Source organism: Brassica napus, chromosome C7 (assembly GCF_020379485.1).
Source record: "Brassica napus cultivar Da-Ae chromosome C7, Da-Ae, whole genome shotgun sequence".
NCBI classification, from domain to species: domain Eukaryota; kingdom Viridiplantae; phylum Streptophyta; class Magnoliopsida; order Brassicales; family Brassicaceae; genus Brassica; species Brassica napus.
The window spans coordinates 40991545-41063203 of NC_063450.1; the positions used below are offsets into that span (position 1 = coordinate 40991545).

At 37.4% G+C, this 71659-nt stretch overlaps 5 protein-coding genes and 1 non-coding gene across 7 annotated transcripts; 4 read left to right on the plus strand and 2 right to left on the minus strand.

Annotated features, from left to right (window-relative positions):
- Positions 1 to 18363: 18363 nt before the first annotated feature.
- On the plus strand, positions 18364 to 23195 carry LOC106410472 (AUGMIN subunit 5). Its single transcript, XM_013850973.3, has 10 exons — positions 18364 to 19106; positions 19179 to 19721; positions 20152 to 20293; positions 20497 to 20670; positions 20850 to 21059; positions 21147 to 21332; positions 21621 to 21780; positions 22052 to 22247; positions 22352 to 22484; positions 22703 to 23195. Exons 1-10 carry the CDS (start codon positions 18637 to 18639, stop codon positions 22817 to 22819), a joined length of 2331 nt encoding a protein of 776 aa, XP_013706427.2. The 5' UTR covers positions 18364 to 18636; the 3' UTR covers positions 22820 to 23195.
- A 160-nt stretch (positions 23196 to 23355) lies between these two features.
- BNAC07G49130D (O-fucosyltransferase 27) lies at positions 23356 to 27018 on the minus strand. The gene is made up of 9 exons (XM_013850974.3): positions 26479 to 27018; positions 26022 to 26106; positions 25767 to 25837; positions 25601 to 25689; positions 25273 to 25516; positions 24987 to 25190; positions 24765 to 24893; positions 24132 to 24682; positions 23356 to 24053 (listed from the first exon to the last, which is right to left on the minus strand). Exons 1-9 carry the CDS (start codon positions 26677 to 26679, stop codon positions 23585 to 23587), a joined length of 2043 nt encoding a protein of 680 aa, XP_013706428.2. The 5' UTR covers positions 26680 to 27018; the 3' UTR covers positions 23356 to 23584.
- Positions 27019 to 32061: 5043 nt separating this feature from the next.
- LOC106409977 (WAT1-related protein At3g30340) lies at positions 32062 to 35532 on the plus strand. 2 transcript variants are annotated; one of them, XM_013850502.3, is made up of 6 exons: positions 32067 to 32412; positions 32921 to 32983; positions 33061 to 33177; positions 33274 to 33673; positions 34246 to 34397; positions 34968 to 35530. In XM_013850502.3, the coding sequence occupies exons 1-6, from the start codon at positions 32225 to 32227 to the stop codon at positions 35137 to 35139; spliced, it is 1092 nt and encodes a 363-aa protein (XP_013705956.1). In that variant the 5' UTR covers positions 32067 to 32224; the 3' UTR covers positions 35140 to 35530. The 2 variants fall into 2 exon arrangements, with proteins under 2 accessions (XP_022563104.1, XP_013705956.1); XM_022707383.2 differs by lacking the exon at positions 32921 to 32983 and having other exon boundaries at positions 32062 to 32412; positions 34968 to 35532.
- TRNAK-CUU lies at positions 35452 to 35524 on the plus strand. The gene has a single exon. It is a non-coding gene; the product is annotated as a tRNA-Lys (tRNA).
- Positions 35533 to 40040: 4508 nt separating the features above from the next.
- Positions 40041 to 42459, plus strand: LOC106410274 (alpha/beta hydrolase domain-containing protein 17B). The gene is made up of 6 exons (XM_013850769.3): positions 40041 to 40806; positions 41198 to 41234; positions 41312 to 41548; positions 41630 to 41677; positions 41746 to 42194; positions 42267 to 42459. The coding sequence occupies exons 1-6, from the start codon at positions 40502 to 40504 to the stop codon at positions 42337 to 42339; spliced, it is 1149 nt and encodes a 382-aa protein (XP_013706223.2). The 5' UTR covers positions 40041 to 40501; the 3' UTR covers positions 42340 to 42459.
- Positions 42460 to 42496: 37 nt separating this feature from the next.
- Positions 42497 to 45083, minus strand: LOC106410273 (amino acid transporter AVT6A). The gene is made up of 6 exons (XM_048762174.1): positions 44825 to 45083; positions 44303 to 44747; positions 44058 to 44210; positions 43534 to 43737; positions 42990 to 43455; positions 42497 to 42913 (listed from the first exon to the last, which is right to left on the minus strand). The coding sequence occupies exons 2-6, from the start codon at positions 44730 to 44732 to the stop codon at positions 42778 to 42780; spliced, it is 1389 nt and encodes a 462-aa protein (XP_048618131.1). The 5' UTR covers positions 44733 to 44747; positions 44825 to 45083; the 3' UTR covers positions 42497 to 42777.
- Positions 45084 to 71659: the final 26576 nt, after the last annotated feature.

The following is a 71659-nucleotide window of genomic DNA, read 5'->3' on the forward strand; positions in this document are numbered from 1 at the left end:
AACCCTGATCTCTGAAACTGAAAGCGGAGACTCAGAACCTTCAGACCTCCCCACTCTCACCAAAGCAGAAGGCAAAAGGACAATGTTGAGGAGTCAATCTAAGAAGCGTGGCCCTCGCAGCCCGCTACAGGGGACTTCTGTCAAGAAGAGACGGGTCACTAAGATAAGAGAGTCTCCGCGCAGGAAACTAATGATGGATGCGATAACTGCAGGAGGACGTGGATTATCTGGAGTCTCTCGAAGCACACCAGTACCACGCGGTAAACCTACCACTCGAAGTACAACAACTACTCCAAGGATCATCCCAGCTACTGTGAAGAAGAGGAAGGATTTTCACCTTCCTCCAAAGTCTCTTCCATAGCGTGTGTAAGCTGGAACTATCAAGGAATTGGTCCCATCCTGACAGTCCAGCGTATCAAGGAGTTCCGCAAACGCATCTCCCCTGCGGTTCTCTTCCTTATGGAAACCAAAAACCAAGATGAAGCCCTCTTCAAGCTGTTCAGGAACTCGGAACTCTCAAACCACTTCACGGTTCCTCCAATTGGACTCGCAGGCGGTCTCTCTCTGTCCTGGAAAGACGATATACAGGTTGACATTCTCTTCTCCTCTGCTAATATCATTGATACTCGTATTGAGGCGCACGGGACTTTCAGTTTTGTGTCCTTCATTTACGGGGCTCCTTTAGCTGCGAATCGACCAGCCTTCTGGCGGAAATTAATGGAGTTAGGTGAAAGTAGAGACGAAGCTTGGCTCATCGTGGGAGACTTTAACGACCTCTTGGACAATTCTGAAAAGGTGGGAGGACCGGCCCGGTGGGAAGGATCCTTTCTATCCTTTAGAAGCTTTGTCTCCCAAATGGGTTTGTGGGATCTCAAACACTCTGGTAACCACCTATCTTGGAGAGGAACTAGATACACCCATTTCATCCAGTCGAGGTTGGACAGAGCAATGGCGAATTGTTCCTTGTTTGAACGATTCCCGGCTGGTCGGTGCGAATATCTCCGTTTCGAGGGGTCGGATCACCGGCCGATTGTTGTCCACTTTGATGTGTCCCGGGAAAAGAGGAAAGGCCTTTTCCGGTTTGACCGCAGACTCAAGGATAAGCCGGAAATCAGACAACTGGTCTCTCTCCACTGGAAGAAAGTAACGCCAGAGACAGTGCTGGAAAAGATCTCAAGAATCCGGTATAATATCATCCTCTGGACTCATGAACAAAACCTAAATAGCAATCGTGTTATTAGGTTGGCGCAAAGTGAACTTGAGGAAGCTCTCTCGAGCTCCACTCCAGACCCAGAAGTCATCGCCACCATTACTGCAACACTAGAAGCAGCATATAAGGAAGAAGAACTGTATTGGCGCCAGAGGAGCAGGATCCTATGGCTCCACAATGGGGACAAAAATACTTGTTTCTTTCATGCCTCTACTAGGGGAAGAAGAGCTCGAAACAAAATCTCGGTTTTGGAAAACTCTGATGGAAAGGCTGTCTACAAAGAAGAAGAAATCGTCCAGGAGATCACCAGCTTTTACTCACAGATCTTTGAGGCTCAATTGTCAGATTCATCTTCGATCGTTCAGGAAGGGATCTCCCCCGCTGTCAATGCAGAGATGAATCAGACACATATTGCCCCCCCCCCCCCGCCTCAGCAATGGAAATACGGGAAGCCCTGTTCTCTATCCACTCGGATAAGGCACCGGGACCAGATGGTTTTTCGGCCGGATTTTATCAATCCTATTGGGACATCATAGGAGAAGATGTAACAAAGGACATTCAAGCTTTCTTCGAGGCTGGTACATTAGATAATCGCCAGAATGAGACCCACGTCCGTTTAATCCCAAAGATCACCGGGGCAAAGAGAGTGGCTGAGTACCGGCCTATTGCTTTATGCAATACTCACTACAAGATAATCGCCAAGCTCCTAACCAGCCGACTTTAGCCTTTACTTCCGAAGCTGATATCCGACCACCAGTCAGCGTTCGTCAAAGGACGTTCCATCGATGATAACGTCCTTATCACGCATGAAATACTCCATTACCTGCAACATTCAGGAGCAACAGTTCGTTGTAGTATGGCTATAAAGACCGATATGAGCAAAGCCTACGACCGGATAGAGTGGAGCTTCCTGCGCAATGTCCTGGTCCGATTTGGTTTCCATGCCACTTGGATCTCCTGGATTATGGAATGCGTTACATCGGTCTCGTATTCGTACCTAATCAATGGGGCAGCCCAAAGGCGTGTGATACCATCCCGAGGAATCCGGCAAGGCGATCCTCTCTCACCATATCTCTTTATCCTTTGCACTGAGGTATTATCAGGTCTATGCCTTAACGCTCAAAATAAGGGGACGGTTATCGGAGTTAAGGTGTCCCGCAACAGCCCTGCCATCAACCACTTACTGTTTGCCGATGATACCATGCTCTTCAGTCGAACGGATGTCAGGAGCTGTGCTGCTCTCATATCGATCCTGCAGCGCTACGAAAAAGCGTCGGGCCAATGCATCAACTTGGATAAATCCTCCATCACCTTCTCAGCTAAGACCCCGGGAGAATCAAAACGTCGCATTCGTGACCAGTTTCGCATCTTAAATGAGGGTGGCAATGGAAAATATTTGGGCTTACTGGAACACTTCTGGAGACGTAAACGAGACATCTTTGCATCCTTAGTTGATCGCATGCGTCAACGAGCCCATAGCTGGACTTCTCGGTATCTCTCGGGCGCGGGAAAATTGGTTCTCTTGAAATCAGTGTTAGCTGCCATGCCTACGTACTCCATGTCATGTTTCAAGCTACCAGCGTCCCTAGTTAAGCAACTTCAGTCAGTCCTTACAAGATTCTGGTGGGATCTATCGCCGGAAATCAAAAATCTATGCTGGGTCTCTTGGGAGAAACTAGCTATTCCCAAGAGTGCTGGAGGACTGGGCTTTAGAGAAATCGCAGAATTTAATGATGCGATGCTGGCTAAAATCTCCTGGAGAGTTATTAAAAACCCTTCCTCCCTTCTTGCTAAGATCCTTCTTGGCAAGTACTGCCACAGTACCAACTTCCTTGAAACTGCTCCTTCAAATGGAATATCCCATGGATGGAGGGGTATTTTGATTGGTCGTGACTTGCTCAAAAGGGGGCTTGGCTGGGCACTTGGGTCAGGGGAGAAGGTGAACATCTGGACAGAACCATGGCTGTCAACGTCGGAGCCAGTGATTCCTATGGGTCCTCCAACCTTTGAGACTCAAGATTGGGTGGTTAATAATTTAATCGATCCTACTACAAAGGAATGGAACCTTAAGGCTATCAGAGACACATTACCTCTTCATGAGGAAGCCATCTGTAAGTTGATCCCCAGCTCTTTTCACTTGGACGACGAGAGAGTCTTGCTTCCGAACGCCTCCAGGGTATATACTACAAAATCAGGTTATGCCTTGGCGAAGCTATGGAATGGGAAGCTTCTGCCCCACGGCTTCAACTGGAAAAAGGATATCTGGCAGGTGCAGACCTCACCCAAGATTAAACACTTCTTATGGAAAGCCAATAGCAGAGCTTTATCGGTGGGAGCGTCACTGGTTCTTAGATGGATTAACGCATCCCCTGTCTGTAAGCGCTGTGGAGCCCTGGAAACGGAACTACACGTCCTTCTGCATTGCCCATTTGCTGAACGTGTTTGGGACCTTGTTCCGTGCCTACACAAACCCTCCTCGCAGACCATCACATCCATCTCTCAACTACTGCAGTCTTGCGGTAAAATGATCTCTCTCCCTCCTGTGGGACTGGGTAGTACACCTTTGTTTCCCTGGATCCTATGGATTTTATGGACAAACCGAAACAAACTAGCTTTTGAGAATAAGCTCTTCTCGGAGGAGAGCTCTGTTCTGAAAGCTATCCAAGATGCTCGAGCCTGGAATGCGGCTCAGAATCATGTCGAAAAGCACTCTCTCCCACGTTCTGTGGTTCCATATATTTCAAACCCTGTTGCTAACTCTTACACTTGGTCTATCTATTCGGATGCAGCATGGGAGGCTTCAACGGGAAATTGTGGGCTTGGCTGGTACCTGCGTGATGCGTCGGGTACTGCTATTGAAAGCTCTTCCTCTCACCGGCGTTTTGTTACTTCGGCTCTAGTGGCTGAAGCTTTGGCGGTTAAAGCTGCTATCACAGCAGCTCGTTCTTCGTTTGTCAGTTGTCTCAACGTTTTCTCTGACTCAAAGGCACTCATTCTCCTCTTGAAATCTCAGGACCAGAATGTAGTCTTGAAGGGGATTCTCCATGATATAAGAATCTTGGCGCTTTCCTTCGAATCTATCTCGTACTACTTTGTCCCGCGTTTAGCAAACTTGGAAGCTGATCATTTAGCTAAATCAGCCTTGTACTCTTTATCTTTGGATGCTCTAGCGTCTGTTTGACTTTTGTCACGAGTTTAATCTATAATCCTACCTTTTCGATCAAAAAAAAAAAAAAATCCTCCTCTAGACCCACAATATGCACTCGCTTCTCATAGACATCCGCTTCCTCCTAAATAGTAATATTTGTTGTGCTGGAAAGAGTTCTTTTCTGCTTTTCACAGAGAACTTCGTACGGTTCTGTTGCTCTTTTTGTTAAGTTTCTTAACTTATCTCTTCCCAACTCTCTAATAAGAAGCTTTAGATTCTTAAGCTTTTTTAAAATCAGAACATGGCTGATGTAGAGTGAAACAACTCCTTTGTAGTATCCCAATATTCAACAAAAAAAAAAAAAAAAAACTTTTTCTACATAGCTATTTGTTTTTAATACATCTTTATAGCTATTCCAGTCGTCTTACTCTTAAGTGTTATTCCTCCATTTAAAACTTAAGAATTCAAGCGTTAATTATCGGCCATTCATTGGTGTCGCTGCTTCTTCACGTAGATAGGCTTGAACCCTTCTCGTGCCTTGGCTAGGCTAATAAAAAGCATCTAGGATCGACATTACATAGGGGCAATCACACTTGGAGGAGAATGGTAGATTACTAGAGAGAGAAAGAGTCATAAAAATAAAAGGAAAAATTGGCAAATTGGACAAATTGCAAGTTTGATATTAGGGAGTTGGGCGACCTCGAGTTTAAATTAGAAGATTGGACGAATCGCCTTTTCCAGACTTGTGAAATGTCGACAGAGAGCGCGCGTGGTTCTTGATATTACGACCGTGCCACGTCTTGATTTTTTATTTAAAAATCAAAAAAAGACCTAGTAAAAGAATAAAAAAGAAGGAAATTAAATTAGAAAAACCAAAACATCCCTTATATCAAAATATATCAGAACCACCTCTAAACAGCTGCAATTGAGAACCAAACATAAGAAGAATCCCACATAAGAACCACTCTCGACTGTACCCAGATCGGCATGGTATCCCCCTCCAGCGTAACGCCCTCGAGGAGGGTGACTCGTAGTCAATGCGCCAGTGATAGAGAAGCAAATCCCAAGAAAATTCCCCGACTAGGCAAAACTGCGTCTCGTTATGCAGGTATCTCCTTTCGCTAAGCTTCGCTGTGAAATTCTTTGGAAAAAGTTTTTAAAAATAAAGCGTTGGGTAAATGTCTGGATTTGGTCATTGTATTTCAGTATCTAGCACGGAGTCCGAACTAGAGGAACCTGCATCCACCGACCAAGAAGAAGCTGCATCCACTGAACAAGACGAAGCTGCATCCACCGAGCCAGAATTTATTGTCACCACGCCGACTTTCCCGGAAAGACTGTTCGCACGTAATTGCTATCCTGGCAAACCTCGACTGAACATCTATTCAAAGGCGAGTATCATTGGATCGTTAGTGAAGTTGCTAAGAGGCTCCCCTGAAATGAATTGTCTGCTAGGAAGTCAGTTTGGAGCTCTGTTCCACTTACCTGTATCGCGCTGCTCAAACTCTGCGAAACTTGTACATTCTCTCCTCAGCCGTCAGCTGGTTACGATGCGCCTATATGAGCTCTGGTTCTTGTTTGCAGACAAGCCACTACGCTTTTCTCTGCGTGAGTTCGGAGACATCACGGGGCTGAAATGCGAGCCTGAAAGGGAAAAAGTTGGAAACGGGTCAGAATCTATCGATGCCACACCTGGACGTATGTGGAAAGAGTTGTTTGAAACTGAAGATGAAGACGTGACTGTACCAGATGTTCTTCGTATGCTTGAACAGCCTAGTCTTCCTGAGTGGAAGCGGTTGCCACTAGCTCTCATTGCGCTTGTAGATGGGCTCCTGGTTTGTGGTCACAAACTTCTTCGTGTGACGCCTGCTTACGTCGAGATGCTGGAAGACACCAGATCATTTCTTCAATATCCATGGGGGAGAGAGGCATTCGTCAGCACTCTGTCTAGATTGAGACCACCTCAACCTTCTGATCCTTCTAAAATGGATAAATCCCTTTCGGTCATGCGCCTTCGTTTGAAACAGCAGTCAACAGCGTGTTATGGGTTCCCTCTGGCGCTGCAACTTTTTGCTTTTAAAGCTATCCCCTCATTGCTTGAGAAAATTCCCGAACCTAATAAAACCACTTCTTTCTTGCAAGAACCAGAAGGATGCGACTCAACAAATGCACTTCTGAATTTTGAAGACATACTTCTGGTGGAAACCCAAACTGAGGTACAATGTTGTTGTCTATCTTATTTGCAAAACAGAAGTTAAGACGCTCAAACTTTGTGTACTTATGAATGTTTGTGTTCTTTGTTTGAGGTTATTGTTACGTATTCAATCCCAGATGAAGGTGGGGATCCAAAGTGGAAGAAAGAAGTAATCGATCCCCAAATAGATAACTTAGTTCGTCGAATGCGGGAAGGGCACGAGTTCAAAGCAACAGACTTTAGAGGAGGTGATTCATCCCTTCCACCTCTGAAGCCAGCCGAAAAGGCTGAAGGTGTTGGTGTCAAAAAGAAGTGTCAAAAGCCGTCTAGGCGGTTTGGGAAAGCATGTGATGAACCTGGAAGTTCGACTCAGGCGCCTCAGCGTCCTATTCGACCTCGTCGTGGGATATGTAAACAGGCTGAACCAGGAAACTTATCAGATAAGGAGCAAGAGCTGAAAGAGTGGATACGAGTTGAACTGAAAACCCAGTTGGGTAAATTGCGGAACGAGATTTTTGACTGGTTGCATCATGATAAGGGAGGCTCGTTCACGGTTCCACAAAACACAGCAGCCGGTAAAACAAACAGAGACAACAGTCACGCTGACCCTACCGGCATGGAAGGTCCAAAGAAACGACGTCCGTTCAGTGGTGATGGTAATGATGAAGCTGACATATTTTGGTCTGATAGTAAGAAACACAATAAGAACAACGGCGATGGGTTTAGCGACGATGAGACGATGAGAATGCATGATAATCATTGTGATGGCCGTACGCCAAATGCTCGCTTCTGGGAAAAGGTAATCAAACTGCTCCTACAATTTTTAATGATAAACAATGCCTGAATCCCGGTCTAACTTTTTTGAGGAAAATTCAACGTGTAGGTAGATTCAATGGCGGGCGAAGGCCCCTCTTTCTCGAAGTCGGCAAACATTCCAGAAGTCGATGTTTCAACGCCGATTGGACCAGAAATTGTATCAAAGCCAGCAAAACCGACTCTCCCGGAACCGTTGGAGGTAAATAGATTATAACAATGAATTTATAGGCTCTAGATATATTATGTTTTGCTGTTCAGCTTGGTTTGGCCAGGTATTCAGCGTAGATTATCAGTTGTTCGTTTTAGTTAGTGAGGTGTACAGGAATACTGATTTGTTTGGTCAGGTATTCAGGTTATTTAGTTAAGGTATTCAGGTTAATTTTTGAGGTGTACAGGAATACTGATTTGTTTGGTCTGGTATTCTGGTTAATAGTTCAGGTATTCATGTTAATTTATGAGGTTTACAGGAATACTCATTTGTTTGGTCTGGTATTCAGGTTAATTTAAGAGGTGTTCAGCTTAAGTAGTCAGGTATACTGATCTGTTTGATAGTTTTCAGGTGAGAGATCAGAGGTATTCATATTAGTTAGTCAAGTGTTCAGATAATTTTGCCAGGTGTACAGATTATGTTGATTAGGTATTTTAATGTTAAACTACATCTGAATCGAAGTATTTGAATGAGCTATATCTGAACGTTGTCAGGGCGAGGGGGGAGATGAGTCTCCAATATCAGGGCTAAATTTGTTAGCAGAAGAGGTTGAAAAGGGGACACGGAGTGACAATGTCTATAAAGATCCACAGGAGAACACTTGTAGGATGCTTACCGTTTGGTCTCATCCTGAATCTTACGTCCTTCCGCCGGAGGAACAAGGTGGTAAAGCGTCACCGACAAATTCTGAAGATTACAAGACACCGCCAGAGGATGATCCGATGACTGAATGTCGCACACCAGACGTTGGGAATTCGAAGCTGAGTCGATATCTGACTAGGTCATTAAAAAAAGCAGAGCTAGAAGGGAAATGTATTCCAATAAGCTCAACAAAAAAAAGATGACCTCCAGACGAAGCGTGTTCCGAGACGTTCAACAAAGATTGGAGGAGTGTACACCCCACACAAGAGATTGAAGAAGCTTTTCCAAAGCTGCAAGAAACCCAAATATACGCCCTTAGCAGACTTGGAGAAAGCGCAGTTTCAAGAGTTTCAGTCAATTCTCCGCGAGAAACCGGCACAGTAAGTTGTTTGGATATACTGTATAAATTTCTTGGACTGTCAAATGTTTAATATTGACTTTTGGTTTGTTCTCAAATTTCAGGGAATTCGAAATTGTTATTGGGATCCATGTCTCAAATAAGTTCTTCCTGTCGTTGGCGCAGCCAAAAAATTGGGTCAGTACCGAGGTATTCCATTCATCAGAACTTAATCCGTTTTATTCAAGTGGTTTGTACATATTTTTATAATGGTTTGTACATATTTTTCAGAACATTTATGTGCTAATTAGTATGCTAGTAAGGCGACATGGACGGAATTATCTGAGTCGGAGGTGCAGATTTGTAGACTACTTCAGTATTGCGGGCATCATATCAAAGTTCGCAGAGTTCGAGAAGGCCTCAGATAAATTGGGATTCAACTGGGGAGGGCTTGTCAGTTTCAGTTTCACCGGAAAAACGCCGCGTCGGAATGACAAGAAGGTGTTGTTGGTTGATGTGGACAGGGTGTACGCCCCAATGATGTGGAGAAAAGATCATTGGGTTGGTCTTGTGATCAACTTGACATGCAGACAAGTGGAGATTTTGGACTGCAACATTCCCCTTAATGAGTCCGATAATGAGGTGAACAAGCACATGGCTTATCTTCTACGCGCATTGCCTCATGTCTTAGCTGCGTTTTCGCCTCCTTCCGATAGTAGTCATCCTGAAGAAGACCAAGCATTTTCATGGGTGCGTCCAGACAATATTTACTTCAACGAAAGGTCTGGCGACTGTGGACCATGCGCGGTCAAATTTCTGGAAATGCATGCAGCGGGATACTCCTATGAGGATATGGGGCAGATCGATGACACTATAATTCAAACAGATCAATTTATCTTTGAAGGTTTTATATCGTATTTCTTATATATTTAGGGTTTAGGGTTTAGGGTTTAGGGTTTAGTGTTTAGGGTTTAGGGTTGCATGTTTAGGGTTTAGGGTTATTAGAGTATAATATCCATGCAAGATCTCACCATAGTGTGTTAGTTATTTGTTTCAAAGGAAAACAATTTCATAAGTAGTTGGTGTTTTTACTGTTTCATTTAATAAGTATTAGTGTAAAATTTAAAAATTGATTGCAATAACTATTTCTCTGAGTGTGTTAGGTACAAAATGTGGGAGGGGACAATAACTTTCCTAGTAACTCATAAGACTCCTTTGTTTATTTCTTTATTCTATATATACATATTCAATGCTTCTGATAAACATCTCCAACAGAACTCAATAGTATGGCATCTCTAAACATCCCCAATCTTCCAGAAGAAATTTTGTGTAAAATAATAGAGATGGTGGGAGCGGATTCATTCTACTATCTTGGTGGTATTTTGCGGGCTGGGAAACGCGGTTATGCACTTGTCCACGAACCCTCCGTCTTAAGGAAGTGTAATGTTCAGCCAATGGTCACCTTTGCAACATGTCAAATCTGCACTGGTGGTCAGTTTCGAGAGTTTTTCATCAAGTGCGTAACAGCTGGCAACACAAACGCTATCTACTATGAAGGGCTCTATGCAGCACTGATCGTAGGTCCTGAGAAATGTATTAGAATATTGCAACCAAATGTCCCAAATCATGATTTATCAACTTTAGCAGTCGGCATTTTCAACGTGTGTATTGGCAATGACAAGGAAGCCAGTAAACTGTTTCAGCAGTTCGAAGCTAATCACTATGACCTTCGCTCGGATGCGATAGTTGGACTGGGAGCTGATCTAGAGTGGCGATTGATATCATTTGGAGCGCCATACATGAACAGATATGGTGCATCTTTCAAATTTCCGGATGATGAGGTAATCAAGTCACCAAGCTGCCTTTATGGCCATGATTACACAGTCGATTTTGAAGGTTCTTGTAAAAACTGCAGGCTATTTTGGATATGCTGCAACATTTCTCACATCCTCTAGGACTTTATTTATGTTATCCTCGATGTTATCTGTTTTCTATCGTATAGCTTAAGTATTCGTAGACCTTAAGTATTCGTATACCTTAAGTATTCGTCAATGTTATCTGTTTTCTCTCGTAGACCTAAAGTATTCGTCAATGTTATATGTTTTCTCTCGTATACCTTCAGTATTCGTATACCTTCAGTATTCGTATACCGTTTAATCAATGAAAAGTGAGTAAAGATAAATATTAATGGAATTATGAATAGAGATGTCAATTGGGCCTAATATGGTCAGACCATTTGGGGTTGGTCTTGGTTAACCCATGGTCATTAAGCCCATTTGACATCCCTAGTTATGAATGTTGAGTAATAAAAGTGAGTAATTAATGGAATTATTCGAAGACCTTAAGTATTCGAATACCGTCAGTATTCGTAGACCTTGAGTATTCGAATACCGTCAGTATTCGTATACCGTCAGTATTCGAATACCGTTAGTATTTGTATACCGTCAGTATTCGTATAATTAGCAATTCCTAATTTTACAAATATTAAACATGCAATAATAAACATAAATCATAAATTTTATTATAAAATATAATAAAGAGTTCAAAAAAAAAAGAGTTCAACATAGTTACAAAAAACAAAAAAATTCAAAATATTTAATAATATTAAAAGAGGAGGAGGTTCCTAGTCGGAGTCGGAGGTGCTGGAGTTGGTGCCAGAGCTGTCTGTGTAGTTGTCCATCCTAAATTGCCCAGAACCCAATGTGTAGTCGGTCCAGTCGGAAGCGTCGTCATCCACGTCCGTGTCCATCTGCATCCACTCCCAGTAGTCACCTTCTTCATCGTCCTTTAACCCCGTCTCTCCTTCGCCGGGGTATCCATAACCCTCATCCTCCGGGTCACCTTTTTTCTCCGCCTTGCGAGCACGTTTGCTACTGCGGTGATCGGGGCTTGTGCGGCGGCGTTTGCCAGGGCTGGATGGAGGTGTTTCCTTTAACCCCTCCTCGACTTCCTCCGCATCCTCGAACAGGGCCTCGAGTGTGGCGAACTCCTCAGTTTCCAGACCGTCGCGGATCTCTTCCTTCAAACCGGCCTTGGCCAACAGGATCAACTGCTGCTCGGTGCGTTCGCCGACTATAGGCAAACTGTAAAAGAATCGTTTGTATTTTGCGACGGTCATTTTGCCCTGGCTGATATCAGACACCATTTTTGGAATGAAAGAGTTTTGCAGAGAAAGAGGTTTGCAGAGAATGTGTTTAGAAAGATGAAAAAGATATTAAATGACAACAGAGTAGTATATATATTACGAAAATAATTAATTAATTTTTTGGTAACAGACGCGGCGTTCCATTACTACTCCTCGGTTTAAACCATGCGAATTAAATCGTTGCGACTCCTCGGTAGAATTAAATCTCCGACTGATTAGACCATATGAAATGAAGTAGGAAACTTTCTTGTCGTAGACAGAGTTCACTTAAATTTATTTTCGTGTTAAAACCATAAGTGTACGCGTGTTCGTACACCAACGAAGAGAGAGATGAGAATACCTTAAGTTCATACATTAATTAGTACAAATATGTATAAAGAAGATGTCTTTTCCGTGTCAGAAGGTAGCCCTAATTTCAAACTACGTTATGAAGCTTACGTAACCGAGGGGGTATAATGATGACTTCGTACACCTTCACCGAGGGTGTATAATGATGACTTTTGTACACATTATGAAACTACATTAATTCAAATGGGTTTGCTTCTTAATTGGATATGGATAGGCCCATTATGAGATAAACAGTTAAAATTTGATAGAAGAGTACAAATTAACCTTAATATAAAATTACATAACAGAGTACAAATTAACCTTAGAATCCCTTAACCTTAACATAAAGAGTACAAATTTGATAGAAGAGTACGAAAATTACATAATAGATCCGACAAATGCTAAGATCAGCGATCCACCATAATTAATTGCTTAAGCTCTTTGATCTCCTCACGCATTTGCGCAAGTTCAAATTGCAGCTCACGGCGGAGCGACACCTCCTCAGCATACTGACTTCTCAAGCAATCCAGCTCTTCCTCGAGGGCGGTAAGGCAGTCATGACGGATGTGCAAACCATCGTTCTACAAGAAAATATATTAGATTTGTTAGCTAAAAACAATACCATTTCCGTTAACAATGGAGGCAAATTTAAGTATTGTGAACTCCAATATTACCTTAAAATCTTTGCATACGTAATAGTTTCTTCCTCTGTCATCAGCTTCCACGGTGATAGCTCCACCGCAGATACACTTCGTTGGAATTTTGTAATTGGCATAGACACAATTGCTCACCCAGTCATACTCCCTTTTGTGATGCTTCATCTCTTTATAGTAAGGATCCGTCATTTTGTGGTACTGGTGAGTGTGGTGAAGAGAGATTGTTGAGTGTTGTGAAGAGAGATTGTTGGGTGTTCTGAATTCTACTTAAATAGTGCAAGATTGTAACGGCTATATTTTACTTCAAAAGCATTTCTAACGGTAAGTTGCTTCAAAAGCATTTCTACTTAAATAGTAGAATATAATATTGAGAGGGATATATTCACCATTTTTTTTTCAAACGTGTTTATTGGTTCATAGAATTTTAGTAGAATCATAAAAAAATGACACATTACAAAAAACCACATCAAGAGTTCATTACTCATCCGATTTATTACATTACAAAATAAAGAGTTACTTGAATATGATCACCAACCCAAGTAAAACTAATATAATAACCATTCCACCAACAAAGTATTCGAAGCCATTGGTTAACCTTGTTCTGTTTTCAGCTAACTCAGACACTATCTTCTCTAGCCTAACCAGCTTCTGCTCAGTCTCATTCTGGAGATCCTTAAACTTGTTAAGTTGTGGGTCATAGTCATTCCAAAAGGTAAGATAATCTACCTTTTCAGACAATTGAAGTGTGTGCGTATCCCTGGCTCTCATCTCCTCCATAACCGCCTCATCCCACCATTTATGAACATGACAGTCTCCATCATTAACATAATCACACGTGTAGTATCTTCTACCTGGATCATTTACAGTGCGAGATGTTGCTAGCTTAGGCCGACCACCACAGTAGCATGTCTGCGGGAATCCAAATTCGACCTCGGGTTGCGGAGGGTACTGAACCGTCGCAGCATAATTGTAATTTAGCTCAGCTTGGTCCCGACGAATAAGATCTTCAACCTCACGGTCTTCTGTGTGGCTGGAGTCATTCCCACCATAGTCCTCTGATTCGGAAGGCTGGCTATAGCTATAATCAAGTCCCATCTTTAGTATAAAAATAGAGTAAAGAGAGAATCGCTAAAAATCTGAAATATAGACGACACAAGCAGTCATACTTAAATAGATTGAGATTGTAACGGCTATATTATTATTGGACCACAATACAACGGCTACATTGTATTTAAATGTCTTTCTAACGGCTAGATTGGCTACACAGATATCGTACACCTCAAGTTATAAACAAGTTACATCAAATCATAAACATGAACACCATATTTAGGAATGACAATAAAACCATACATATCTAATAAATTCAAGAAGAAGCACTGCGTAATCCATATCTCATCAGTTCGCAAAATAGCATTATAGATGTGTTATTAGGAAACACCTAAACAATAACTCCCTTGTCAACAATACATAAAATCTCCTCCATCCATAACCCATCATTGTAGCGGTTCTTTACAAGACTTTTTGTTGTGACCTGAGATATGACATCGACTACATGTGTTTAGTTTCTTCTTCTTCGGCCCCTCCTGAAAAAAACATAACAGCCTTTATTCAGAAAATATCCATGACTACAGTCAGATGAGATTAGGTCGTACCGGTATTTCTCCTGCAGAACGTTTACGCTTGGTCGGTGGACGTCCTGGTGGTCTCTTCGTCTTTGGTGGTAACATGATAAGGTCACTAACCTCCGAAGGTATGAAAAGATCTTGCGGATCTGGAACCGGGAGTGTAACACCCTTTGTTGTTTCATTCCATGTCTTTTTTAGATAGGCGTCTGCAACGAACTCTGAGTGCTGCAAGTCCCGAAACATAGCCGCAGCAATGGCATGTCGACATGGTATTCCAACTTTCTGGAATTCAAGACATGTGCAAGACCTGGTTTCCAAATTAACAGAACTCCCGAAGCCGGTTGTTTTTAGAGTTACCTCAAATTCAAAAGCAGACAGAGGCATCACAGCGTACGCTCTTGCGTCTTCTAGATTGTTCTCCATCAACTCGTCAACAGCCGGGGGGATCTCACCACTCATTTTCGATATCTTTCGCTGTCTACTCACAAACCAACGACTAATCATGCGTCTGATGAACTCAAATAGCGCCATTATCGGGGAATCGCGCGCAGGAACTAGTGCTTTGTTGAGAGACTCAGCTATATTCGAGCTCATTAGATTGTACCGCTCGCCCTCAAAGTGTGACCTTGTCCAATGTCTAGGATCGATCTTCTCAAGATAATCCCAACAGCGCTTATCTGTAAGTTTGATCTCCGCGTAAAGTCTCTTAAAGTGGGATACCTTGAATACCTCGGCTGCCCTGCCAACCATTTGCTTCTGATTCCTTTTCTTGAATTTTGCGTCGACGTTTCTCTGTAGGTGTACGAGGCAGCACCCATGGTGTGAAAGAGGATACCACTTATCTTTAGCAACACATATTTGATTTGCTCTATCAGACACAATAGATAAATCGGAGCCATCTTCTACGATCTCTGTCAGCTTCTCAAAAAACCAACTCCAAGACTCGTTTGTTTCATTGTCTACAACAGCAAACGCTATAGGGAATACCTGAAAATTGGCATCTTGCCCACTTGCAGTTAGTAAACACCCTTTGTACTTCCCAAACATATGAGTACCATCCACCACAATAACCTTCCGTAGATGCTTCCACCCGTCAATGCAAGCTTTCAGCGCCATGAACGCGTACTTAAACCTTGTCTGACCCTTATCATCTTTTTCAGTTTTGATATTAGTAATGGACCCAGGATTTGCATACTTTACAACATAAAAATATTTCGGCAGGAGCTTGTAAGAGCTCTCTTCTGTTCCTTGTGCAGCCACAGTTGCTAACTCTTTTGCTTTCCAACATTTCCAATATGTGGCCGTAAACAAGAACTCACTCCGGAGCATCTCGGGTAATTCAGATGCGCGCGGTCCAGCTTGGAGCCTTTCATACTTCGATCTCATTAGTGCAGCTATTACTTTCGACGTCGCATGTTTCTTATATTGCGCTTTAGCATCAGATGTGCAGACATGCTTCAGTTGCGCCTTCCTCACCTGATATGTCGAAGATTCCCCCAATTGCTTAGCCATAACATAAAATTTGCAGTTTTTATCAATGCATTTCGCTGCGACGTAGTTAAACGCATGTTTGTGGAACTTGAACCTGAACACCTGCTTTAAGGCATAAATGTGCAAACTGATCTTGAATTCTTGCTTGCTACTGAATAGCTTCCCAGTGTACATATCAGCATCTGCTAGAGTGAAGTCAATATCATCGACGGTATAATCGTTAACTGCTTCGTTGTTAGACGAAGCTTCTACATCCTCAAATCCATATAGCTCAACGGCTCTAACGGATTTCATGAGTGATTCGTCATCAGCCTTATCCTTTTCACGACGTCTTCTTGCGTCTTCCTCACGGCTTCGAGACTGAGGTACCGGTTCGATAAAGTCGTCATCCTCGTCTTCTCCAACCAGGGTTTCATGTGTCTGACCACCCGAAACACACTGAGGTACCGGTTCGACAAAGTCGTCATCCTCGTCTTCTCCATCAGATGTATCATGTGTCGGTCTAGACGAAACACATTGAGGGACCTGCCCAACGAAATCATCACTGTCGTCAACTTCCCGAGTATGCATGTTGAACGGCTTTGGAGGAGTCTGGAGAACCAACATTTGGGAGCTGTTGTCCAAACTTGGGTCCTCTTCTTGATTTGGATCTGAATGATTCTCAGTGTCGGCCACTTGATCACTTGACTTGACACCTAAATTGTTACTTGCTTCTTCAATATTCTCCATCGAAATCCTAGATGAGCCTATGTAATCTCTACCCTCATCTACGTAATCTTCAAAAGTTGATGGTGGGTTTGCGGTACGCTGTTTGTTTGTAGATGAACCACTGCCTTTGTTTGAAGAAGGATTAGTTCGTCCACTCCTCGTTTTAGTCACCACCTCACCACGTACACCTCCATATGTTACGTTCGTTCGACCACCACCACCTACCCCTCCATCCTCATCCTTATCATCGTCCCATTCGCAATTTCGTCCAACAAAATCATGCCATAAATTGTAATCATAATCCTCATCGTCGGCATCTTCGCCTTCCCCTAACGCAGCATCTTCAGTCGTCTCCACTTTATTCTGAACTTCACATGCAGTTCCATCCACTTCACGCATCCCAAAACCATTTGAGGCATAAACTGCTTCAATTTCCGCAACTCCCATCAGAATTATTTCATCTTCGGTCAAATCAGTCTCACCGTCATTAACTTCATTCCGGGTGTGCACATCAGCAGACGTACTCCCAACTTGCATTTCGTTGCTGCTGGCAACTTCTTTGGACTTCAAAAGATTCCCCATTGGCCTCAGAAAATGGATTTTCCCATCTATTTCCTCTTTGAATGTGACAAATACGTTGATGTACTTGTCCACCTTACGTGCCGAAGTAAACAAGTCGAAATCCTTATCTTTGGAAATTTGAACAGGAGCTTCTCTTTCACCAACAGCACAAGATCCGTGTTCACCAAGCCAATATGACATCTCAACGGCAACAGACATTCCAACTAGACCGTATGACTCAATAATGGCCCGCTTCAAGTCTTCAACAGAAGTTATCAACTTCGCATAGACAGCCCTCCCCATACGGTCGCTATCAAGTTTAAAATCCCAGTCACCAGTGTCGTACATAATCCACCGTCCAGAGATTACAACGATGTATGAATCGTGAACACCTACGAAAAATAAAACATAAATTTATTTAAAAATTCAATGTGCTAATCAGAAGCAATAAATATAGTTTCGCACAAAAAAACACCTGAATTCCGAACACCCTCAAATCTGTAATAAATGATTTCAGCAATAACTATAATGTCATAAATGCAATGGTGTACGGCTTATATATGATTTACCTTCGATGCTAGATACAGAACACCCACCATCCGCCATACCCTTTCCTCCCTCACCATATCGGATGCAGCTCATGCCTCTGTGTGTAAAATTCGCTGCCTCAAGTTCCCTTGTTCGGTAGCCTTTTTTACTCCTCAACAAGGAGACAGGCAAAGAGATAGGGTTCGTACGTTTTTGTATTAAATAATTAATAGTTGCCCTGTTTTTAATTAATAAATTAAAGTAAAAAACATGTTTTCCAAAGTCACCAGTCATTAATGGCCATTCGTCCACCTTGGAGCCGTTGTTTTCCGCGAGAAATCATCACATATAAGGTCTTCAAGTTTTGGGGTCAAATAGCCCAAAAACGAAGCCCAATACCATGTTTCCTTCTGAAATTAAAATAATATAATATTCAATTTGTCTCTTACACGCACATCCGGCGCGCGTGTGTCGGTATTCCTGAGGCAAGTTTTTCTGGGCAAAAAACAGTCTGGTCCCACGAATTTCAGTTCAAAATTGTGAGGCAAAAAGGTTAAAACTGTCCACTTTTTCTTCTCTCTCCTACTAGGTTGCCCAACAACCTAATTAAAACATGGGCTTGCCCAAATTTCTAATTCAAACTTGTCCGATCTTCTAATTTTCCCAAAATAAAAAATGGAAGCTTTTGGTTTGGTTCGGTTAAGTTTAAATGATTTTGTTTTGTCCTATCTACATATCAATCGATCACCTACAAAACGGTTCGACCCGGACCCGGAGTCGTTTCAATTCAAATCTGGAGAAGACAGAGTGAGAAACCTCATCATCACTGAATCGCTCTCTCTCTCGTTCTTCTAGGTTACCAGATCTGCTTGTCCTCTATTTCTCTCAAATCAATCGGTAATTGCTCAATCGCCGACGACTTCAAAACCCTAACATCGCACGCGCCCCTTTCCAAATGCTAACACTCGTCGAAACCTAAAGGCTTCTCCTTTACAATCAAAAAGGTTTGTGGGTGAGAGACAATCTCCAACTCCGTACAAATGCAGAGCGTATCGAGCTCAGCTCCAACGCCAGAAGCCATATTAGAATGGCTTCAGAAGGAAATGGGTTACCGGAGCAAGTCCCATGTGCCTTCCGTTGATGCAATTAGGAAGGTTTGTAGAGGGAACATGATTCCCATTTGGAGTTTTCTGATGAACCGAGCCAAGTCTGAGAAGACTGTTGAGAGCATTAGGCGTAACATTACGGTTCATGGTGGTAGTGGGAGTAGTAGCAGTGATGCTAATCCGGTGAAGGAGGAGAGTAAAGCCAAAGGGAGGAGGAAAGAGAAGGCCTTTGCTGGGGAGAGTAGAGAGGCTGCATTGTGTGAAAGAGAGGCGGCTGCGAAAGAGGTGGAGAGGTTGAGAAACGTTGTGAGGAGGCAAAGAAAGGATCTTAAAGCTCGAATGCTTGAGGTTTCGAGAGAAGAAGCTGAAAGGAAGAGGATGCTTGACGAGAGAGCTAATTACAGGTTTGGCATCTGCACTGACAGTATTCATGTTTGGTTTTGAATCTTTTGATGACGTGTTATTCTTTTTTGTAGGCATAAGCAAGTAACGTTGGAAGCTTACGATCAGCAATGTGACGAAGCAGCGAGGATATTCGCAGAGTATCACAAAAGGCTGCAAGTGTACGTTAATCAAGCGAGGAATGCACAGAGGTCGAGTTTGGATTCTTTGAGTGATTTGTCGAGTAAGCTCAGCACTAACAGCGAGAGGGAAGCTGTTTATTCCTCTGTGAGAGGAAGCAAGTCGGCGGATGATGTCATTCTCGTTGAAACAGCCCGGGAACGGAGTATCAGGAGAGCTTGTGAGTCACTTGCGTCGCACATGGCTGACAGGATATCTAACTCTTTTCCTGCTTACGAAGGAAACGGGATTCATTCGCATCCTGAGGTGGAAACTGCCAAGCTGAGTTTTGAATATGATGGAGAAATATCTGATGAGATGAGAGGTGTTATAGTGAACTGCCTGAGTAGTCCTCCTCTACTCCTTCAGGCTATTGCTGCTCACACCCTACGCCTTAAGACCCTAATATCCAAGGAGATAGAGAGGGTTGATATCAGAGCTGATGCCGAAACATTGAGGTGCCTCTCTACTTTCCTTAAAATGCCTCTTCTCTAAGTGTGCAATTCTGTGTTAGCTGGGTATGATTCACTTGAAGGCACCTTGCTTGCTATTTCTACCGATTTCTTTAAAATGCCGAGGAGATGGTGCAACTTATTATGCATACTGATAGTTACTTAGTCTTAGTCTTAGTCTTAGTCGTTGGCAGCTAACTTTCATTCAAATATGTCTTATCTGGTTGATATAGGCTGTTCATAAGCTTGCTTTTCACTCGTTCGATCAATAATATCTATGCTTTTTTTTTTTTTTTTTTTTTTTTTGTCACGGAACAATAATATCTATGCTTAACTCTTTTTCTTTTACTGAATGAAATATATGTACCCTCTGAAATTCATGTTCCAGTGTATTGATCAGCTGATGAGAGTTATTTGATGTAAACCTATTCTACAGGTATAAGTACGAAAACAACCGGGTAATGGAGATTTCTTCTTCTGACATAAGCTCCCCACTAAGTTATCAGTTTAATGGTAATGGGAAGATACCCACAGATACGAATTCGAAAGGATCAAACAACCAGCTCCTTGAACGGCAGGTTGCTCTCCTTATCTAATTCCTTTTTTGGTTTCTTTCTGGCTATTTTCAGAATATAATGTTTAGAGGCTTACTGTTTAGCAATGGCTTAGTTCGCACTTGTAGATTTTTTTTTTGGGCTAGATGCTGCATTTACACTTGTTACACTGTATAATCTGCATTTAGAATCCATTCATCTCATCTTGTACGCATGCTTGTATCCAGAAAGCACATGTGCAACAGTTTTTGGGAACTGAAGATGCACTAAACAAAGCCGCAGAAGCTCGGGTTTTATGTCAGAAACTTAAAAACCGTTTGCACGGAAATGCTGACGCAGTTTCTTCTCATTCACTTGGTGGAGGCACGTCACAGAATGTTAAAAATCTTAGGCAGTTGGAGGTAAATGCCAGATACCACTTGGTTTCCAACTTTCCGTGATTTGAGTTAATTAATTTATACATTTTCATCCAGTTCTCTAAAAGACGTTTCTCTCCAACTTACCTCTGTCATTAATGGCCTATGCAATTGATACTCTTTTATGTTTAGCAACACCAGAGTTGATTATATATTCTTGGCAGTTGGACGTATGGGGCAAAGAACGAGAAGCTGCTGGGTTGAGGGCTAGCTTAAATACATTGATATCTGAAATACAACGACTGAATAAATTATCCGCTGAAAGAAAAGAAGCTGAACATTCCTTAAAACAAAAGTGGAAGAAAATTGAAGAATTTGATGCTCGTAGATCCGAACTTGAAACCATATATACTACTCTTCTCAAGGCCAACATGGTAAATTCCAGTTAATATTGTTATTTGAACTGTAAACATAATAATTATGATTGACTTAACACGTTGTGATGTCCGATCTTTGCTCAGGATGCTGCTGCATTCTGGAGTCAGCAGCCACTAGCTGCAAGAGAATACGCAATGGCCACCATAATTCCAGCTAGTGAGGTTGTTGCAGACATTTCGAAGAATGCTAAAGATTTCATTGAGAAAGAAGTGTCTGCTTTCTTCCAAAGTCCTGATAACACCCTCTATATGCTTCCAGCTACTCCGCAGGTCTGCATTTTCTCTCCCTATCTGTCTGATGATAGTCTGTAAGATATATATTACACAGAACTATATATTATTTGGATTGTACTGGAAGTTACAAATTGAAACAAGGATTCTTTCAACTGCGATTTTTCTATTCATGAAGCATAGAGGAAATTTAGCAATTCGTGGTTTTTGTTTGTTTCATTGCTGCAGCGGAATGGTTATAACTAGGTTCCGTGCTGTTTTATTTTAGCAAACGTGAATGTTACTGCTACCATCAAGTTCATATTGATTTCCCTTTTTCTTAATCAGGCCCTTCTGGAGTCTATGGGAGCTAATGGGTCAACAGGACCTGAAGCTGTTGCAGCAGCAGAGAAGAATGCTGCTTTGTTGACTGCAAGAGCTGGTGCGAGAGATCCATCGGCTATTCCTTCTATATGCCGCATTTCCGCTGCCCTGCAGTATCCTGCGGGTGAGTATCTTTTTTTCCCTCAATTGCAGTCACTGAATAGGGAATCCCTCGCAAAAATGATTTTGATGGCCAAAATTTTAAGGTGTGAAAACTATTACTATTCACTATCTACTTGAATGGCTCTATCTTATCCCTTTACCTGCATTGTTCTCATGTTGTGGTTTTAATGAGATGTAGTGCAATAATGTAAAAGAGTGCAAAAAAACTGAAGCATCTGTAGGACATCAGTATTAGAGATTTCTGTAACCAATTTTTCTTGCTTTATATAAAGGTTTGGAGGGTTCTGATGCAAGTTTGGCATCAGTATTAGAGTCTCTTGAGTTCTGCCTGAGGCTCCGTGGCTCCGAGGCATGTGTGTTGGAGGATTTAGCAAAGGCAATAAACTTGGTGGATATACGTCAAGATTTAGTTGAAAGTGGTCGATCTCTGTTAAGCCATGCTTACCATGCCCAGCAAGAATATGAAAGGTAAGTCGTGCTTCTATCGTGTGGATGCTGCACCCTTATCATCTCAGTTATGCCATATTACTTTTCTGCTTGATCCATTCTTTATGCGAGAATACAATGTGCAGGACAACCAAGCATTGCTTAGATCTTGCCACAGAACAAGATAACACAATCACAGAAAAATGGTTGCCTGAGCTCAAGACTGCGGTCTTGAATGCTCAAGCTTCCTTGGAGCACTGCAAACACGTGTGGGGTTTGGTAAGCAACTCAACTCCTTAAACTATATTAACCTCACTGCTATTATTATGATACTATTTCTCTTACCCCCATCGATCAAGTCATTCTTGATGTATGACATAAGGTGATGGGTTCCTAAGTGATCTGGACATGGTTATTACGGAATCAATAGTCATAGTTTAGGCACACTAATGATTGGATTGGGGTAATAAACAGCATTGTGTTGTATTTGAATGCAGCTGGACGAATGGTACGAACAACCTGCTGCAACTGTTGTGGACTGGGTCAGGGTTGACGGCCAAAACGTTGCGGCGTGGCACAACCATGTGAAATCATCCTATTGCCTTTTACGATAAGGATGAAGAAATATCTATTTGAAGGTTGCTCCGTGCAAGACAAAAACGAGAGGGTATTTACTATTTAGCAGAAGTCTATGGGAAACATTGATTCCCAGGCTTTACAAAGATTTCACCAAAGGTACAATGTATATATAAAACGGTACTCTTCTCCATAAAAACGATCCACTGTGTGATTATAGGTCTTGCTTTCTGTTCCCAGCATTGGTTTGCAAAGGGCCTCGCTTTGTATTTTGCGGGTTTGGTTATTGTTTTTACGCTTGCTGATTTTGTATTTGTATCACAGAGTTTCTTGAGATTGTTTGATTCCGTATTAAGTGTTGAGTGTCTTGTTGTTACAAGAATGAGTTTTTAATGACAGGTTCAGTTCTCTATCGTTACTCATGCACACGCTTGGATTATTTATTACACGGTGATGGTTCAATCATAGGTCTATACAATCCTTTTGGAATCAAAAACCTATCATTCAAAGAAAGAGTTGAAACCACTCATCTTGCCTCTGAGATCATTGTTCCGTAGAACTATGTTCATAAAAATCACTTAAACACACACTGAACTGTTGTAAAATTGATCACCAAAAAAGATGTCTCTTCTAATACACAAACCTAATAAACCAGGCTATAAACTAATTTTGAGAAAAGATGAAAATATTGCAACCCAAGAAGTGAGCTCTCCTAGTTAGATCTACTTGGTACGTAGGACTTGCTCGTTGTCTACATAATAAGCTATTGCATATTCAATCAAAAAACCAATTAAGCTCTCAGCTTATCTTTCGCCACCCTCAAGCTCTTCTTGATCTTCAAGCTGCCCTTCCTCCTTGTTGTTAGCTTCAGAATTTACAGTCTCATTGTTACTATTACTGCTCCCTCCACTTTCTTTATGACCAAAGAAAAACCCTGAAGAAGACAAGTCCTCTTCATCAAGATCCTCTTCTCTCTCTGCATTCTTATTATCCTTTGATCTTACAACACCATCCATCCCTTGCGGACAACGGTGTGTCACCCCAAGATCCGCTTCAATCAGTGAGACGTTTGAAACCCTATCTCCCCTCCTAATGCAAGAACATTCAGGTACAGGATGCGAAAGAAAACTAAAGGTTTTTGATCTTTTAGAAGATTCCACTAGACCCTCAAGTATACTTCTCTTCAGAAGCTTCCTAACAGATGCTATCCAAGTGTGATTCGCCTCATACATATGATCCCTTATCTCTTCCAAAAGCATAGCAGTTTGTTTCCTGCAGTTATGACCAAACGTCAAGATCACTAAACATTAATCTATGAGTATGATAATAACATTCATTACATTACATCACCTGTCTGGTCTAAACGTCTTAGCAGAAGCAGACTGATAAAGCCTATGACCCATCACCAAACTAGCAAAACTCGGATGTCCTTTCCCATCACGATCAAACCCCGGCACAAACACATCAGCTTCAACGCTCACAACGTAATCAATCGCTTCCCACAACAACTTATGAGCATTAGTTCTCAACTCAATAACAGTGTTCTCGGGCTCATTGTCACTCTCGGCCACCCAACCCCACCAACCTTCTATGTTGTAGTACTTTGGTCTAGCTGGTGGAGGCGGAAGAGGTTGAGGCCTTTGTCTTATGCTCTTCAACGAGTCATGCTTGGTTTCTTCCTCGACCGAAGGAGGTGTCTTTGGTCTGATATCTTTATGTTTCGACTCACGACCATACATTTTAGCCAGCTCCCATCCAGTACTAAGAGAAGTCCTGTCAACAACGTTTTCGAACATGCCGTGTAATGGAATTAACGTTCTTTGTCCTCCAAAAACCTCTCCTCCAGCTACGTATATGATTGTGTCCCATGAGTATCCATAAGCTCTTAGAAGTATACCAACCTGAGAGAGAAAGAGAGGTCCATTACAGGTTTTGTTACATATATGAAATAAAATCTGTAAATAAATGTATACTCTTGCTTACTTCTTCTGGCATCAAAGGACATAAGCCCTGGAGGCGTTGTTCAGCTGAATCTACAGAGAGTTTCCCTTTGACAATCCCACGTTTTATCATCCAAGCTCGTTTATGTTGAATCAACTCAGTATGAACATCCTTCAAGCAGCTCCAAAAATGCAATAGACATTTAAGTTCCTAACATACTATTTTTTTTCCAAGAACTACAATACGGTGAAACTTCAAAAGTACCTGGAAGAGTTCAGCACAGCCATGATAAGCCAAAGCTTCTCTTGTCATCCCTGGATCATAGGCGATGAAAGGTCTTCCCAAAGGTCTCAGCCTTTGCAACACTTTGGTGGAGAGTTCTTGAACCTCTTTCCTAAACTGTAAGGCGTGGAAAGCAACTCTACACCGCAGCCTCTGATACTCTTCAAGATTAGTAGGAAGTATAGCCTATATCAGAAGATATTCAAAGATTAATACTGTAGAGAAATGATTGTTAAGAAGGTGGGAGTTTTTGATTTTTTTGGTTTACTTGTAAGCATCCACCGTGAGGGACAACTAGTTCAACGACCGAGTGTTTAATGAGAACAGGCAGAACATGGTGTAAGTAGTAATAAGGGGAAGACCCGTAAGAGACTTTAAAGGAAGGGATCTGTTTTTTTCTCCTAGCCCATTTGAGATTCTTGGGGAGATTTTTAACAACTCTAACGTCATTTGCAAGTGAAGCCATGAAGTGCTCTTCATTGTATAGATATGCAAAGCTCTTAAACTGTGAGCTGCTCGTTAACAACAATGTATCAATGAAACTAGATCAAATAACCTAAGTCAACAACATCAATCATAGTGATTCAAGTCCGAACCTAATCCCTTTGCTGCTGGTTGTTGACTGGATCTCAGGAATAACCAGAGTAGCGTTAAGAAGACGAGAAACAGCTACAACGTCAGGGATCTAAAAAAATGACCAAAGTTAAAAGTTATGAGAAGTGTCACGCTTGATAATAATGTCAAGAATCTTCTTGTTCTTACCGAGTTTCTAATCTCATGGAAACCACCTTGTATTCTAACGAAAACAAAACCGTTTGTCCTTGCTGGAGGATCTGTTACCACCAAATCCACAAACAACATTAAAACACAATGAGATACTTAAACACAAAAGACAACAAGGTCAGCTACCATTCCAAGTTAAGACTTAACTCCAAAAGAACAAAATCTCAAAGATTCAGTTCAAGATCCAACAATGTAGGTAAGAGAAACATGAATTTAGCTAAAAAAGAAACAAACCTGAGTGGTAGCCTCTTGGAATAGCATAAGGAAGTAATGACTCCACATGCCTTGTTGGACCCCAGAGTCTTCTGTACAGTGGAGTCTGCAACATACATCAAAAAGGAAGTTCCAAGATCAAAAAAGCTAAAACACACATAAATAAGTACGAATCTTGATCCAATGTTTAAAATAAACTTTCAAAACTAAGAAAGGCAAGAGAGTCATTATTATTGCTACAAACAAAAATGTTACAACTTTTTTAAGGAAAGCAAAACATAAAAACGATTTCTATATTATCTTTGGAAAGAAGATGTGAGTTCCTGTGAAAAATGAAGATACTCACAACAAAAGATGAATGGCCCACTTGAGACAATTAAATAAAACTGGTTCTCTTTTGATTCTATATTAATCTCTTTTTTATCATCAACGATGGCGATCCACTTAAAACACTTGAGAAACAGATCAAAAAAGTTACATGTCGGTTGAATCTAGGATTATCGAAGACGGGTCTCCAGGAGAAGAGAGTGACGGGGATGGAGTAATCGGAGATGGAGTCGTCGGTGAATCCGGCGAGAAGAAAGTGGACGAGGAGAGAGAAAGCAGACAAGACGAGACCGAGGAGACCAATCCATTTCATGCGAGACTTGAGGAAGAACACTTTACCTTCTCCCTTCATCTCGATTAAACCTAAGTCTTAGTTAATGGTGAAGAGCATAGCAGAGACTAGAGTCGAAGTAAAAAGTCGAAGATCGGAGTTGAAAAAGACACGTGTGAGAACATGTCTGGTGAAGTAGATCGGTGTTGATCGGACAATGGGTTGTTTGGTCTCTCTGAAAAGTCTTCTTACATTGAATTTACCTTTTTATTTATTTTCTTTATGTTTTCCCCGACGCGCTTGTATCACGCGTGCATCTCGCTTGTTAATTTTAATCTTAAACCGAGAAGTCTGGTCCGGTTCTGTGTTTTCTTCTCGTTTCCCCCGGTCGGAAACGCGAAATCAGTTCTCAAATTTTTCAGTATTCTTGTTCGGTTTGATTTTCATTTGGTATGATAAAAATGAGATCGTTAAAAATTTACAAGCTAAAAAGAAATTTACAAGCTGTAATACACTGATAAAAATAAAAATAAAAATAATAATAATTTTCAAGAAACACAAAATAAATCTCGTACTTGTGCAAGATTTTTTTTTGTCATCTGCAATAATATTATTAAAATTCTTGAAAAGCATTACACTAGCTAGTGGGATGACTCAACTTGTCAAGAATAAGAAATTAGCATTTGAGAATAACATCAAAAATCCATCCAAAAAATGGGTGGAAATGTTTTCGACAAGGTTTAATTTGGAGTTATAGACGGTGAAACTTTAATAAATTAATAATGTTGGAACTACACCAAAACTATAATTTTTTATTAATTTATAGAGATTATTAATTTATCGATATACTAGTTGAATCGAAAACTCAATTTGGAACTATAAAATTATATTATTTTATAGAAATTTTTAGTGTATATTAATTTATAGAGTATTAATTTAAAAATGTTATACCTTATCAGACACAATAAACATCAAACATCTATCTGTTTGTGGACTCGGTTAACATTGGGTTAAAACGAGAAACGATATTATTAACCCCTATTATTAATTGTAAAACGCAGAAACTATGGATGGTGTTTGTCGTCTATTGTGTTATTAACATTTTGGTCTGGAAAATGAGGTGATGGAAGAACAAAACGTGCTGGGTACGGATTTGATAAATCAATTTATGATTAGTGGGTTTTCTCGTCTGTGACAATTTACATTGCAATTTGGGGGCTTTATGTTTGTTGTGAATTTAGTGATTTGATAAATATATAGTTGGAGCTTTGCGTATGATACCAAATGAATACAATTCTTTTGAAATATAACAAATAAAATAACATGCTAAATTTGTTCTTTTTTAATTTGCGTGAAATTTATGATTTTATATTGTTAGGCCATGTTTATCGGAAAGTTATTAGGATGAAGTTTTTACCGTAATATAAGAACCGTCTTTTAACTTTAACTAAGAAAAACTAAGAACCGTCTCTTAAAACTCTTATTTAAGAGTATGTTCTTAGTTTTTTTTAGTTAAAAGTTAAGAAACGGTTTTTATATTACGATAAAAATCTCACTATAAGAACATCGAATAAACATGCCCTTACTTTACTATACGCAATACCAGACCCCTATTAATTTAAGATTTTGCCACGACATCCCTGTTAAAATATTATCCAATTCCATTTCAACTTGACTGCCAAGGCCTCTTTTAGAGGTGGAGTAAACAGATCTAACTGGTTTATTCGATTTTACTGCCGCAAATAGGCCGCAACAACAGTTTTCTTCTCTTTCATAAACTTTTTCATAGATATGCATTTGGACAGAACACGATTTATGAAATGATGGTTAGCGATTATAAAATATATCACGTTCTAAAATGAGAAAAATTTGAAAAGAATTTGGACACATGTGAGAAATGGATATTTTTAGTGGCCACAAAACCATCCTGAGAGCCAAAAAGTTCATATACTTTATCTCTTGTTAGTTCTTAATCATAAAAGCAGAACAACTATGCATCCACATGTTTGAAAAATGTGATAAAATAATTAAATGTGAACAGTTAAAGACTTCGTTTTAGGTTTGACTCGTAGATTGGGAACGGTTTAAATAGACTGCTAAAACATATTTTTTTTTTCATCGGCTTATAGACTCGTACTCATTCTGTGAATCACATCGAAAAATCTGCATCCATGTGAACGACGAAAGACAGTTATTTCTTTACACTACGTGCAAAGCTATCCGCCTTTGTATTTTTCGTTCGTGGTACATAGATGATCTCTGGTCGGAAGAAACTTTATTTCAGAATTTTTAAATCTTCCAAATAACTTGCAAAAGCTGGTCATTCTTCTGGTTCTGAAACCATCTTCACCAATTGAGAATAATCCATTGCAAACGTAACCTGAAACAGCCGTAAGTTTCTCATACATTTCATTGTCCAGAGTAGCGCTTTCATCTCTGCATGTAGAGGAGAAAGACTACTTCTAACATTTTTTGCCTCCATCATCCCATCAAATCCTTTTACAGTACTAAACCAATCTTGTCCGGAAAAAGTATCATTCTCCTTTCAAGAACTATCTGTGAAACACCGCCTTCTAAAACATATAACTAGATTGTAAAAATAAGGTGTTTATTTATAGTTTAAATAACAAATACTTTCTGTTTCAAAAATATAATGAATTAATTTTTTTTAAAAAAATATAAATGTTCTAATAGTTTAGTTTATGGTCTTATGATATTTTACAGTTCTTTATCAATTTACTTTTAGTTGTGTACGCTTGGAAAGAAGAAAATTATTTATCGTATTTTAAATTTAATTTTCTATTATTTCAAAAGGAAATATATAGTTTACAATTTTGTTATTTTTAAGCTTTTGTAAGTTTAGATATATTATTTTTAATTTACTATGTTATTTTATTTATCACCAGTTTTTACTATTTAACTTTTTAATATCAAATATAAATAGTTAACTTAATTAGTCTCCTTTGTTATTATCTTCTATCATTTGTAATTATTTTCTAATCGTTTAAATCCAACCGTCGAAATTCTCATAAGCGTCTTATTTTCAAAGCTACATTTAAAAAATAAATAAATTGTTGGTGTTAATTCATGTCGGGTTTTATAGATAAGTTATTGAAAGTTGCCTAATAAAATGACAAAGTAATTTTATTAAAATATAAATGGTTAAAGTAAAACTAAGATGAAATTGGTATCGTTTTCGTTGAATATATGTTTTAAGCGAAGGGGTCGCTATCAATATGTCACGTTTACCACGCTAAATGATCCAAATATTTTTGTTGTAATAAAATAGTTCGGATATTACAAATTTTAGGTGTCCATTAATGTAAAGGAGCCGAATTGAAATAAACTAATGAAAGATACTTAGCAAAGCATCACATTTTGAGACAGGATTTGACTCATTGTTCGTATCTCCATTAACATTTTGAAAACTCTTGTCAAATATTTATTTATATTATCTACCATATATATAATTTTCTCATATATATGTTTCTTATTTTCTGATCAAATCTCCACTTTTATTGAGAATCTTGGAACAACTATGGTTCTTTTTTTCTTATAAGCCAAACAGGCCAACATCAGCCCACCTTAAAATGTGGATAACTGTGATAAGAAATTATGTTGATTTGAGTTAAACTCTTAAAGTTAAAAAATTTCATAAAACAATTATCAATTAGGGTAATTTAAATTAATTGTTCTCATATTTGTAGTTTTATTATTTTTGATACTGATGTGTGCAGATTTACATGAAACATTTCCAAACTTTAAATGAGAATAATAAGACATATATAGATTTTGTAACATACAAACCCTTTCACAAAAAAAAAGATTTTGTAACATTGTATTGTACTGCGTTGTTGTTATGTTACTTACTAATCGAATTTAAGTCTGAAGGATGTTATTAATATAAATAAAATAATAAATGCAAAGTAGCATACTTATTACAAACTACGGCATTCACTCATTAAGCTATGTCCTCCGCAGAAAGTAAAGCTAAAATCAATCAAATTCAAACGTGCGTGTTAGTCATATAGGTTCACTTTATTGTCTGATTAAATACCTAAATAGTAAACCCTAAAATTTATTACCTAACCTTATACCAAAATATAAAATATGCACTATTATGATATAATTTATTATTTATATTTTTAAAATAGTTATGAATTTTAATATATCTAAATTAATCATTCAGTTATAAATAAGGGTATATTAGTTATTTTTAATTTTGTTGCATGTTATTTTACATTTTTTATCTTGTTTACTATTTTTTTGTAAACATTTACTTTTATGCTATTTGAAGATACATTTTTAATTAAGGTATTAATTTCAGTAATTTAATTGGTATTTATAAATATATGTTCTTTAAAACCAATATTTTCTCGATTTAAACTGATTCAAGCAATAAAAAGTGCAGAATATTAAAAGAGATAAGAAAATATATAAGAGATAGTGATACACAAATAGAGAGTAGAAAATATTTTTCATACCCTTTTAGTAAACTTTTTTGTACGGATTTTCTCTCCCCCAGCTTTGTCTTACGGTTTTGCTGATTGATAACAAAAATAATTATATACGTATAGTGAATTTAACATATAATTTGGGCGTATAGTGAATACCGTAGATGGTGGTTACCTAGCAAAACCATTATTATAACCTTTATGCTCTTAACCAAGTTGTTTCTATACGTATAGTGAATTTAACATATAATCTGGTGCATGGGGTCACGTCGCGATGATGGAACCTACGGGCGTTTCCGTTAAGGGCTCGACTAACTGGTTCAAACCCACCGGTTGCGATTGCGTGAATTTGCGGATGCGAGTGGTTACGGTTTCTAACGATTTTAAGAGATTTGTGCGACTGGTTCTGCGGTTAGAAATTGATGCGTTTGCGGGATACTTATTACTGGTTAACTACCAAATTCAGCAGTGGTTAAATAATAAATTAACAATATTTACATTTTATATAATTATAAAAATATCAAAAATCATAATATTATAATAAATATAAAAATTATATTTAGAAAGTTATAGTTTTAATTTTAAAATTATAGAAAATATTTGTATAGTTAAATTTTATAATATTAATTAAAATATAATAGATATATTTTGTATTTTTATAATTTCAATTTAATTTTTTTATTGAATATTTTTATTTTTGTATTTATATTGTTTAAAAAAAAGAAAAAAATTATCATCCCGCAACCGCAAACGCCAGCTGGAACCAGCTTTTAAATTTATCAAGTTTAGAGCGGTTTGAATCGGTTTGAAACAATTTGAGTGATTGTTGCAAAACGCCAACAACCGCTACCAACCATAAAACTACGTTTACGGATGATAGCGGGAAACCCTAAATAATCATCTCTCTCTCCTTCTGGTCATGAATAGTCGAAAGAACAATGATAAAAAGAAAAGTTCAAAGCACAATGAGATTAGCTAAAACTTAAAAGATAAATGCGAATACGATTCTGCGCATTACTTGAGTCATGATATTTTAGTCACGAGTCACGATATATAGTCACAGCCTCATCAAACCTTTATTTCATTGCAACTTCTAAAAACTACATAAAGACAAGTATCTACATATATCTATATATAGACGCACACATATACCGATACATATATAATTAATTATGGTGAAGTTTGATGCGAAACTATGGAAAGCTGTGTTTCTGATGTCGTTTATCAACATTATGCTAAGCGTCGTGAACGTTATGTTCAAGAAGATGCTTAATCAAGGTATTAACCGTATGGTCGCCACCACATACCGACTTGCCGCAGGAACTCTGTTCTTAACACCGTTTGCGATTTTCTTGGAAAGGTATATGTCTTTATGTATATTACCTAGTCGCATCTTTCGAACACGGACCTTGTTATGGCTTCCGTAGAGTCCACGGCAGGTCCTGAACATAAGCAAGTAAAATATTGACATGTCATCCCAAAATTTTAGATGTAAATACAAGTCTTTAAACTTGTAAAACATATTTTTATCCAAAATTTTGTTAAAAATTATCTATCTCCCAAAATTTCAGAGCTTACTAGAGTCACATGTCTTCTTCGTAAGAGTTCAGTTTATCCAGTCTTTTCTTGGTTTGTTGATTAGTTAAGATTTTTGAAGCTTTTTCGGATAGAATATACTATTTAAATTATAAGTGGCTGTCTTGTTTATTCGAGTCTCTTGTTTACCATTTTTTTGTCAACGTCTTGTTTACCGGGTTTCAGTCTCTTTTGCTTAAAGTCAAGAAAATTTAATTACAACTCTTTTAGAGGAAAAAGAAATATTTGTATTCCCATAGGAAAGAAAATTAATTTGGTTTTTCATTTTGTAGACATAACAGGCCAAAACTCACGGGTAGGATCTTGTGTTCACTTTTCTTTAGCGCTCTTCTAGGGTAAGTTTCTTTTGATATAGTTTCAATAATTAGGGATATTAAGAATTCGTCTTAATTTACTATCTTACAATGTGCAGGACGAGCTTGGTGCAATACTTCTTTCTTATAGGGCTACAAAATACTTCTTCCACTTTCGCCTTAGCGTTTAGCAATATGGTTCCATCGGTCACTTTTGCTTTGGCTCTCGTCTTTAGGTAATGAAAATGATCAAAACACATTTCTACAATATTTGGCTCCTTCTTTCCTCTAACTACCACAATTATAAAATATATTAAACAATAAATGATTAGGCAAGAGACGTTGAACATCAAGAGCAACATAGGACGAGCCAAAGTGTTAGGCACAATGATATGCATATGTGGAGCTTTGGTGCTTACGCTTTATAAAGGAACCGCACTAACTCAACAAAACGCTCAAATGCAAACACAAACATCAAATAGTTCACCTACTGCGGTAACACAAAAGTGGGCAATGGGTTCGTTCATGCTGATCATATCAATCTTAGTATGGTCATCATGGTTTATCATTCAAGCTAAAATATGCCGGATATATCCGTGCCAATACACGAGCACCACTATCCTCTCTTTTTTTGGTGTGATCCAATCTGCTTTGTTGAGTTTGATCTCGGAGAGGAGCATATCCATGTGGGTCGTTAAAGAGAAATTTCAAGTTTTAGCTTTACTTTATTCGGTAAGTAATCAAATTTACTATTTACTTTTCCTACCAAATATATTATATCTACACATTATGTGCATTTTAAGCTTCTTATGAAATAGACGGAACTTAGAGTATCTCCCATATTATTCTATTTTTTATTTAAATGAAATAACTTTATAATAGAGTTGAACTTTAATCCAGTCATGTTCTATTGTAGAGCAAAAATGAAGTAATGATTAAAAATAAATGTATTGTTCGATTTATATATTTATAAAGTAAATCCATTTTTATTATATTATGCAATAAAATGAATTACATAATCGGAGAAGAGTTTACTCTAAATTTTATCTTAAAATGAAAAATGTAAAAATGTAGTAGGATTGAAGATGATCTTATTGTTACAATGCATATACAAATAGTTCAACGGTCTACAAGTTGCAACAAAACAGAAAAGAAAAAAAAAATTCGTTTTCATTTGATGTTTGGTTTTACAATTTACACTGACAGCAAAGCTATTATTAAAACACTTAAATTTGTGATTCCATGAAACCGTTCTACATTGACTTTATGCGTGTAACTATGATCGATGCTCTATGCTTGGCTAGGGTATTGTGGGATCGGGATTGTGCTACGTGGGAATATCGTGGTGTCTCCAGCAAAGAGGTCCGGTTTTCACGTCTAGCTTCATCCCTTTGATTCAAGTCTTTGCTGCCATTTTCAGCTTCTTTTTTCTTCATGAGCAAATTTACTGCGGAAGGTAACCTACTATTTTCTTTCTACTTATTTTTAAATCTTTATGTTAATAGGCTTTAGTTGACCAAAAAATGTTAATATGCTTTATATATCTATTAGTTTCAACGTACGTACAAACAAACGATTTTAAAACTGAATTTGGTCAAACGCATCATATTTACAATGTTGTACACTACATATTAAAGTATTCATATTGACTAGTACATAGAATATGCCTTTACAAAAGTTGTAAAGACCCTTTCATCTGCGTGGCGTATCTTTTGAACGATTGGAATTAAACCAAATTGATGCATATTGCATCATACTGATTACCGAATAACAAAATTTTAAAATTAATCAACTTTGAGGAATATCAATCAAAACTTATCATGTTGAATAACATAATATGTGTCATATATAAATACCTTTGACCGATATGTAGGTTGGGATTTAATATGAATCTAAAATCATTTACTCAGGAGATATAATTAATTTGATTGGCTGTTTTTGCTAACGGTAGATATTAAATGGTTCTTTTTCGTTTTGTTACTAGTAATTTCTGACAAGTAAAATGTATATGTGGTATGACAAAAAGTGTGATAGGGTCAATGGTCATCATCGTGGGACTTTATATACTTTTATGGGGCAAAAGCAAGGAAAATCCTGCCCCAGTGACCAAACAAGCACCATTAAATCTCGATCTTGAAGGTTGTGGGACTGCTCCAAATGAACCTAATAGTACTGCCCATCCAGTATCTGGAAAATAATTACTTTAAAATACATTTATTGTCAATGAATTGTAAGACTTGAGTATAATAGAAAATCATATTAAAAAAATGTAACACTAACTGTATAATAGAAGGTTTATACAAGAAAAACCTTAGTATGTAAAAAATGTATCATAGTTAATACAAAAATGTAGCACTAACAGTTATACAGAAATAAAAGTACAAAGTTCAGATTTCAGATTTCGAGTTACTGAAAAGAAAAGTTAGATCAGTTCTTTTTGCCAATGAAAAGGTTATATTATAGTTTAATTAAAAGTTAAATCATAGATGTACTAAGAGAAATCGTCAAATGCCCGTCTAGCTCAGTTGGTAGAGCGCAAGGCTCTTAACCTTGTGGTCGTGGGTTCGAGCCCCACGGTGGGCGTTTTCTTTTTAATTATTTTGTATTGATTTTGCCGTTTTTGGTATATCAGGAAAGGAAATATGTATCTGAAGAGACGAAATCTGTGATACTATGATAGTCTTAAAGAAGGTTTACAAGACAAACCTTAGTGGTGTCAATATCTGCCAATAAACTGGTCCTCTTGTGACTTGTGCTCTTCTGCAGTAACGGCAAAGATATCTCGAATGAAGACATGCACACTACTTTTTACCGAAGTGTTCTTTGTACAAAACTTTAGAATAACAATAAAGTTCGCTTTTATAAAGATTGAGAAAAAAGTGTTCTTTGTACAAAACTTAAAATGATTACCGAAGCTTATAAGCGTAAGACTAACTAAAGAAAATATACATATGCTACAAATATTACAGGTTATGTCTAGGAGGATGACTTGCCGGTCCACGATAGTCATCATAGAAAGCTACAAATCGACCAGAAGCTTTCTTCTTATTGGGTTTCCATTTAAATGAAGAACTCTTGCTTCTTTTATGAAACCCTACTTTTCTCTCCATCATCAAATGTTTTGATCCACCTGAAATTTTCGAAATCCATTCATCATTATTTATCGCCCTCACTTGCTCTTTTTTGGCTCTAGCCAGTGCAGTTCTCATTGTTCTCCCGTACATAAGTTTCCTCGGTGCAGAAATGTTGGCAAAGTCATACGATTCCTGTAATGGTGTATAAATTGATATAATGGATTGCTTCCATTTGAAACATACAAATTATGTGAGTATTATATTATGAAAACAAACGTATACTTTAGGATGTAGTATCGATGTATCAGGACTCTTGTGACCAGCATATCCTCCTATCAAAACAAATCGAAAGATATAATCTAAAAGAAGTTATTATTAGCTTTTTATATTAGGCTAATCAATTCAGAAAAAAAGACAAAAATTATGCAAAAACGAGTAAGGTAGCTAAGAAAAGTTAAAACTAGGGATATTTATCTAAAGGCACCTTCATGAGCATAGACTAGGATACGGTCCTCTCCTAGGGCTTGAATGATTATAAGGAAGGATAGTATTATGGTTGTGAATCTCATCATGATTATCGAAGATAGATTCTTCCAAATTATCTATCTATCTCTCAACCTTCTCTCTTGTTTTTTTTTGAAGAAGATACACATATGAGGGAAGTGATGCTTCTATTAAATTAGTTATAATTTTTTTTTTTTGGTCTCTCATCTCATGGATGTAAAGAAGACCCGAGTCAAAAGGGCACGGTTTCTGTCGTCTAGTAATAACAAAAAGAATTCTTCTTGGTGCATCTATATTATTATACTAATCAATCATTTATATATCTTATGTTGGCCTCTCGAAGATATAAAGAAACCACCTTATCGTGGTGTGATAAATGAAAGGTTTTCCCTGAAATTTAAAAGGATCACAATTCAAACCCTTTCATTCCATTTTGCAGAAAATGGTTTTAATTGTTTTTTTCTGCCTAAAATTGGTTTTAATTGTTGGAAACATATAACTCACAAAATAGAAATGCAATAGAAAACTTTATATATGGTGTAAGAAGTGAGAAATTTGTGTTGTCATCTTTTTTTTTAACTAGTTGTTATTTGCCTCGTTAGTTACTTATAGATGCACATGTTTCAGAATATGTCCATGTGAATGATCATGTTAAGACGTGATGATTTAAATAAAAGTAACGAAGATAAAAGTAAGAAGGCACGAGGAAGGCATCAAATGAAGTGCCAGGGTTGGGAACATGTAAATGTGTCTTTACATGGGTTTACTAAAAGTTACTTACTTATGGAGACTATACCCTAGCTAAACTAATCAAACTTTAATCAACTAAAATACAGGCCTGGGCATTTCGGGTATCGGTTCGGTTCGGTTCGGGTATTTCGGGTTTTGGGTAGTTCGGATAGGGGCTAGAGGATCCATTTAGTACTTGACATATTTTCGGTTCGGTTCGGTTCGGATAGTTTCGGGTTCGGTTCGGTTCGGCTAGCAAATGTAGGAACCGAAAAATATCCGGAAAAAGTTTGGTTCTCATTTGGATCCGGTTCGGGTTCAGACAGTTTGGGTAGTTCGGATAATTTGGATAAAATATCGGTTATTTAAGGTAAAATATCAAATAATTAGGATGATTTAGATAAAAAGTTTGGATATTTCGGATTACTTTGGATAATTCGGATAAATCTATCCGGATACTTTCGGATATTTTCGGGTAGTTTGGATACTTTATAATAATTTAGTTATCCTCAAGTATTTTCAAATAAATTTTAAATTAAAAATATATATTTAGTGATGTTATATGTATATATAATTAATATTTTTATATATTCGGGTACCCGTTCGGTTCTCGGTTCGGTTCCGGTTCGGTTCGGTTCCGGTTCGGTTTGGTTATTTCGGATATATAAATATAGGAACCATTCGGGTATTTGAGGGTATTGGTCCGGTTCCGGTTCCAGGTATTTCGGTTCGGTTCTTCGGTTCCGGTTATTTTGGCTTAGAATTTTTAATATATATTTTTCGAAACTATAACTAACGGCGTGTTGCCCGAGCTGGTCCCTCTTCATATGTGTTATTAGTTTCTCTGTGGAAGCCTCGTTTTATTACTAGTGATACTATTTTTCTTTTAACCGAATCATTATATAGAACCAATCCCTTATGTTTTTTTCTATGTTACAACTGAGATTTATGACAAAATTTGTGAGCTTAAGGGATTAGTTATACCTCCTTATTTGGAATTACCATTCAAACAACTACTACTTCTGTTTGAGTATAAATTTCATCTTAAGAATTGTCATGCATAACAACGAAAAAGGTAACTAATACTTATCTTAAATACTCGCAGTGCATCGACCACACGAAATGAGCTACTGTATTAAATTAAGCAGCTCATCGATCCATAATGATTGGAGTTTGTTTAGGCCTCAGGTTTGGGCCTTAGGTTTGCGCCTCATCTGGAGTCCACTATTCTCGCAAGCACATCATTTTTGTTTTACAAATTGATATAAATTGCCATAATAAGCCCAATATATATTTTTCCCTGCGATCTTAGCATTCATTCAGATATATACTTTTATAGTTCGGTTTGACTCAAATTTAATTCACTCCCTTGCGGAAAGTTATTCTCCTTCTTCTCTCCCGTGCGTGCCACTAATCAAAACACTGGACAATAATAACGTTTCAAAAGTATTAAATTCAAACTAAATTATAAAGTTTGTATTTAGAATTTGATCATAATCGTCCTGCACTATGATAATAAAATAATAATAATTTTTCTTTAGTTTTCCTTTAATCATTATTGCATCATTTTGGATTTTGATTTTATATTATTATTGGTTGGGACAGAGACAAAGAAAGACATTTGATAAATAAATAAATAAATACGCATTATCTAAACGAAAGAAGACCAAATAATAATTATCGTTTGTGTTAGATCAACAAAACCCAAAAAAGGACAGAGACAAAATAGATTTTTATTTAACAATTATCATTCCTCTTCTTGCAAAAATCTAAAGACAACACATCTCCTAAGGTGACACGTGTCGTAATTTCACTTAGTCATTGTATCTAACCTAATCTTAACTTGTGGGAACATCACCTTCAGTAAGTCACATCCCAAATAGCGAAACCTAATAACTAGGTACTAATAACTTTTATTCTATCACGAATTTTATTATTTTCATTTATTTCATTTAAAATGGTTGGTTAAATGCTACTCCCTCCGTTCCTAAAAGATGTATGTTCTGGAAAAAAAATTTGTTTCAAAAAGATATATTTTTTACCTTTTCAATGTATGATTGTATGAAAAATTGTAAGTTTCAAAAAAATTAATGGTGTTTATTGAATTTCTATTGGCTAAAAATTATGAAAAATTGTTATTCACAAAAAACAATGCATATTTAATGAGTTTTCTTAATATATGTGAAAAGTCTAGAATATACATCTTTTAAAAACAGAGGGAGTAGTATTTAATGTAGATCTAATACTTTTATAATTAGCTTCAAAAGAATTATAACTGATTTGAACCTAATTTCCATTTATATACAAATTGGCAAAAACTTACAATATGTGAAATTTGAGTTACATAAAAAAAAAAGAAGTTGCCTAGTGCTTTTTTTTTATTTGTGTGGGAGATTGTTGATAGTCTGATTTGTAAAATAATAATAAAATCATAACTTCAAATGAAATTATTTTGATGACATTTAACTCAATTCAAAATATCTTGTTAATCAAGAATATTAAATTATCAATAATTCTGTAATTATGTTAAATCATAGTGTTATTAAAATCGGATTTTCATATTTTTTCCATAATTTACAAAATGTTGCAAATACATAAAACTCTCTAGACATTGTAATCAAATTTTCTTATATATTCTCCTTCAAAAAAAAAAATCCACATAAATCAAAATCCCATATTAGAAAAGTGAAATAATTTGACAAAAAAGAAAAGTGAAATAATTTAGTAGCATGCTTTTAAGGGATAAGTCTATATAATGATAATAAATGAAGCGTTAATGATGAACCGACGAATTAGAAACTTTCAAATAAATTAATTTACAGAGAAAAGGGAGAATTTAATAAAACACGTGTGGCTGCTTCTCCTCCTCCGCATCGCCGGGGTTCCCTCTTTCTCCCCCGTTGAAAACTGCATTTATCAATCTTCCTTTTTCTTCTTCTTCAGATTCCCAAAACCCTATGCTCTCTCTCTCTCTCTAGTCGACTGTAAAAAAATCATCCATCAAGTCAACCAAATCTACATCAAAAGTTTGAAACTTTCAATTTGTTTTTGTTTATTTTAGTAAGAAACTTATTTGTAATTCTTCTTTCATCCTCTCCTCCAAAAAAAACATACCCTTTTGCTCTGTTCCGCCATGATCGATCTAAACCGAATTCAAAACAGAGGAAACCTCTGATATTTCCCTGGAAAGTTCGTTTCTTTTTGCCTCCATTTCGCGTCTAGCTCCAGAGATTCAAAAAGGGTTATTTTTCTCATGGGGGCGGTGACGTCATCGATGGCTGCAAAGTTTGCGTTTTTCCCGCCAAACCCGCCGTCGTACGGTGTCGAGGTAGCAGAAGAGACGGGGAAGCTGAGGCTAACGGGTGTAGAGAACGTGAAGGACAACGTGGAAGTGTTGAAGCTCAAGACGAAGAGAGGGAATCAGGTGGTTGCGGCGTATATTAAGAACCCTAAAGCCTCGCTCACGCTTCTCTATTCACACGGCAACGCCGCTGATCTCGGCCAGATGTTCGAGCTCTTCTCCGAGCTCAGCCTCCATCTCCGCGTCAACTTGATTGGGTAATAATCAAAATTCTCTCTTGCAATTAGGACATGTTTTTTTGGAAGCTGCTCGTACGGGTTAGGACAAGTTCTCTGTTTTGCTCGGTTAATGTCTGCACATGGCTGTTGATAGAAAGTTAAATAGTAATGGAGAGTGAATATGTCACTATATATAGAAAGTGAGATCCATTTTATAACATCTTAATTTGTTTATATTTTGATCATTATTCAAGAAATAGCTAATAAAGCTTTTTATAGAGGATTAAAGGCCGCCTAAACCGATTTAGAAAAATTGTTTCTCTTATGACTAGTATGCCGCTTTTAGGCAAATTATTCATAAGAGAAACAATTTTTGCCGCCTATACCGAGTTTTAGAACATTTTGTTTTGATTGTGTGTTACTTATACAGGTATGACTATTCAGGTTACGGAAGGTCTTCAGGGAAGGTATGATCAATTTGTGTTTTTATTACAGTTTATCTTTTGTGTATGTTTTTTTTTTTTCACTTTGGTTTCTTCCCCAGCCTAGTGAGCAGAACACGTACCACGATATAGAAGCAGTGTATAGATGCTTGGAAGAGCAGTATGGTGTCAAGGAACAAGATGTTATTTTATATGGACAATCAGTAGGAAGCGGACCGACTTTAGAGTTAGCTTCTCGGTTACCAAACCTCAGAGCTGTTGTTCTCCACAGTGCTATTGCTTCCGGTCTTAGAGTCATGTACCCTGTAAAGCGAACTTACTGGTTTGACATTTACAAGGTTTCCCTTAGAAAACTTTCATCAATAATTACGTTCTTGATCATTACTTATAAGTTTTGATTTTGTTTTTGATATTTGCAGAACATTGATAAGATATCTCTTGTCAAATGTCCGGTTCTGGTAGTTCACGTGAGTTTCATCATCTCTGTGTCCATTTTGCTTTTTTGTTTTCTCTTACAAAGTCGTTTTGGTAACAGGGAACATCAGATGATGTTGTGAATTGGTCTCATGGGAAGCAACTATTTGATCTTTGTAAAGAAAAATACGAACCGCTTTGGATCAAAGGAGGAAACCACTGCGACTTAGAGCTATACCCTCAGTACATAAAACATCTAAAGAAGTTTGTATCTGCGGTTGAGAAGTCTCCTCATCTTCCAAACGGAACTGTGCCACAGACAGAGAAGGCGAGGAGCAGTACAGATGTTAGAGAATCTTCAAGGCCAAGCACAGATCAAAGAGAGAAGTCAAGAACGAGTACTGATCAAAGAGAGATGCCTAAGCTGAGTAGTACAGAGAGTAAGGATATAGCGAGAGCGAGCGTTGATAAAAGAGAAAGAACGAGAAAAAGTGTTGATGGGTGTGAGAAACCAAGTAATGCTACAGAACAACAGATACAACCAGAGAAAGGGAGGAAAAGCATGGACAGGTAAAGAAACAAAATCTCAATTTTGTATGAATTGATGAAAAATAATGATGATTATGATGATGATGATGACAGGTTTGGGGGGATGATAAGATCAGTAGGGTTCTGCAACATAGATTGTTTCAAGCCTACAGCAACAGCTAAATGAATTGGTAGAACATACACATGCATCCAAAACATGTAATTTTAATTGTTTGATATTTGGTTTGTTCTCTTTTAACACTTACCCCCCTTGTGTTTTTGAATTAAACAAGTCACATTTGAATGATTGATGGATCTACTGAATACAAATAGCTTGATCTTGGTTACTATAATAAACACTGATATAGCAGAACAGAATATTACAAGACCAAACTGGTATCTTCATTACATTTGCATTTTGTATACGTAGCTTCTACAAGCAAACACTAATGCTGGTACAAACCAGAAGCAATCAAAAGTCCTCTTTAAAACAACAATGGTACAACCACAGAGAGAAGATAAGTCTCGTCTTCTTGATTATTATTACTATTATTTTACACAAGTAGAGAAGATGAAAAAAACGCTTTGGTTTCTTTAATCCAAGAACACACCAAAAACTGCACATTTACTCACGAGGTGCGTTCTTCTTGAACAACGCATAAGCATCGCTGTAAATAGCGATTGCATTGGACAACACCGCAAGAACAATCATGAAAACAGCTAAGGTCGTGTCCCTGCTTGTTGCTCTGCCATGACGATCCCTGCAAGAACACAACAAATATCAAAAATAAGCTACCAAATCTGCTTAACTAAGAGAGCTAAACACTAATCACTTACTTTAGTATAATAGACGCTGGGAAGATGAAACCGAGACAAACAGCAGCAGTGGCACCAGTGAACTGGAAAGCATCCCAAATGCTTGGGATGAAGTTTGCTCCCAAGAAGACTACAGAGATGAGACCTGCAGTGAGGCAACCGAACCTTACATTCGAGGTAGTCAATGGTCGAGCAGAAGGGAACAAGAGGCCGTCAATGTTAATCCTCAACGGGTAGAAAACAATGGGGAACACCAGCATAAGATGAAGCGCATAGCTGACTCGAACCGCATCGTTAAGGACAGAACCAAGAGGGATGCCGAGATCTGTGTCAAAGTTTGCAAGGACATCATCAAGAGTATCGTCACCGAACAAGAGGAACCCGAAAATGCTTGTCATTATGTACACTGATGAGCAGAGCATGAGAGCTGATCGGACTACTGGTCTTATCTGAGCAGGGTCGTCAAGCTCGTTTTGTATGCTGTGAACTGAAAACAAATCAAGCAAAACCAATAAACATGAGTTTTTTGTTTTATTCTTCAAAACTTATGCTTCAGAGCACATACCATTGTAATGGCAAATGAATGCGGTGACAAGAACAGGTACAACAGTGAAGAGATTCCAGAAGGATGTTAAGTCGCTAACATCTGGTAGCAATCTCGGCATCGCCACGCCACCACTGATCAACTTCATGATCGAAATCCCCGCTGTGATGACGAGAAACACGACCGCAAGAGCCACCGATAGTGCAGATGTAAATCTCAAAGAATCTGCAAAGAAAAGAATAAAACCATATGTCATAAGCAACTAAACTTAAAGACCTAGAATGTAACATCCCGGTTTGTGGTATATGTTCAAAGATTTAAGCGAGTTGATTTGGCTACTCCAGCTCAAGCACGCCTAGTTTTAGAGTTTTTTTCTAAGTGCATTTTGATGACATATATAGCAAAATCAATTCTCTTAAACATTTTAAGATATACCACAAACCGGGATGTTACATAGAGTCTCTAGGAGTATTCTAAGACACTAAATGCAAACCAATCATTGCAAAAATCAAGCAATGCTTGTGGTTAGAACCGAAAACACTAACCAATACGCTTGAAGCAAGCCAAAGGAGCAAACACACCAAGAGTAGTAATCAGAAGAATAGCAGCTCTCCCGTTCCACCAATGGTGACCAAACCATCCTTCAAGAACACCATAATGGTGAGTCCCATCCTCCGTCTTTCCAGCCAACACATCACCTTCAACAAGAAGATAAAATCAAAATTCAACACAAAAGCAGCACTAGCAGCAGACTATTCACTAGACTATGAGATGGTTTGATTAACAATACCAATGATGATCATGTAGACAATCAAAACACCAATGTTATTAACCAACACAGCAACCTGAAGCAAAACCCTCCCAGGCTTCCCAAAAGAATCACCCATCAGCCCACCATAAGACCTGCTCCTCTTAATCTTACTAAACCTAAGCAAGAACTCAATAGACGCATCGGTCAAGAAAGCCATGACAACAATCATTGCAATCCCAAGCACAAGCCCGAGGATCTTCATCGTCGCGGGCAAAGCCATGATACCAGCACCGATTATAGTCGTGGCGAGATTGAAAACCGCGCCGCTGAAGGAAGCTCCGTTGAACTCATCGTAAGCAACTTCGTCTCCGTGAGATTTGGGCAGCAACGGAGCAGCAACGTCGTCTGAGGAGGAGGAGGACGGAGAATAGCTTCTCTTTGGAATCGGAGTAACGTCTTTGATCGTCATCTTCGTGTTTGGTAACTGCAAGTTGTCAATAATTTGATTTATAGAAGCAAAAAAAGTCAACAGCTTTGAACGCGTGAGAGAGCGAAACGAACCTTAAAGGAGAGAACTTTGACGAGAATAGTGACGAGTAGGAATTAGAAAAAACTAAATTTGATTCAAACCCAGTTGATTTTGATCGAAAATGGTGTGACCCAGAAGGTTCAATACAGCGGAGATGTACAAAGTTGAAACCTTTTGAAGGAGTGGAGATTCAGATTTTCTCTGAAGAAAGAAAGATTGTTTTGGAGGAGATGTGAAGAGAGATTAATAGCCTCAGGATTTTGTCTAGCTGATTGCTGACGATGCAAATGGTAAATGATCTGTAAGAAAATCTTTAACCTTTTAAAAGAAATTAAAACAGAGGAGATTTTGTTTGCTATTGGATAGTTGCAAACGTGATTACCCAACTGAATTATTAGATTTACTGTACATTTTGATGACAACTTGTTTGACCTTAGGTGGTGTTGATTGGATTTCAGACAGATTCGACGCAGCGTTTTAAGATCAGTGAATCGAATGCATGCAAATGAAGAGCTATTGAGATTTCGAGAGTCAGAATTGTCATTGGTTTAACGTAGAGTATGTAAAAGTTTAAATATGTAGTAACAAAAAAGGCTGGAATTGGAATCTGGCATATTTGTCAGAGGATCTCCAAAAAAAACATTTTATAACTTCAAATATGAAGTTTTTTCTTTAATCTTTTTTTCAAAACTTCAAAGTTTCGTATTTTTATTTATATTTTAGTCCATATTTTTGCACATCACATTTATAATTCTTAAATATTTTTTTATTTATCGTATTAATCCTAAAAAAATTCATATCTTATTAATTTAAGTTTTACAGATAAAATTAAATAAAAGTAAAATAAGATTTAAAATATTTTAAAATTAGATTTAGACAACAACAATACAAAAAAAACTTAACAACAAAATTTTTTTTCAAAAATTATATGAAGACATAGCTATTATACAAATTTAAATATTACAACAGTAGTAGTCATGTAAATTTAATCCAGAACCTCCAAAATCTCCAAAATATTGTCCAAACAAATTTATGTAACCGAAGATGGTTGTTGTTTTGATGTATACTTCGTACGATTCTTTTTTATTCATATCGAATGTATTAACTGAGTTTTAATATCACTGATAGAAGTTAAATCTTTTAACAATATTTATTTTCCTATTTTACTATCTTGTTCAGATCTAATGTATTCGCAAGTTCAACATCACCTAAGTTCAACAATTGTTAGTTTGTGATCTACAAACTAAAAATAAAGAGAGTCATTTAACTTTGAAATATACTAGTTGATCATATATGCATTACGAAAATAGTTTTATGGAATAATATGTTATTTTTATTGAAATTTAATATTAGTTATGTTATTTCTATTTAAAATTTGTATTTTTAATATAATATTTTATTATTAAATACTGTTTTAATATTTTATATATGTCCTTAGTTATTTACAAAAAAGTTATGAATTTTAATTGATTATGATAAATATAAAAACCATAAGATAAAATACAAATAGTTTTAAAGTTAAATTTAAAGTTTTGCTTTTGAAAAAAAAACATTTTAAACTTTAAATATAGAGTTTTGGAAATTTCATAATAGAACGTTTTTTTGGAAATGTTGTTCATATATAGTTAGTTGCCGATGGCTAGTTGATGTCAAGCGGTACGTTTTATCCTGTTTTACGTTATATTACTGACTTTTACGCAAATTCGAAACCAATTTAAATTTTGTTTCACAACTATGTTGTTATTTGGATAAGTCTTTTTTATTTTAAAGAAAAATGTTTTATATTCTAACTTACTAATTCTATAAGTATTTCTTTGCTTTTTGACAGATTTTTATAAATTATTGTTTTCAATATAGCCCAAATACTGAACCAAGGCAAATATAGCCACAAAAATAACCTAATTTAAATCAGGTAACTCAATTACAAAAACCGAAAAAAAACTTTTAATTTGACACCTGGTAGCATCTAACTCCGCCAGATTATTATTACATAATAAGTATGCATTACTGATGTATTTTTATGTTTAAACTTTTTGAGGTATTTGTTGGCGTTATTGTTGGTGTTCATAAGAACTCGTATACTTTAAGAATATTAAAATGTGTGGTCCTCAGAGGTGTTCATGAGACGCGAACAAACTGATTATTTGTTGACATTATGGTTTGTGTGCAATGGAACTTAATACGCGCTAGAAGGGTATTAAGGAATCGTAGTTCTAAAAGGAGGTTTGTTGTCTATGATGTTATTTATATTTATTTTTGTTAAAAGGCTTAATGTTATTCACTTATTCTTTTGTTGTTAAATGTTAATCTGCTATCCAGAGTTCCACTAAGTAAGGTGGAGGACAACATATTTGAAACTTCGTAGTTTCAAACAAATCAAGTAGATACAAAAACCTTCTCTTAATTTTTGTGTGTGAATATTTTTATGTTGATAACCCTGATTAAGTGTTACCTTAAGCGATTAATAAACACAACACAGTAGGACTTAAAAAAAACATGTATCTCACGGAAAATAAACATTCATTTGATCAATGACATATTATATTAGGTCATCATTAACTCCGGTAACTCTTTTTTTTGTTTTATGTTTTTTGTTTTTACATTTTTCGACTAAGAGACTGCTCTTAGAACATGATTATTGGAGGGTTCTTATAGTGAGGTTCTTAACGGAATATAAAAATCTCATCCTAAGAACCCCCAATAATCATGCTCTTATATCTCTTATTTAAGAGACGATTCTTAAATTTTCTTAATTAAAATCTAAGAAAAATTAAGAACCGTTTGTTTAACCGAAGTTAAGAACTCCAGTTAAAAGACTGAGATTAAAACCATGATTATCGCTGCACGATTTCTTAGGCTCAAATTTTTTGTTTTTGTTTTTTGTTTTTGTTGTCTGATTAAAAAAAAATTAAAAAGTGCACCAATCGTGGACCGCCACGTGTCAGCGGAATCTGCAGTGCAAGAAACAGACCAAAGTCGATCTTTATTTCTGTCTCTTCTATCACCTGTTTTTATACAAAATGTGGGACCCACCATTTTAAAATTCCTCTTATAACCCTCCGTTGATTGTGCTCTAATGATGGTCTTAAAGAATTTAGTTGTATAACAGTAGAAGAAGTAATCCAAAACGAGAAACTACTCAATTCATTATTTTACTTGGGAAAAATATGTGGACAGGAAAGACTGATAGAATGATAGGACTTCTAATTAACTAATTAAGCATTTAATATATTTTTATAATCACTAAATAATAATATTATCACCAAGTTTCGGATTTAGTTGTAATCAAAGCGTCAAAGCGTCGATTAATCATCACAAGTCATCGTCATGCCCATTATCTAATCGTTTACCCAGTCAGATTAACAGAGACAGTTAGGCAAATCAGAGCCAGATATTAATATAGTAAGAAAGTATTAAGGTTCACGTCTTCGGTTGTACATTATGAATTCATGTTTCATAAATAACAAAACGGGTTTCCGCGTCCAGTCCATTCGAATATTCAAAAGTATTATCAACAAAGCGATTTTCAAATGGGTTTGTCTTTCCTTTTTTTTGCACGAAATGATCATTCAAATAAAGCGAATACTATCCCAAATTCAAATAGCAATTCAAGTCATATGGAAAACGCAATAACATGAAATGAATTCGAGTATTGACTATGTGTAACGAACCGTCCATAGAGAACGGTTAGGTGGCCATTCGAAGACGATTGTCTTCTTCTCGCAATTGTCCAATTTTGCTGTGGGTCCAGGAATTGAGTCTCACGGTACTTCTGTATCCTTTCTCTTCTCTCTAGTTGAGAAGTTCTTCAAGTCTACTTGTAGCGTATTGGATTATCTTCTCCAATTCGTTGTTATAATCTCCGGTATGGCTGTTTTGGCCATAATCGACGACAAGACAACCGAACTACTTGGGTTGAACAAAGAATCAAGTGTTTTCGGTGGTTATATGAATTTCCAGTGCTTAAACACAAATTTTAATGCGGAAGAGGAGTTCAAAAAAAAAAGAAAAAAGAAGAAGTTTGTTTTCGATCAAGTATATTTGGTGTCGAAATATATCGCTGGAATCATGGAATGCATCAAGGAAAAAGCAGCAATACGAAGCGGAAGAAATTATGGCTATATTCGTACAATTGCTGAGAATTGGTCTTTCTAATTTTTATTTCTTATGATTGAATCAATATATATATATATATATATATATCTAAATTGGAATAAGACCAAAGTAATACAACAAAAAATAATTACAAAGAAAAGTTTGGAATTTCTTCGACTGTATAATTGTTGAAGGTAATACCATCCAAAAATTCTATTATCTAAGAAGATGGTTCAGGGAGCTTCTTCAAATTTTATTTTATTTGCCAAATTGTATTTTCTCTATTTTAAATATGCAGTTGACTTATTTGTATTGTTACATTCCATATAAATAAAAATAAAAAAGAATTCGAGTGACTGTAATTACTAAGGACATGTAACTATCTTAGAGCATCATTAACCCAAAAACTCACTTTGGGTCTCTTAATCATTTTTAATTATTAAAGTTATTTAAAAGAGCTAGTTAAGAGACACCAATATTTTTGTGTTCCAATGAGAGTCTCTTATTTAAAGGTTCTTAAAATTTTTTTTAACAAAAACACATGTGAAGGAAGAACATGAGAGAAGAAGGAATAACAAACATATAAAAACATCAACGTAGACAATCCAAGTTATTATCAAACATTCATTCATATTCATATACAGAGAGTGATGAAAGGGAGAAAAAAGAAACTGACTTGAAGGGTGGATTTGCAGTGAGAGCACTTGAAGCTCACTACACACCAAAACAAAACTCTGTCCACATGTCAAAGCAATTGTTTTCAATGCAATTGAATTAAACCAAAAATGATCAGATCACGTGAACCAAGAAAACACGATCTAACGATCAAAGCGTTAGATCAAGCGAAAGGTGACAGTTGATCTAAGCATCACCTTCTTCTAGATCAAAACACAGATAAGGATCTCATATAGTTGATAGAAGTAAGGGGGTTGTATGATAAAAGCACAATTTTCATATCCAGGAAAAGAAAACATATATGGTTGCACAAAATTTACCATCTCTGGATAGCTTAAAGCATACAAATCTTCTTCGGGGATCCAATCTTCCATGACAAACTCATGAAACAGCCGAGTAGAGCCATTTGCAAACAACCACTGACCCTTTTCAACATTACGACAGTTAGGGCATTGCATTTAATATAAGCTATATTCTCATATGCTAGTGTTCATATCGAAATTTCACATCCTTTATACTTCAAATCTACCATTAGAGGATAACACACAAAGGGTTGATTACAGCTAAGCAAAAGAGACAAGCTTTTAAGTCATTGATTCAACATAAATTACACTTTGATTATGGTCTAAGATGAAATTGAATTGGATCTGGGAATCAATATAACCAGAAAACATGATCAAACGAAATCATATTTAATCAATTCTGATAGAGGAAATGAAGGAAATACCCAAATGGAATTGGTGACCACATTGGAGCTTAGCACTGGATCTGGAACCGTCGTCGACCACCAACTCGAGGCAAATCGAGCACGAGATTTCAACAAGAGACGAAGCATCCTCGTTCCCGCGTTTTCCAGGGACATCTGCGGCGGAATCCGTCGATTGGCTAGCAATCCGGCGGTTGTTACGATCATCGTCAGCATTAGCTCCGGCCATATCTCCTTAATCGGAGGGAATCCACAACAAAAAAATCATCTCCGTCGCTCTCTCTCCGAATTGGTATGCCTTTTCGAAAGCCAAGCGATAGAGAGGAAGAGACGAAGAACCGAAGACTTCGGTTTTTTTTTTCAACGCCGTGTGCTCGACACGTGTACTCTAAGGAACGGCTCTTCCACCCCTTAATTAAGAGACGCCTTTTGATTTAATTACATTTTTTCTTTTTCTTTAAATCACAAATATCTTAAAAGCCCTGTCTAAGAGACAGCGTTAATTGTGCTCTTAAGCCAAACACAGAGATGTAAACAAAATGGTTGTTGTTTTATAGTTCTCCTTTTTTTGTTCAAATTTGTTTTATAGTTCTCTTTTATTCACTATCGTCGATGATCAACTTTTATTGGGTGTGGTCTAATTGTAGTGTAGTTTTACTTTTTAACAAACTCATATTTTATAAGATTAACTATTAGTGTTTATCGAAGAATTGCTTATACGTAACTGAAATTATGAATGTTTCAAACACACTGTCTTTCATCATATCACAACGTACATACATCCAAAGACTAGTTCCTCCTTAGGTCATACCAAGTGTGGTGATTTTTTTGTATCCTTTTAGATACCAAAATCAACTTAGGTATTAATATTTGTATTTGTATTGGTACCTGAATGGTTAAATTCACCACACTCTTCATAACCAATCATAATGCCATGTATGAATAGTTAAAAAAGACAATAAAAAAAAACTGGAATAAAAAACAACACCAACATTAATTAACGCCTGCAAAAAACCATAAATCCTAAATTTGAAACACTAAACCATAAATCTCAATCCTAAAATCTAAACCCTAAATTTTAAACCCTAAACCCAAACTCTAAACAATAAACCCTAAATTCTAAAATCTAAACCCTAAAACCTAAACCTAAAACTCTAAACCAAAAACCCTAAATCCTAAAATCTAAACTCTAAATCCTAAACCTTAAACTCTAAACCCAAAACTTCAAATCTTAAACCCTAAACTCTAAATCCTAAACCCTAAACTCAAACCTCTAAACTGTAAACCCAACTTCTAGTTAATAAGATTAAGGTTTACGATTTAGAGGTTTGGGTTTAGGGTTTAGGATTTAGAGTTTGGGTTTAAGATTTAGAATTTAGAGTTTAGGGTTTAGAGTTTAGGGTTTAGGATTTAGGGTTTAGATTTTATGATTTAGGGTTTATGGTTTAGAGTTTTAGGGTTAGACTTTAGGGTTTAGATTTTAGGATTTATGTTTTATTGTTTAGAGTTTGGGTTTAAGTTTTAAAATTTAGAGTTTAGATTTTAGGATTGGGGTTTATGGTTTAGTGTTTTGGATTTAATGTCAGTGTTGTTTTTTTTTAGCTATTTAATTTTTAATTTTTATTGCTTTTTTTAACTACTCTTACGTGGCATTTTGACTGGTTACGAAGAATGTGGTGAATTTAACCATTCACCTTAGTGGTGAACCCAAGTATTGTTCTTCAGCTAATACATCATAAATCAAATTAGATTTTGCGGGAACCACCTTGTTAATGGTACAAACCAAATAGTTGGTAGGATATCTATGTTTATAAAAATGGCTACTATAACAATTCAGAACAAAGTCTTTAGTCATCCATACGCAAAATAATACAATTTAGCGTTAAAAAAAATTAGAACAAAAGAAAAGAAATATTAGATCGATTCTCCCTTTTTATTATTATGATGCTAACATTTTAGCTAGCCCCTTTGAGCCCAACTTTTGTTTGTTTTTTCGTTATACATCAATTCTGCCCAACTTGTAGAAGATAGCAAATGGTACATTATTTGGGCTTTGCTAAAATTGTTCTTCTAACTGTTCTCCAAATGGACTGCAAGTGATCCATTGATTTGCTTCTATTACAAGGTCGCGATCCATTAGTTTGTTTTAAGGATACATACATGCAGTACTAGTTCTTTAACCTTTTTTTTTTTTTGATGTCTATATAATTGTACATCGAATGTAAAACTTTCATACAAGCACTACAATCAACAAAAATAATTAGAAGCATAAAAAGAGTTTGAGAAAGTTATGTAAAGTATATATAAAAGTGGGAGCATGGGTTATATTATAAGTGACCTTTTTGTAAATGTGTTGCCTCATTTTGTTTAACTCTAAAAGAATGTATGAGAAAATTGTGTAAAGTATAAAGGTATGAGATCATGGGTTATATATATGACCTCTGCGTAGATGGTTGCCTCTTTTGTTCAAATCTGACCCTTAGAAGGGGGTGGTATTTGAGATTTCGCAAGTTCACTAGTTCAATTATATGAGAATGATGATTTATGCCTTAAACATGATATTATCAAGGGTTGGGTCCGGACATAATAATCGTAAGCAAAAACCCTTAATCTTTTTTATCTTTCTGTTTTTTTTTTTTTTGGTTAGCAACAAATAGTATAGAGTCTAAATCCAAACAATGAGCGACCAAACTATAGCACACACCATCAAAATATATGTTATATCAGAGTTTATTGGATATATACATAAATATATATTATATATAAACACAATTATTGAACTAAAAACCATGTAGAATTAAGTTTAAAAGAAAAGATAATCTGGATTGATGCTGAAGATGTTAAATTTCAATATCTTAAAGTTCCAAAATAATAATAATATCAATTGCATTAGCTTTTTTCTTGTGGTGTGAGGTTGTGGATGTGCCTCCCTAGCCACCCACCCTATATAGTTTGGCCTTATCCGCCCAAAATCATACTATGAATGATTTTGCTCCCTTCACATGATGTATTTAACCCAATTCCTTTAATTTTTTTTGTTCTTATGTGATAAGGTTTTTGTATCTATTTTCTACAAACGAGTTTGGTCTCAAGTGTTTTTAGTAAGCCCCATCTTTTCTAATTTTTGTATAATGAATCTCAATTTTCCAGCCACATTTTCTCATCGTTGTACAAAATTCTAAGATCACCATGAATAGTTAATATTATTATTATTTTCACTTATTAGAATATGTATACATATATATCCCGTTCAGAGTTTCAGTTAAATTTATGTGTACTTTTCTATTTTTTATAAAACAATGTTTGGAAAACCGTTAATCAAAAAAAAAATGTTTGGAAATATATATATTGAGAGAAAGAACGTGTGATCAAATGAAAAAGAGACATTGGCCAAGGGAGATAAATAGTATAAAACGACAAGAGGTTAAGAGAGTGTCTATTCTTGAGGGTACAAGATCTAAGAGCATATATTATCTTTAATTATAACATTGTTTTATGTCATATTGACTCAAAATTAGGATGTTACTTTCATATACATTTCAATCCAATCCAAGCTTTTTATGTCTTGGATTTTTAGAACTTCAAATCTTTGGAATAGAAATACGTTAGTTTCCTCTCTTGTTATTCAACTATTGGTTTCATATCAATTCTGATATGATTATCATATTTTATTGGTAGAGTGTGCACAAGGCAGAAAATCCGCTGTCACTTTATACTGAACGAAACAGCTGTCGTATATTTTAGGAAGTAGGCCTTGTTTGTAGCTAATACTGGAGTTTGTGCGACGAAGACTACAGCGTAAAGCAGGAGACCACCACGTCGAGCGTACACGTTTTTAACACTGATAAACATGTAAATTTAAACTTCGTTTTGTACAGACGACAACATTTATCAACGAAGCTTTATTTACTACATCAACTTACGGTTAACATAATTTTTGGAATCGAATCAAAGTGCATACGACATTTTTTATATTTTGCTCAGCCCTAACTGTGTTGTATACTTGTAGAAATCAGTATATATAATCCAACCACTAGTTATTCAACATGAGTAAACTATGACAACCGTAAAGGCAATTGGCAACAACACACGTGTCTAAATCTGATTAAGCTGTTGACAATTACTTATGAATTCGTTGATTTAGTTTGGACACATTGTAATCGCATGATTCCATAATTAGGATACAAACATTGAGTTCATTAATTCGCATTCTTTCCAAAGTGAGAATCTCAACTAGTTTTTCGACACCAACTTAGTGTTGGGTTGAAGTTTGTATACTTATGTGTGTGTTCCATGTCATACACAGTTCTATCTACGTTTTTTTTTTGTCACGGCTATCTACGTATATATGTGTACTTTTATTTTCTTATGGTCATATTCAAGATTATATTAAACGCATGGAATTGAGTATGTCACTTTGAAACCTATTTGGCATGTATCGTTGATTAATTCACAAGTTTTTATCCCCATTAAAACTCTACAAAATAATACAAAGATATATATCATCATTGGTACTTGGTGAATACGAAGACTGAGTCCTATTAGTACAAGGTAAAAATATGATTATTGATGGTGAAGTTCAGTAAGCACCAATGTTGCGTGAGTAATTTCAATTTGGGACGCAAGTAACATTGATAATACAACATGGTCAATAATTCATTACTATATTTTAGGATGGAAATTTCAGTGCTACTATATATTTAATGAAAAAATAAAAACTCTCAGCAATTTATCAATTTTCTTATTGAAAATTATAGGAATACCCAACAAGAAAAATGTCAATAACTACCAACAATAAGTCTGTTAAAAACTAGGACTAAAAACAACGATTCATCAGAATTCACCGACGTAACATCTGTAGAAATTAAAAATTAAACTCTTGACTTTAGGTTATAGTATTGATCTTTGCCAACTGATTCTCAATACATATTACTAACAATCCTCATAAAAAAAGTTTTTTTTTTTGAAAAAGATCACAGCACTAGTCCAACACGAGCAAGCGATACCTATTGCTTTCTTACGAACATTGAAGATAAAAAAAACGTCTCGTGGATCTCAAAAATCTGTTCAGAATAAATATATTTTATCAACAAGATAGTTATCTTCAGTGTTAATATCATTTCTTACTTTTACATCATAGTTACAATAATTTCTTTAAAATATTTAGAAAAGCTAAAATGATATGTATTAAAGATTCCTTTGGTTGGTTTCTTAGTGCTACATTTGTTATTGGAAGACAAGTTAAATCGAAGTACTCTTTCCGTGCAAAAACCAGAGCCGTTATTTTAGGAGTGTGTTCTTCGCCAAGTTAATGTTCCCAAGTTGCCCTTACCTTTTGCGTTTGGGAGATATGGTGCACTGCAAAAAACTGTTTACACATTCAACGGTATTATTGGAGTATTTCATGTAAATATTTATTTTATAGTTTTAGTTTAATCGTTACTTTTCATTTCAAATTGCTTCCTCAGAAAAGAAAGAGGCAATAACAAAGAGGCAATATTTATCATACATGAAAATCCAATATCAGGTAGAAAAATTCTACTAACAGGCAGATAACAAGCTCGGATGTAGTCTCACTGTCGGTGAGATGAATACACCATATGAGGCGACTGTGATTTCACGAGCCTGAGTTTTGGAGAGGAACGATCTCGAGAGTAAACCGGAAGATACGCATCCAGCTAGCTACATGGTAGAATATAAACAACTTGATAACAATACATTTACCACTATGTTAATACAGATTATAGATGTCCAATTAGGTTTAACAAATCTGAATCATATCTAAAACAGTATAGAAAACTAACCTTAAAACCAAATGAAGAGGAAATAACGGGCTTTATATTTTCATACGAACATGTAACTGGAAGAAAACTATCATTACTTGAGATTTCTTTTTTTGATAAGTACTTGAGATTTCGCTCATATTTGCAACTCGACTACATACACAAAGGTGAGTTATTGATTCCCTGATGGATCTTAATCTTTATCTGTTATTAAATTATTGAGATTTTTTTATAAATCAATTGATGGATGTCCATAACCGGCCCATACACTTAGAGAGAGAGACGGCAGAGAGAGAGGCGGCCGTGACTTAGGAGAGAGAGAGAGAGGCGGCTTATGCTTCGGAGAAAAGAAAACTCTATTTCCTTTTATTGTTATATTTCCAGTATTATGTATTAGTAGTTTTCCAAATCCTTATTGGTTTAAGTTTTTGGATACTTTCATTTTCTATGACTTGTAATCCTTATATAAAGGAACCCATGTCATGATTAATAAAACACATAAACATTCAGCTCTAAATCTATTGTTTCACAACACGTTATCAGCACGAGTCTCTAAACTCCCTGAGCAAATCAAAAACTCCTAAACCTAAAACCTAGCCGGCGACCTTGAACCCTAACCCGACGAACCCTAATCTGTTCTTGCAAGCGTTCCAGCTCGTGGTCATCGATCAGCCTCAGCCCTAAGGTGTTTTTGATACTAGACGAGCACAGCCTCAGCTCCATCCATTCTCAGCTTGCATCCCGGACAGCTACAGCTCACGGTCCCCGATCAGCCAGCTCGCGACCCGGCAGCGATCAGCTCGCGACCCGGCAGCGATCAGCTCGCGCGACTTCAACTCCAACTCGTTCCAGCTCGCGTCCGTTCGAGGTTCTCTTGGTGGTCCGGTTTCTACAATCTGCAAACAAAAGGTAACCCTAATTCTAAGAACATGAGAATTGAATTTGGATTGTTTGTAAAGATTGAAACCCTAAAAACTAATCTCTAAGATAAAACCCTAGGATAATAGATCAAACCCTAAAAGAGTAAATCAGAGCTCGAATAAGTCTGATACCCTAAACACTAAATTGAGATTGATCCATTGATCAATTAAAATCATAACCTTAAAGGTTTTGAATCTCAAATCAAATCCCTTTGATCAAAGATCAAAGTTTCGAAATCCTTAAAACTCTAAATTGAAAAATCAGTTTTAATTTTGATTTGAAACTTAATTGTTTGTTTGATCACCTAGAAATATTGATTAGGATTGTTTAAACCTGAATCTGAATTGCTTGACTTGATTAAAACCCTATTGACCTTGTTTTATCACTTTGAAATCGAATTAGATTGTGGCCGTGTGGCCTTAATACATTCTAGGTTAAATTGTTCTAGATCATCATCTGTGGCCGTGTGGCCTTGTTGCATCCATATCCGCATCTGATCACTACTGATTGATTGCAATTGAACTTAGATCTAATTCTAGGGATGATGTTGAATTGAACTAAATAGCCGTGTGGCTTGTTCTATTACTTGGCCGATTGGTTTGTTTGTTTGTTTTGATTGAATCATGAACTGATAGAAACCAACCACCTTACGATTACAATTACATGTAAAACTATATGCATTAACCCTAAATTGAATCTTGGCAGTGTGGCTTCTCTTTCTTGGTCGTGTGGCCTAACCATTCCGATGCATTGTTCATACTCGCGGCCTTGTGCCCTTGATAGATCACATTGTTTGCATCATATGATTGAAAGCCGTGTGGCTTAATGCATCATAGTTTGGCCGTGTGGCCTAGAGAGACACCATATTTGTTTGTTTTGATTGAATCATGAACTGATAGAAACCAACCACCTTAGGATTACAATTACATGTAAAAATATATGCATTAACCCTAAATTGAATCTTGGCCGTGTGGCTTCTCTTTCTTGGTCGTGTGGCCTAACCATTCCGATGCATTGTTCATACTCGCGGCCTTGTGCCCTTGATAGATCACATTGTTTGCATCATATGATTGAAAGCCGTGTGGCTTAATGCATCATAGCTTGGCCGTGTGGCCTAGAGAGACACCATATCTGAATGGTCGTGTGACCTTGCTTGCATATCTCATGAACCGATCTCTAAGATCGTTGTATCACATTACATGGCCGTGTGGCCTAAGCATCACATATAGACCTAGCATTCTCGACTTGTTTCGCACCATGATCGAGTAGTAAAGTGTTTTGGTCGAGAGACTTATGAAATCATATGCACTAATTATTTTGAATTGGTTGCATCCTAAATCATGAATTGATTGATAATATGGTTTCAGATGCCGAGATTTGAGCCTTTGGATTATGCCATTCTAAATCCCTCTGGAGAAAATTATCTAGAATGGGCAATGAACACTTCAGTTGTCCTGAAATCAAGAGGACTCGGTAGGAGTATCATTTAGGGTAATTATGCAACTGAAAGTGAAAAGTATAGGGCCATAAAAATTATGCGTCATCATCTCACTGAGGATCTAAGAAATCAGTACCTAAATATTGAGAATCCTCGTGACCTTTGGACAAAATTAAAATCCAGATACACAATGGTGTTATTACCAAAGGTCAGGCATGAATGGATGAGTCTCAGATTCCAGGACTTTGAGTCTGTGGATGAATATCATTTTGCTTTGTCCAAAATCGTTTACGAACTGAGACTATGTGGTGAAGTGGTAACATAGGAAGATTTACTGGAAAAGACCTTCCTCACAGCCGATCCAAGAGATCTATTGTTACAACATATCTGTAGAGAAAAAGGTTTCACCACCTATAATGATCTGCTCTCATGCCTAACTGAGCAGAGTGATCAGTTGCTAAAAAGAAATAGTGAGATGAGATATCCTGAAGCAAATAAAACTGATATGGATCAGGATGAATCCAAGGCAGCCGTGTCCAATGTAACTGATGGTGTGGCCGGCATGTCTATTGACTAAAGAAAGATCTCAACATGCTAATTGTGTTTTAAATCTTTGATTTGTGTTTTGCTTTAAACCTAATTGTCATTCACGATTTTATATATAATAATAGAATTGATTTGAGTTCATTACTATTATATCTTGCCTGATCTTACTTGATAATGTGAATGACTGATAAAGAAATCGCCTAAAAGGCATTATGGTACGATATAGTAGCCTAGTAAGAAATCTATGGCTAAGGCATTGCCTAAAGGGCATTATATACACCCAAGAATGTATGACCCATTGAGTTAATATGGTTTCCAAATAGAAACAATGGGCAAAAAGAAACAAGTTCCTTCAGATTTAAGTAAGAAAGAAAACGCCTAAGACCTTTTAAGAAAGTGGTCAAGACTATACCTATGTAATCTACTGATCAAAACTATGCTACAGATCAGTATGATAAGAGGCAAGAGCCGTGGTGATCATACTGATATATCCCACGAAAATTATACACTTTATGGCAAGACCACAATCAATTTGCTACAGAGTCTATAAAAGATAGACCAAAGTGTTCCATAAGATAAGGAACCTCGGAAAGAAAAAGAGAAGGTGCATAGAATACAAATCCGAGGTCATAAGGAAACCAGACCAGACATTGAGAAAAGGTTGCGCAGCTAAACATCTAAGGTACCAAACCATGTAGTTTGGGATGCCAAGCTACTAGGTAACAAAAGTCCTAGATAATGAAATCTCAAATCGATTAGATCATGTCTGGAACACAATGGAACCATATATAAGTGTCGACACATAAAGATATATTTGTACATAAGAGAGTAGCACTTGAACATAAAGATATAAACGAGGATCAGAACCCACGAAAGAGTACTCATAAAGAATAAAGATTATATTGAAAAGATAAACGTGGGGTTTAAAGTATCTATAGAGAAAGATAGGCGTATTGGCCACATACATATATACAGAAACGCCATCTGATATAAACCAGTAAAATAGATGGGTCTTGTGAGAGAAAAAAACCCGTGAGATATGGTACATGATCACGAGGTCTAAAGGTGTTCATGTTTCCTACAAACAACATTCAATCATAGCTGGTTACACAAGGATACTCACAGAGACCATGAAACAGATTATAAGGAGATAAACTCCTATATGGTGGATGCTGCTACACAATTTCAAAATTGACAAAGGTCTGGTCATAAGGAAGAAATTAGATTGACATATAAAGATATAGTAAGCAACATATGGATCACTGGATAAAGGACAACATTGTTCCTAAACTGTTCATGGACTGAAACAAAGCAGCTGCATATAGTATGTAATACTAGTAAAGGAATTCTATAAGAACGATCAAATTCAATCCATATGTAAACTAATAAAGAAATTCGAATTCCTTGTGTTTATACTAAACCAACCTAAAGAGAGGTTAAAAGGTTTATACAGATCTGTGACACTAGCATGGACCGAATAAATTGTAGTACATGCTAGTGAAAAAGAAAGATCAGCCCAAAGAAAGGTAATTCAGATTGCCTCAGCTTGCTACCTCGGATAACATGTTCTTCGGATAGACCAATCCAACATCAGATCCCTTAGATAAGGATCCGGCATAGCAGAACAGTCTGCTGCTGCTGTGAGGCTGAGAGGAGACATTTAATCTATCCTTCTCGATCGTATACTAATAGGTTGCAGTCCATAAGAATGTGTGATCGAAGTCCATGACCTAATATATATTCATTGTGTGATATGATCCACAGCAACAAATGTCATGAGACGACATCAATATAAGGATAGGACTGCAATGAAAAACGAATATGGCATTGCCTAAGGAAATAGAGATCGATGACCACATGTGAGATTCATGAGTGTATTTGGCCACAGTGCCATAGTTAGATAAGATTGTAAAATTCATTACAACAATGATCATTGATCAAGTCATGATCAGATCTTAGACACTCATGAGACAAGTTATGAACTTGTATAAAAGAAGTCTATGACTCAACATGGATCGATCAGATTAGTGCATAGTCGATGGTAGTATAGAGAAAACTCATACAGTCAGTTACCTATCAATTAGCATTTTAACATCGTCATATGCGGCTAATAGCCAAAGAGAGTATCCGTGAGGATGTTTTTGGTCAAGGACCATAGTCCTACATGTCTGACCAAAGTATAGAGTGGTCGACAGCAAAGGTTCACTTCTTGACCATATACACACGATGTCAGAAGACATGAGAAAAGACCGGAAAGATCAAAATGGTCAAATTATGGTTCAGTAATAAACTTGGCCGATTTGATTACTCCCTTCCTGCACGTCCAGGAAAGATCACGCATCAGATGCGTAGACTAAAGAACCTACACTGAGGTTCACTTCAGGGGGAGCAGTACGTGTTGTACTCTTTTTCCTTCATCATGGTTTTGTCCCACTGGATTTTTCTGATAAGGTTTTAATGAGGCAACATTACGCGTATTACAATCCCTGAATGGTTATGTCATCCAAGGGGAGTGTTATAAATCAATTGATGGATGTCCATAACCGGCCCGATCCATAACCGGCCCATACACTTAGAGAGAGAGACGACCCAACCCTAGAGAGAGAGAGAGAGGCGGCCGTGACCTTAGGAGAGAGAGAGGCGGCTAATGCTTTGGAGAAAAGGAAACTCTATTTCATTTTCCTTGTAATTGTTATCTTTCCATTATTATGTATTAATAGTTTTCCTAATCCTTGTTGGTTTAAGTTTTTGGATACTTTCCTTTTCTATGACTTGTAATTCTTATATAAAGGAACTCATGTTATGATTAATAAAACACAGAAACATTCAGTTCTAAATCTATTGTTTCACAACAACATAAAAATATTGTAAATTTATTAAAAGCAAACAATAAATAAAGTATTTTTCAAAAAAAAAACAATAAATAAAGTAGGGTCAAAGCTTGTGTTATGCACATGCATGTGTATAGAGAGATCGAAGAAAAAGTACACTAAGACAAAAATCCCCATTACTAGGTATTTAACTGTTCATGCTTCCCTACACACTTGTGCATTTTTGTGTAAACACTCTTAAATACACCTTTAATAAATAAAAAATCATTATGTCATATTCATTTTTTTTTTTTTTTTTTTTTTTGACAGCAAGAACATTTACAGACTCATATAGACTCCGTAAACCATAGTGGCAACTCTGCATCCATGTGTATGACGAACGACGGTTGTATCCGAGCACTGCGTGCCAAACGATCCGCCATTTTATTGTCCGTCCTCGAAACATGAACAATTTCTGAGTTGATGAAGCTTCTTCTCAAAAGCTTGATATCCTCCAGGTAACTTCCAAATGCTGGCCATTCCTCTGGTTCTGAAACCATCTTCACCAGTTGAGAACAATCCGTTGCAAATGTGACCTGATATTGTCTTAAGTTTTTCATACATTCCATTGCCCAAGTCAATGCCTCTATCTCCGCATGAAGAGGTGATAAACTTGCCCTTACATTCCTTGCCCCTAACAAACCCTCAAACCCTGGAAGGGTACTGAGCCAACCTTGTCCTGAAAAAACATCTTTATCTTTCCAAGACCCATCCGTGAAACACCATCTTCCTGTGGTCACTAAGGGCAATCTAAGCTGTACTTCAGGTACGACCCTTGGATTATTGATATTTTGTGCCTCAGCCCAAAGTCTTGACTCCAATTCTGCTAAGTTTAGCGTCTCTCTCGGTTCAATATCAATATTACTGAAAACTTTATTATTCCGGCCCTTCCAAATATACCATAGTATCCATGCAAACTGATGATCCTCCATTTTTGGGTTAACTCTCCAAAATAAATGATCCATATTAGTAAAAAGAGAACCAGTTGGAAAAAAATTTGGATTTGATGGAATCTTAGATAGTGCCCACACTTGCCGTGCCGGAGGACACTCAAAGAAGACATGATTTATTGATTCCTCTGCGTCTCCACACCGTGCACAAACTGTATCTCCTTGTATTCCTCTAGATTTTAGATTCTTTGTCACTGCTATACAACCTGTCACCAACTGCCATAGAAAATGCCGTAGTTTTGGAGGACACTTCACTTTCCAACAAAATGCCTTGAGTATATCCACATTGGGACCATAACAATCTGGTGGTTTTTCCTTGTCAGGATAGATCCTTTCTACTTGATACCCTGATTGTACCGAATATTTCCCATTATTAGTGAAATGCCAACCATTCCTATCTTCCATCTGATTTCTACTCAGAGGAATACTTTCAATCAACTTTGCATCGTTAGGCTCCACCAAAGTCCTAAGTGCCTGTAAATTCCAAGTGCGGGAATCCTGATGAATAAGGGAATCCACTGTAAGGTCCGAATAACTGTGATGAGAATTTTTGTTAGCTGGTCTCGGGCGAGTGGATGGGATCCAAGGATCATTCCATACTGAGATAGATGATCCTGTACCCACCCTTTTAATTAGTCCTTTACAAACCAGAGATCTAGCAGAGGTGATACTCCTCCAGCCATACGACGGGGAATATGAGCGAATCGGATCCAGGGGTGAAGCATTCCTGTAATACCGTCCTTTGAAAACTCGAGAGAAAATAGAATTTGGCTTCTCGATCAGCCTCCACAATTGCTTTCCAAGCATTGCCGTATTAAAATCATTCAGATCCTTGAACCCTAACCCACCATTATCCTTATGTTCACACAATTTATCCCATGATTTCCAATGCATACCTCGTGTGCTTCCTCCTGGACTCCACCAAAACTGGGCTACCGCACTCGTTAGTTTCTTCACTGTAGCTTTCGGTAACCGATACACGGACATCACATGGTTTGGTAGCGCAGTTATCACAGACTTAATAATCACCTCTTTTCCCCCTTTAGTGAAAAATCTAAAGGTCCAACCATTCACCCTATTATTCAGACGATCTTGTACAAAACCAAACACTTGAACCTTGGATCCTCCTAAACTTTCCGGCAGACCTAAATAAGAACCCATTCCTCCTAAATTCTGAATTCCCAATATATCTCGCAATTCCTGACGGCTTGATTCCTCAATCTTATGTCCAAATTGAATTGAGGATTTTTGAAAATTAATTTGTTGTCCTGATACAGCCTCATAATCCTTTAGTATCCTAAGAATAGTGTGGCACTCTTCTTTGTTTGCCTTGCAAAAGAACAAACTATCATCTGCAAATAGCAAGTGAGAGATAGCTGGACACGCTCTGGCTACCTTCATACCGGTCAATTGTTTCATCCGCTCTGCTTTTTTTATATTCATAATTAGAGCCTCTGTACACATAATAAATAAATAAGGAGATAATGGATCCCCCTGCCGTAGTCCCCGCTGAGGTATAATGAGACCTCGTGGCTGCCCATTGAGTAAAACTCTATATTGAACTGAAGATATACACTCTCGCATTAATTTAACCCAATGCGGATCAAATCCCATTTTATTAAGTAAGGCCTCTATAAAATTCCACTCTATCCGATCATATGCCTTACTCATATCCGTTTTAATTGCCATAAACTTATTTTGACAAGATTTGTTGGTTCGCAAACCATGGAACATTTCCTGCGCAATGAGAATATTATCCGATATTAACCTTCCTGCCACAAAAGCCGATTGCGTCTCCGAAATTAGATGGGGAAGACAAATTTTCAATCTTTGACATAAAACTTTCGAAATGATCTTGTAACCAACGTTACATAGGCTTATCGGTCTTAGTTCCGTCATCCTTGTAGGTCTCTCTATTTTTGGGATCATGCAAATGTTTGTTATGTTTAACCGTGAATCCATATCTCCTGTGACCAAAAAATTATTGACCAACTCAACCACATCCTTCTTAACGACATTCCAGGAGTGTTGGAAAAAGAGGGCCGTCATTCCATCTGGGCCAGGCGCTTTCTCCGGATGCATCATAAATAGTGCTTGTCGAACTTCTTCCTCCGTAGCTCTTCGCAGTAACAATTGATTCATCTGGGGGGAAATTGATGGACCTATTTCCTCCAAAAAACTATCAAACTCCCTTGGGTTAGTTGAACTAAACAAACCAGCAAAGTAATCCACTGCCACTTTCTCAATACCGTTCTCTTCTGTAATCCAATTACCCGCTTCATCATGGAGACCCACTATTTTGTTTCGGATCCGACGTTGCTTTGTCAAAGCATGATAAAAATTAGTATTTAGGTCCCCAGATGAATACCACATATTTCTACTCTTCTGGTGCCAATATTCCTCTTCATCCTTATATGCCTCTTGTAATTTCCTGGAAATCTCAATAATTTCCTCTTGTGACCTATTATTATCTGTTTGTACTTCTTCCAGCGCGTTTTGGAGATTATGAATTTTGTCCTTCCCATATGGTTGATTATTTTTCCGCCATGATGAAATTTCATGACGACAATTATTAATCTTTGTCATAAAATCTTCAGAAAGGCTTTCCTGATTTTCTGTCCACCCCGATACAATTGATTCCATGAGTCCTTCTTGGCCAATCCATCGCTTATCAAACCTGAATTGTCCTCTTTTCCGTCCTGTAACCTTATCGTCCAAAAAAGCTACCACAGGTCTATGATCCGATCCCACCAGTCTCAGATATTCTGTATAAGAATATGGGAAAAGTGTATGCCATTCCTCATTAGCCAAGGCTCTATCCAATCGACATCTAACCGTAAATGCTCCTTTCCCTTTGCCTCTTCGTCCTTGCCATGACATCTTATTACCCCGAGCCGGAAATTCCAGTAAACCACTATTCCTTATCATATTATTAAAAGGAATAAAAGAAGCTGCATTGCGTAGAGCCCCCCCATCCTTTTCATGATTCCCAGTTATCTCATTTAGATCCCCAATAATAAACCAAGGTTCAGATCGTGCTAGCCCATACCGAGTTAATCTTTCCCATACTTGTTCTCTAAGCGTTTGAACCGGATCTCCATAAACAAAAGTAAGGAAGACTTGTTTCCCATTAGTCACTGCTTCTATATCAATCATTCTGTTACTAGAATATAAGATCTTTACTTGGTACTCGTTGTTATAGAAGAGAGCTAAACCACCACTCCTCCCATTCGGATCCACAGTGACCAGATTATCATATCCAAAGTGAGATTGAAATTTTTGAACAAATTCAAACTCCTGTTTAGTCTCTGAGAGAAATAAAAAATCTGGTTTATGTTTATGACGTATTTCCTTGAGATAACTTATGGTCCAATGACTTCCAAGTCCTCTGCAATTCCAACTTAGTATTTTCATATATAAAAGTGATTGAATTGCTCATACGAGCTAGAGGATTCAGGTACAATGCCACCCAAAAACCAAACAATTCCAGATTTCCATGAACACCATATCAAGGTGATTAATACACCTGTAACACCCCTATATAAAACCAAACAATTCCAGATTTCCTCAGAATTTATTTTTTCCTCGGAAATCCCTCGGAATTTTCCGTCGGAATTCCGAGGAAATTCCAAGGATCACTAGTTTGTCGGAAATGTCCTCGGAATATACCGAGGGAGAACTTCGTCGGTATAATTCCTCGGAAGTTCATCGATCGATGCGTGTTTGGACATATATACATCGATCGATAGGAGTATACCGACGGACATTTTCCTCGGTTTATTTCGAGGGAGATGTCCCTCGGAATATACCGAGGGAAAAGTTCCTCAGAATAAACAGAGGAACTTGTCCCTCGGTATAGCCCGAACCTTTTTTAAAAAACGCATCGATCGATGCGTTTTTGAACAAAAACGCATCGATCGATCAAGTGAAAAATATAATTAATTTCCTCAGAATGTAAAAAATATTAATTTTTTTAAAAAAATAAAATTTCTGAAATTTAAATTCGAAAATATGAAATTAAAAGTAAAATTGAAATCATATTAATTAATATTCAAAGTTTCACAAATAAAAATAAAACTACGGGTCTGGCACGTCCGGGAACACCTCGTTCGGGTACATCCTCTGCATCATCTCCATCATTTGCTGGTTCAGCCTCCTCTGTGCCTCATAGCCCGCCTGTTGAGCCGCCATCTGGGTCTCTAACAAAGATATACGATCATCTTTGTCCTTCAACTGGGCCGTAAGTACTTCTGGATCAACGAAGGGCGGTGGTGCAGAAGAAGGGGGAACCGACCGGGTGCGACGACCCAAACCGACCAAACGTCCCTTCTTCTATGGAACCGACTGAATAGAAAAAAGCCAAATTTAGAAATTTAAACCAAGAAATAAATGAATTGAACTTTTAAAAACAAAGAACTTACGGATTCAACGATTTCGTTGATTCGAAACCGAGACAAGTTGGTCGAAGCCGTCGAAGCGTCATCCTCGGTTTGAAGCTGAGACACTTCGTCTACCGCCTGAGTTTGGACCAGGTCGACCACGTCCCTCACAAGACCGTCATCAATCTGGCCGGTCTTCTTGTTGGTATACGCCCTCCTCATTAGGGCGAGATCATCAACCGGCTCGCCATCATTTTCTTCCGCCTTGAAAAAAAACATAAATTAAAGAAACATTAGAAATTAGAAGAAATGCACAATAAATTTAAATTCTGAAACTCAAATAATTGAAGAAAAAGCGGTTGAACTTACCATGCGATCTCCGAGAGTGGCAATAGATTGAGCACCCAAGTTATGCTTGTAGATGCCCTTCCCTTTACGGTCGCTCTTGCGGTTGGTGGAGTTGGTGGAAGAAGTTTCTTTCGTCTCTTCCTTATCCCAATGCGCACACAACTCCTTCCAGACCGTGTCGTTCATCGACTTTGGGACCTTTTAATAAAAAAAAAAGAAAAATTTAATAAATTAAAAAATAGTTTAATAAATTTAAAAATGGTTTAATAAATTAAATCGAACCTTATTGATTTCCCACTTCTTCTTCCACTCGTGGATCTGCTTCCCATAGTTGTCCATTACTTTATGGACGGAGTGGTGATAGATAAAGAGCGTCTCATCGGAATTCCAGTTGAACTCTTGCTGAAAAAAAAACACAATTAGTAGAAAATTTATATTAAAGATTAAAAAAATAAGTAAAAAATTAGAATACTTACCGCAAACTGACGAAACCACAGAACCTGCTTGTCGGTTGGGAAGTGAGTGAAAGTCGGATGTCCACTGTCGAGGGCCGAGTACATCATACGGTTGATCCATGCGCTGATCCCGTTCCCGGATCGGTTGAACCTTATTAAAAGAACAAACGGTTAATAATGAATCCAAATTTAAAGAAAAAAAAATGTTTAATTACCATGTTTGACCCCGTCCATGTGGATACGGAGTGAGATACGGAAGATGGTCACGACCGGGCTGTTGAACCAACTCCGCAACACGCATCACTCCCGGAGGACCCGGATGAACAGGAGCGGATGCAGCAGCGGGAGCGAGAGGAGCAGGAGCGGGTGCAGCAGAGGGAGATGTATGGTTGGAGCTGTGGGGCGAAGGGGAATCCTGAAAATGGCTGGAATCCCGAGACTGGCTCCCCGTACCACCACGACCACGACGCTGTCGAGGCCGGGTCTGATCATCATGAGACCTGTAAATTTAAAAAATATATTTAATAAATACAGAAATATATAAATTAATTTTTTTTTTAAAAAAAATTCCCAAATAATTTAATCACAAAAAAAGATTTATATATATTTAAAATTTTTAATAAATATATAAAAATAGTTCTAATAAACAAAAAATAGTTGTAATAAATAAAAATAGTTTAATAATTACAAAAAAATAGTTTTAATAATATATATATATTAAAAATATTTTTAAATCCCAAATAATAGTTTTTAATCACAAAAAAAGTTTTATAGATATTTAAAATGTTTTGTAAAATCCAAAAAATTGAAATTATATAGAAATTTTTTTTTGTAAAGTCCAAAAAATCGAATTTATATAGAAAAATCGTTTTGTAAAATACAAAAATCGATTTTATATACAAAAATCGATTTTATAAATAGAAAAAAAAATTATACAAAAATTCTAAATCAATTCAACAAAACAAATCATTCAACCAAATCACAATTCTAAACCTATTATACAACCAAATCACAATCCTAACCAATCACCCTAAAAAAAATCTATCAAAACCACACAAAAACCTAACAAATAGAACCTAAGAGAGTGGGATAGGGTCCTTACATGATTTGTGTAAGAGATGAGGGAGATCGCCGGAGATATCGTCGGATTTCAGGGGGAAATCGCCGGAGAGAAGAGAGGATTTGCGCAGAGGAAGAAGAAAGAAATGGGGAAGAAGAAGTGGCTCGGGGTTATAAAACCTAGGGTCCGACGGATATTATCCGTCGGAATTCCGTCGGAATTCTAATTTCAATTTTCGCGAAATATTTGCCCGGTAAAATGAAAATATTCCGAGGAAATTCCGACGGATAGTAAAATATCACAACTCGATTTCGCTTTTCATTTTCATGTTGCTTTGAGTTCTTAATTGATTATAACCATGTTGAGAGCAATGATTCTATTTTTTAGAGAATGAAGCGCACGAAAATGTCAGCAAAGAAGAACACACAAGAAGAGGGTTCGTCTCAGCGAGAGAAGCAAAGGCCAAAGAAGTGGGATAAGTCTGATACCACCCACTACAACAACATGAAGAAGGTAGCCGTTCCGGCTACACAACTAGCATGTCCTGAGACGATGACAATATTGGGAATCCAAGCAGACATTGAAGGACTGTTCCAGAACATGGGTCTAGGCCAACTATGCAACCTCAACGAACCCACTTATCCGGAGTTGGTACGCCAGTTCATAGCATCCGCATACGTCACCCGTCCCGATGATAGCCATCAGGAAGGTTTTCTGGCATTCGTAGTGCAGAAAGTATACTATGAGGTATCTTTCACATACCTCTGCAGACTATTTGGATTGAGTGTAGGGGAGAGGACATCTGGTCTTTATTGGACTTCAGAGCTGTTGAACTTCTGGGAAACGATTGGCACAGGGGTTTATAGATCTTCTCAGGCAAAGGAGTCACTTATCCGGAGCCCAGTACTGAGATATGCCACACGCCTCATTGGCTCATTGCTATACGGGACAACCACAGCCGCATCAGTCACGCAATGGGAGTTGTGCCTCTTGTACCAAGGTGTGAGGCATTTGCTACCGGCATTTGGAAACTCTACATTCCCACCTGCTACTGCCTTCAACATGGGAGCGGTGCTGGCCGCAAACTTAGCAGGATACAAGGGGAAAGTAACCAAAAAAAAGAGCAATGCATGTGGATTTGGTGCAGTGATTACTCGGATCCTTAGACATGTGGGTGTAGACTGCAAGAACCAGCAGGTAGCTCTGGACAGATCGAACAACATTGCTTGGAACTACCAGGATGTCATTTCTCTAGTAAGTAAGGAGTTCATAGCTGGTCCCCACTCGAGGATCCATCGGGATGGTCCTTACGTCTACGTATTCCAGGACCGAGCGAAGAAAACACTCTACTGCCACCTACCTCAGATCGGTCTCACTTCTCTACTTTCAGAGGCTGCAGTTGAGTTCCTACCCCCTGCTACCGCACTAGTAGACAAGCCATCATTCTTCACGCCAAAATATCAGACCAAAGGCAAGGGCGTGGTTGATGAAGAAGGAGAAGATGAGGCTGCACAAGCCATTCCAGATGATTCACAACCCCATCAGCTACTCCCATCAGACTCCAGCCAGTACAAGCTGCAAGAGCTTCCACCGAACGCCACTTCGCGCCAGCAACAACATTGGAGAGATCAGAGCATAAAGACAAACAACGACATGCTACACAAGATCTGGGCTGCCATTTCACGTATCAGGCCGTGTCGTTGCCAAAAGGATGATGTAGTTCATCGGGACAACTCTCCATCCACCTCTGGTTCGGGTTCGAGTGGTACACACAGGGTAAGAAAGAGGTCCAAGAGACCCAACGATGCAGGAACATCTGGAGCAGGAGACGAGGAGTAGGAGCTATCACCGGCTATTTTATTTTCTTTTCTATTCTAACGTTTTATGGTCTTATTTTCTGTTAATTTTGAACTGAGTTTTTTTTGGGTTTCTTAATTATGAGTTCGTATTTCTTTTACATGGTTTCTTCGTTTTATTTGGTTGTGTTCTGAGTAGTTTTTAATTCGTATTCAGCTTTGCCTTGCTAGATAAACCAAATAACTATTATCCGAGGAAAGAGGTTATATCAAGTGTTCCTCGGAATTTCCTCGGTATTTCTTTAAAAATAAAAATAAATAAGTTCAATGGTAGTCTGTTTCCGAGTCATCATCACCAGATGAATCTGAATCTGGATCTTCGTGAAACTCTCCAATCACTGGTTCATCCTCTACGTGAACGACGGCTTCCTCTCCAAAGTCGGTTAAATCGACTACAAGGCCAACTCCAGCTAAATCTTCTGCTGCACTTAAGTTGCCGGATGTGCTTGGTTGTAGTGGGTCTTCCAGCTCAGAACTTCACTGAACTCGGCCTCTCGGGTTGAGTCTTATAACAGTAACCCATGGATCATCTCTGTTCCTTACCCGGGGGTACTTGATATAACAAACCTGTAACATTTAGAAAAATTATAAATTAATACACATGATGATGAATCATTCTGAATAATTAACATTTAATTACCTGATCGGCCTGAGAAGCAAGAATGAAAGGATCATAATATTGCAGCTTTCGCCTCGAATTTACTGATGTAACACCAAATGCATCTGTTCTCACACCTCGATCTGGGGTGTTGTCGTGCCAATCACAATAGAAAACAGTACAGCGC

Bases quoted from the DNA above. Each gene is read 5' to 3' on its own strand.
- LOC106409977 (XM_013850502.3), top strand. From the start codon at position 32,225: ATGGTGAAGTTTGATGCGAAACTATGGAAAGCTGTGTTTCTGATGTCG. The intron at 32,413-32,920 runs GTATATGTCTTT...TTCATTTTGTAG, and splicing joins TTTGCGATTTTCTTGGAAAG to ACATAACAGGCCAAAACTCA. The intron at 32,984-33,060 runs GTAAGTTTCTTT...TACAATGTGCAG, and splicing joins TTCTTTAGCGCTCTTCTAGG to GACGAGCTTGGTGCAATACT.
- LOC106410472 (XM_013850973.3), top strand. From the start codon at position 18,637: ATGCAGAGCGTATCGAGCTCAGCTCCAACGCCAGAAGCCATATTAGAA. The intron at 19,107-19,178 runs GTTTGGCATCTG...TCTTTTTTGTAG, and splicing joins GACGAGAGAGCTAATTACAG to GCATAAGCAAGTAACGTTGG. The intron at 20,294-20,496 runs GTTGCTCTCCTT...GCTTGTATCCAG, and splicing joins ACCAGCTCCTTGAACGGCAG to AAAGCACATGTGCAACAGTT.
- LOC106410273 (XM_048762174.1), bottom strand. From the start codon at position 44,732: ATGACGATCAAAGACGTTACTCCGATTCCAAAGAGAAGCTATTCTCCG. The intron at 43,738-44,057 runs GTTAGTGTTTTC...TTTTCTTTGCAG, and splicing joins GGCTTGCTTCAAGCGTATTG to ATTCTTTGAGATTTACATCT. The intron at 42,914-42,989 runs GTAAGTGATTAG...GTGTTCTTGCAG, and splicing joins CCAGCGTCTATTATACTAAA to GGATCGTCATGGCAGAGCAA.
- LOC106410274 (XM_013850769.3), top strand. From the start codon at position 40,502: ATGGGGGCGGTGACGTCATCGATGGCTGCAAAGTTTGCGTTTTTCCCG. The intron at 40,807-41,197 runs GTAATAATCAAA...TTACTTATACAG, and splicing joins CTCCGCGTCAACTTGATTGG to GTATGACTATTCAGGTTACG. The intron at 41,549-41,629 runs GTTTCCCTTAGA...TGATATTTGCAG, and splicing joins ACTGGTTTGACATTTACAAG to AACATTGATAAGATATCTCT.
- BNAC07G49130D (XM_013850974.3), bottom strand. From the start codon at position 26,679: ATGAAGGGAGAAGGTAAAGTGTTCTTCCTCAAGTCTCGCATGAAATGG. The intron at 25,690-25,766 runs GTAAGAACAAGA...TCATTTTTTTAG, and splicing joins TCCATGAGATTAGAAACTCG to ATCCCTGACGTTGTAGCTGT. The intron at 25,517-25,600 runs GTTCGGACTTGA...GTTAACGAGCAG, and splicing joins ACCAGCAGCAAAGGGATTAG to CTCACAGTTTAAGAGCTTTG.